Source organism: Equus quagga, chromosome 8 (assembly GCF_021613505.1).
Source record: "Equus quagga isolate Etosha38 chromosome 8, UCLA_HA_Equagga_1.0, whole genome shotgun sequence".
NCBI classification, from domain to species: Eukaryota; Metazoa; Chordata; class Mammalia; order Perissodactyla; family Equidae; genus Equus; species Equus quagga.
This window is the reverse complement of record NC_060274.1, coordinates 70086834-70158922: the sequence shown is the minus strand read 5'-3', so window position 1 is coordinate 70158922 and position 72089 is coordinate 70086834. Positions and strand designations below refer to the sequence as shown.

At 36.3% G+C, this 72089-nt stretch overlaps 1 protein-coding gene across 1 annotated transcript; it reads right to left on the bottom strand.

Moving 5' to 3' along the window:
• Nucleotides 1-33745: 33745 nt before the first annotated feature.
• TMEM106B (transmembrane protein 106B) lies at nucleotides 33746-55574 on the bottom strand. Its single transcript, XM_046669201.1, has 8 exons — nucleotides 55425-55574; nucleotides 52903-53124; nucleotides 49375-49438; nucleotides 45784-45943; nucleotides 41783-41923; nucleotides 41475-41524; nucleotides 40434-40487; nucleotides 33746-39741 (listed from the first exon to the last, which is right to left on the bottom strand). The coding sequence occupies exons 2-8, from the start codon at nucleotides 53120-53122 to the stop codon at nucleotides 39603-39605; spliced, it is 828 nt and encodes a 275-aa protein (XP_046525157.1). The 5' UTR covers nucleotides 53123-53124; nucleotides 55425-55574; the 3' UTR covers nucleotides 33746-39602.
• Between the last annotated feature and the right edge of the window lie 16515 nt (nucleotides 55575-72089).

Here is a 72089-nt window from a genome sequence, read left to right as displayed (position 1 = left end):
CGTGTTTGTTCTTGAACATTTGTAGAGGCACGCATACCACTAAGGGTTTCCAGTTCCATTTTACCCTGCGTAGAATTCAGCCTTCCTCTCTCTCATTACTGCTTCTCTTTCTGTTCCTTTTTTTTTTTCCTTAAAGATTGGCACCTGAGCTAACTGTTGACAATCTTCTTTTTTTTCTTTCTTGCTTTATCTCCCTAAATCCCCCCAGTACATAGTTGTATATCTTAGTTACAGTTCCTTCTGGTTGTGGCATGTGTGGGACACTGCCTCAACATGGCCGATGAGCGGTGCCGTGTCCTCGCCCGGGACCAAACCAGTGAAACCCTGGGCAGCGGCAGCAGAGCTCAGGAACTTAACCACTCGGCCCTGGGTTGGCCCCTCTTTCTGTTCTTTTCTCTGGCCTTTCCCTCTCTTTTTTTTCTCCTTTCAAGGATAGAAAAAGAAAAAAAGGTCCTCTCATTTTTCTCCTCTCTTTCCTGCAGAGTAGCGAGCCTTCTCTTTTATTGCCTTGGCTTCTGCAGAATACTACTTTCTTCCCCAAACAGCTTAACAAGGTCTTTTCCTTAACAGTGGCAGTTCCTTCCTAGTAGGGATTTGATTGATCTGTTGGGATTAAATGTTCTCCCTACTGTGCATGTATTTGTAATTATGTGGCAGAGTTACTCACAAATCTATTGTCTCATTTGAGAAAAAAATGTCGGCAAAATCATGGCATGGGTAGAAGAGAAGCCAGGTGGTGTCCACGAGTGGCCTGCAAAACAGAGTGTCAGGAAAGAGTTTCTCAGAACAGCTACTTAGAGGAGCATCTTTGGGATCAATGTCAGGAATTTACAGGAGCCACTTCAGCCATGTCTCAATATCCAAATAGAGGGGAAAGGAAACATCTTCAGGTAAGCCCTAGAAGACAGGTAATGCCCAGACTCAGGTCATGGCAGGAGGGGCTGTACAGAGTATGTCATCAAGAGCAAGAGAATAATGAAGACTCTCCAATGGCCCAGCCACAGTGCCAAGTACGTCATCCTCCAGATCATGTCCTAGCAGCCAGTGTCCTCTTTCCTCTCCAGGCTTATCTCTCTTTCCTCCATGCCCCCAGGCACCTACTTGCAGCTCAACTACTGAAAAAGCACAGACTAACAGGAACCCTTTTAGTCCCAGCTCGAGTTTTTTTTTTGTTTTGTTTTTTGTTTTTTGAGGCAGATTAGCCCTGAGCTAACATCTGCTGCCAATTCTCCTCTTTTTTTGCCAAGGAAGACTGGCCCTGAGCTAACATCTGTGCCCCTCTTCCTCTACTATGTATGTGGGACGCCTACCACAGCATGGCTTGCCATGTCCGCACCCAGGATCCGAACCAGCAAACCCCAGGTGGCCAAAGCGGAATGTGCTCACTTAACTGCTGTGCCACCGGGCCGGCCCCCCAGCTCAAGTTTTATCACCTTAATAGTAATTTCCTGTCTCCTCCTCGCAGCTTGTGTGTCTGCATTTCCAGAGCTTTGAGAATATTTTAACTGTCTATGTTGTGATGAAAATAATAAGAATAATAATAAGCTTTCACATATTAAGGTATATGGGAAAGCCATTCTGGTTTAAATCTGATTCAGCCTAAAACTTGTTTTTCCCAGAGCAGCCTGACTTATGGCCCACCAAACACGCATTGTACATCTGCTTCAAACATTTTCCCAAAGCAAAGAATGCACTCTTTAAAGATAGGGATGCAATATCTCCCTCTCTCTGACACCAATACCAGTACTTCTTCGAAAATAAGCTTTTCTTCCCAGAGAACTAAGGTCAAATGGACCTGCTGTGTAAGGGCTAAACCGTGGCAAAACATCTTGTGACTTAGGGGAAAAAAATTGTATTCCTGTAATGCTTGATGTATCTTCTTTGTTCTGAAACGGTATATAACCATGCTTTCCCAGAGTGCTTCCTTCCTTGAGGAAGGGAGCGCTCCTGACTAGTCTTCACATTAACTCATTAAATATCTCTCTCACCTATAGATTGATTACTAATTATTTGCATCAACAGTTGTCATACTCTCTTATAAGCTCCTAGCACCAATCATCATGCCTTGGGTATAGGAGGTGATCAGAAAATGTCTGGCGGACTTGTGAAGGAATCAACGGAGCATATTAGTACAACTTAAACCATAGATTGACAAAAGATTTTAAAAATTAAATTAACATGGATAACAGTTACTTGGTAACAATGGTAAATTGACACATCTTAAGAAGATCATGTTCTTTTTTAGAAAATATTTTGAAACTTATAAAAACTAGCTGTAATTTTTAAAAGAAAGACTATAAGTGATTCCAATATTAACTTTTGTTGATTTAAATGCTGTTATAAATTTTAAAAACAGGCAGGATCCTCAGTTACACAGTGCAAATTGTCAGGCCATCAGTTTCTACCATACTGAAATTTAACAAGAGTGTAGGATTTTTGTCATAAAGAAGCTCTGAGGCCAAATTACAAGTCACTTTACAAGAACTGTGTTCTCATTGTGACTTGGAAATATTTCTTAGAGAGGACACACTTTAAACTCCAATAATTTTTACATACAAAGTGTTAACTATCAATCAGGGGTGTGGATGGCCATAACAAAATGGAATAGCATATATCCTCGGGCTTCTAAAATGGAGCTGGGAAGCCACTAAGGAAGTGAGGCTTATGCAATATACCACTGCTCTGCCTAGATGGAATATGAATTTTTGTACTGTCAGTCACTGCTGTTATCTTGATCTTCCTTTAAGAAGAAAAATGCTTACTCCTACAGAAAAAAATGCTTGCTCTCATAGATAAAAACTTTTTGCCTTAGTGATGGCCTTAGCAACCAGTCACAGATAGCCAAGCAATAACAGTTGTTGCTACACACCAATCAGCGTCTAGCAAAACAACCTGTGTGATTTATCTCTTTTCTTCTTTACAAACCTTTACCTTCTTTGTCTCTGGGGCACGTTGTGCATTTCTGCCTAAATCTGTGTCTCCTGAATTTCAATTCTAATTGTCCAAAGAAATATCTGTTTAAATTACTATGATTTTTCCTCAGTTGACAGAAAAAACTGAACTTTGTTTCTAGGTTCTGAGTTACCCAGGAATGGACTATTGCAAAGGGAATCTACAAAGATTTTCATGTGTACAAGGTTGAGTCTACATTTGGAGAGAAAACAATTATTTTACATATTTTTCATAGATGATACAGAGTTAAGAGTGTTATTCCAGCCATATTTATTGACATATGATCTTTTCTTTCAAATTATGCTGGCTTGTGCATATCATCATACAACTTTTGTGTTTTAGTGTGGTTATCCACTAGTATTTTTTAGAGCTTTTCCAGTGCCAAGATGGAAAGAACACAGTGGATTTACAGGAGGTACAGTTCTCTTAGGTAATTTGGGTTTTTCCACTATGCACTGATTTGAGAATTGGATGACCTAAAGTGATTATTTTCTTTTTTTCCGTACCTAAATGGCAATTAAGACCAACCACCCAAGCCCACAATCCTTATAATATCATACCCCATATCTCTCAATGCTAGTGATATTATATAAGCCTGGACATTCACTTCCATCTGTATGTCATCCCGATTTACCATACACGGAGGGTTTATGATACTACAGCATCCCAGGGACTATCACATCTTATTTATCACCTGCAGTGGGACCCTGTTGGCATTTAACTGGTGAGTGAGTCAATTTCATTATTGCATCCCAAGGATTTGCTTTTGGTACTGTCTTAATTTAACTTCTCCCCACTCCAAGGAGACTGTAAAACAAGGATTTGAGTGTAAGTAGTTTGTTGGAAGGTGATCCCAGGTAGCACTTGGAAGGTAGTGGAAAAAGGAGACTGATAATGACAGAAAGTCAGCTAAAAATTTACTGCTGTGGTCAACTGGAGCCGGGCCTCACACAGTGATGGACTCACACCTCAAACTTATTCACTGGACATCTGAGGGGTCAGTGGTATTTATCTACAAATTCCAGCTAGTCGCTGTTTAAGGATGTTATGGGGGACTAGGAGGTGGGCATTAATTACCCAGCATTCTAGTCTGCATGGGCAAAGTGGAGGAACCAGAAAAATTCCTCCAGCAAAGAGTTGCACATGCTGACAATTAGAAGCAGGGCTTATGTATCATGGTAGTTTTGGGAGCAAGACTGAGGCGCAGACAACGAGAGCACTTCTTGACTTACATAAGCCAAAAATATCAAGAGCAGGTGACTAGAAGGCTGATGTCAGCTGCTACAATGGAAAAATCATTGTCTATTACCCATTTTCTAGATCTAAGCTATTTCTCATTCCCAACTGAAAGAGATGTTGGGTGCCCTTAAGGAAGGACCCTGTAACACTCAGCTATTAGAGTAGGTGTTCTCCCAGTTTATCCCCAGAGGGATCCACAATGTGTATCCATGTAACTGCACACAGAAGGAAAAGGAATACTGAAATTCTTCAAGGACTGTTGGATACAGGGTGGAGCTGTAACCAATACTGAGGACCCATTTTATGGCATAAGAAATACAACAGAGAGCATATGACCATGGACCCCACTGGTCCTAGTAAGTATCTTACCACCCAAAAGCTGCCAGGCTAATAAAATTTTAGAATGCCTGGCTGAGGTTCAGCCTGAGGATGATACCCTGACTGGTTGGGGGTTGGGATGCTGTTCTTGAGGATGCAGTATATACTTTAAACCAAATGCCATTATCTGCTGATATTTTCTCAAAAGCTAAAATGCATTGGGCTGGGTTCCAAGGCATGGGACTAGGGGTAGACTCTCATCATCACTCCGACTGACCCACTTGAGGAATGTGTGTTTAACTCTCCCACACCTTTAGGCTCTGCTGAATTAGAGATACAGGTTTGGGGAGAGGTATGGAATGGGATGCTTCCATCAGGGACACAGAAAGAGTTTGCTACTAAACCTATAGCTGTGGTTGCCACCTGGACATTTTGGTTTCCTGATAGCGAAAGACAAGCAGACAAAGAGTTACTGTACAGGACAGGTAATGGGACCTGATTATCACGAAGAGATAAGGTTGCTGCTAGTAACAGAGGCAGGAAAGAGTATGTCTGAAATTTAGATGGTTCCATTGGATGTCTCTTGGTGCTTTGTCATCCCCATTGATAGCTGTGAATGGGTAATAAACCAAACACAATCAGTTACCACACTGGTAACAAAAAAATTCAGCATTGTGATGGTGGATTGATACAAAGAATTTTAAGCTACTGAGAAAAAAGAAGTTTCTAAATTCAACTGAAATTTAAAGAAACAATTGTTATCCTTATTATTTTTCAGTATCCATTATCATGATGGAATATGACGTTTTAAGTTAGAAAATGGGTTATGGATAATGTACAATTAAAAAGAGATAAAGTTGTATATACAAAATTCGCTTTTCTTTAATACCAGAACTTGTTTGAAAGGCTGCAATGTAATAAGACTTCAATAGAAAATTGATAATGTTAAGCTATTTCTTGGAGAACATCTATTTCTAATTTCAAAGGTTATTAAAATCAATTCAGAAGCTCTCTTTTGCCATATCCTTTCATTCCACTTCATAGCACTCATATTGAATCCCACAGGGCTTGGACAATCATGGCAAGCCAGTTATCGTGCAGCAACATTTTAAAGTCTGTTAGCTTATTATGTAGTCATTAAGAAAATTGATTTTTTTTTCCTAAAGTAATTTTCATATTCTGATTAAACCTTTCCATGAATTTATTTAAAAAGTTGTGGGACACATCAGAGATGTATGATCAAGCAAATTAAGTGCAAGTTGAAATCTCATTTAAACCACTACTTTATATTTTACTTTAACACATTTAACTAATTTGCTCCTGTGAGGGGGTGATTTTTTTTGAGATATTCATTTATGTTTTTCTTCCATTGCTATGTTGACTACCTTCTGTGTGTCCCTGAAGATACCTTCTCCATCTTTTCCCACCCTGTTCTGTGCCCCAGGATGCTGAACCTAGGAGGCATCAGTGATCTTTTGCCCACAGGCTTTGGCTTCAGACAATGGGACAAAGCCAGGAGATTGGAGAGAGTGGGGAAAGTAATGTCAAGATATTCATTCTTTCATGTTCCCCCATGTGATATCATCTCCAGTTGTGGTCTGCTGACAGGCCACCCTCTCTATGCAGCTTTCTTCTCCTGGATCTGATCACTGCTACATCCCCTGGGCTCTTTCAACTTAGGGCTAGTCAAGGCAGTCTGTGTGTTGCACAGGAGTGGGGCATCACCCTTCGATGCTTCTTTCAAATCATGCTGTCACCACTGTAAAGAGTCAATTTACTAACTTATCCTTTATGACCATACTTGAGTGCATGTGTATTTCTTACTACTAATCACTGATAGCATTACCATATTTTTCTTCTCTATAACAAAAAGCTAGAAAAGTTATAAAAGCCAATAATTACTCCAGAATTCATAGTTTATAACTGCTACACTTAATTTCCTTAGACTTACACCCCTTCACTTCTAAATCCAAGAAGGATGACTGAAGTTCTTCCTTTACAGATCAAACACCTTTCTTCCTCTAGGAAAAAACCATGGTAAAATCTCAATAGCCTAACACAATCGAAAGTTGATTTATCATGAATGCTGCAAGAAATATCTCATATTTAACATCATTTACTAGAAAGAGTCCAACTTGTCAAACCACTGGTGAAACGTTAGCTGTGTCATAGAGGGAATAAAAGGAAAGACAGATTTGCTTTAACCACACTTCCACTGACAGCATCCTTAGTAAAAGACATTTTTACAGTACAGGCTATATTTTGCCATTTGTTTTTCTTTAAAAAGTCCTTTAACTGACTTAGTAAATTTGTATAAAATCCTGAAAATCCATTGCTTTTTAATGACCTATAAAGCATTTGTCTTCCTAATTTAAACATGTGTTGATTCATAATTAAAAATAAAATAAGCATCTCTCGAGTGGTGAATTTTCATATCATTTTATAACTATAAGAAATAAAATTAAATTTTGTAGTCAAAAGCCTGCTAATTTGTGTGGTTTAGTAATAAAAGTTCAGATGTAATGAAAATAAGTAGTGATTTACCTTGTAAATGATCAAATAAAGTCCATTAAAATAATTTAAGGACATTTTTTTTTAAATAAAATAATTCTTAGTTTGTTACTCTGAATGAACAGCTAGTTAGTTAAGACATTATTTGTTAAACTTTAAAGAGTATTCAAAAAGTCCTTAGCAGTAGCTCAAATTTCAAAATTGCTGTATTTCTACAACATTTTAGTTATATATTGAGGTAGCATTTGAAAGATAAGTAACACACACTGTATGCAGTAGGATCAGCCTCTTGGTAGACAAAATAAAGATCAGCCTATATGATATAGCTTGAGGGTATCTCTTCAAAGACACTCCTACTTGCTATTCTGTCTTAAATTTCAATTAAAGATTCAGTCACACAACAAATATTTATTGATTATGTACTATATATCACACTTTGTTCAAAGACTTGAGACTTCAACAGAGAACAAAAACAAAGACGATGTCAATTTTCCTGAAACTTCAGTCATTCATTATCACCTTGAAAAGATTTGCCATCTATACTATTATTAACTTAATACTTGTCTTTAAAGTGATTCATTTTGCTTAAGTTTATATAAGAAAGAGAAGATATCACTTCAATACATGTTAAACAGGTAGTACTTTCTCTTAATAGAGAGCAACTGTAAAGAAATTAATGCAAGGGAAAGAAAACAACTTAATTAATAGATTCCAGTTGGTCATTGCTCTGACCTTGATGATTCTGAATTCGTGGAACTCTCTCTCCTTATTTAGAGAGGGAAATTAGAAAGTGTTTGAGAGGCCTTAAAGGCTACTAAAAAACTGAAACTTTTCCCTTCATATAACCAAAAGAATCACTGAGTGATTTGTTTTTTTGATGCCATGTCTCTACCTTGAAATTATCACTTTGGAGAAAAATTGCTGGAGTCCAGCTCCAATAGAGTCCAGGTTCCTGAGGGATGAACGGCGTCAGCGAAGAGATTGAGACTGCACACCAGGTTGGTGAAAGCAAGTCTGAAGTCTTTATTGTCAAGCGTGCGTTTATATATATTTTGAGGATTACATAAGCATCTGGGATACATCTATTTTCTCCCCTGAAGTAGCTGGGTTTTTCCCCATGATATCATCTTACTTCCTTAATTTATCTGGGTCATCAGCAGTTTCTAAAGGTTATTTCCCTTATTCAGTCCTGGAAAAGAACTGCTCTTTTCATTTTCTGGGTAAGTACAGTTAATATTTATAGATGTCTACAGTAGTCTTTGCAGGGGGCGAGACTTGGGTTATGCTGGAGGACAGAACAAGCCTTGGGGCAAAGGTGAGCCAAGGTACGTTTAGACCATGCACATACAGGTCCCCACATCCTCTTATATAACTCCCACACTGAGACATCTGACCCTTTAACCCTCTTTCCATCTATTTCTTTCCAGCGCCCCCACGTGTCATCATAGTCCCATCTGTATTTCTTACTTACTTCCAACAGCCATTGTTCTATGTTTAGCGTGGATGTAGGTGGCATGGGTGTGGGAGGTAACCTCTGCATAGCCCTGTTCCCTGGGGTGGGGGGGTGGGTACCACCAGCGTCCTTCTACCTTAATGGCCCGGGGTATTTCTCTGCCTGCAATGACTATAGGGGAAGGCAAGGGGATAGGCCCATATTTGTTTGGGAAGGGTCTTCCCTGATATCCCAGCTGAATGTCCCTCTTTCTTGGGCAGGGCCCTGGGGATGTTGAAGGAGTGTTAGTCAGAAGAGGGTCTTTCTTGTCTATTACAGTGGGATTCACCTTTCCCAGCAGATTCCCCTGGGTAAGCACAAGCGTCATGAAGAGAGCCAATACAGCAACTAGTAACAGCAGTTTGAGCAAGGAGGACCCTCGGCCGTTCCTGCAGGGGTTGCTTTGCAACACCCGTGCTTCATGTGCCCCGACTGTGTCACTGGGCTGCAGCGGTTGCAGGATGGCATCCGGCAAAAAATAATTTCCACTAAAGTGGGTTCCTTGGCTTTAAAGATTTATTCTTCTGTGAAATCTTCTTCTTCTTCTTCTTTTTTTTTTTTTTTGAGGAAGATTAGCTCTGAGCTAACTATTGCCAGTCCTCCTCTTTTTTGCTGAGGAAGCCTGGCCCTGAGCTAACACCCATGCCCATCTTCTGCTACGTTTTATGTGGGATGCCTACCACGGCATGGTGTGCCAAGTGGTGCCATGTCTGCACCCGGGTTCTGAACTGGGGAAGCCCGGGCTGCCAAGAAGCTAGACGTTCAAACTTAACCGCTGCGCCACCGGGCCGACCCCTGTGAAATCTTCTTAAATACAGAATATCCTGTATAGATTACTTATGATGTGAAAGTAACTCTGTATTTTAAGCGACATCGTTGGAGAATAGGAAGTCTTCTCCCGAGGGTATGAAGATTCTGGGTAGACTGTCATGGAGGAGACTCACCGTGCTTTCAGTCTCCAAATTCTAAGAGTCTAATGAAAGGGAAAAGTGGAAAGAGTTCAACAGTCAGAAGAAAAAGGATTTAACTTTCTTCACAACTTTGCCTTTGAATCATCTAGAAAGTCAAGATAGGGTCAATAGCAATTTTAATTTTCAAATTATAGAATTGTTTAGTTAGTGGGTATTTAATATATTCTCAAATAATTAATTAACATATACCCAAATTAAACTTCACTGTATAAAATTACTTAACCGAGATGAAAGAAATATTTTATATATACATATACACACATTATATTTATTGTATGTAGGCATGTGCTGCGTGTTTATGTTGTGAATTCATTACCTCATTTGAGAAAAAAAAAAGTACAAGCTGAAATTATTATTAAGGGAAAAACAAACCCTGTCACTGGTGTGCTAGACAGCTTTTCTTGCCCAACTAGAAACACTCCTTATTTATCTCCACCCTACTCTATATTCTGGAAGACTGGACTTGTAGAGATTACATCAACAAACTCCCTTGTCCTCTGACATCCTATTTAATTGGATAAGCCCCAGTAGGAGATTAGAGGAAGGGAGCAAAGTGAGGCCTGAATGTCTTTTCTTCTCCCTGGCTTCCTTCTTGTGAGATGACATGGGTTGGTGAAGTCTCTTGACTAAAGATCTCAGCACCTGTTAGGATTCCTCTCAAAAGAGCCCTTTTTATCCCTTTGCCCCTTCTGTCCTAGGGGTAGCATTAGTGCCATAATTCACTAGTCCCAAGGTGTAGCACGACTTCTTGTAGTTTCCCTATTCTTTGTCCACACACTTTAAAAAACAGTCATTTTATTAAACACTCCTCAAATTGCCCAATTTGAATGTATCATGCTTTTTTTCCCTGCTAGGCCCTTGACTAGCTCAAACAATCATTTATCTTCTAAAGAACTTCAGTGATTTGGGACCAAGTATTCAGCACATAGAATTAATCTTTCATAAGAAGATCTAGTTTTAAAATGACATTTTAGTAAAATTGTTTTATATCTCAGAGAAAACAGACCCTCTGCACTATCATTAAAAATTTGGTTCCTTGTTGTCTATTCCATTATATCTTATAGTCTTTATTGGGGATGTGGATGTTATGGAATAAAACACAAAGTTTCAAAAATAGCTAAAATATCCTATTGTCTGATTAAAAATATATATTGAAATAAAATAATCTTCTTGTAAGAAAGTAGTTTTCAAAATTTAATGACTGGTTCTGGCTATTATGGAGTAGCTAGGTACAGATTTAAACTCCCACTATGAATACAATAAAAACTAGAAAAAATTCTAAATTTAAAAAACAATTTGCAGGCACTGAGAAGCTACCACACAGGACTATTATCCTTGAGAGAAGGGAAGAAGATGAGGTGAGCCCCACATTCAGTGGCTTTCTCATTGAGGTATTTTCCAAACAACAACACAGGAAAATAGAGCCCAACCATAGAGTACAGCCTCACTGGGTGGAAAAAAACAAAGATTAGAGTTCAGGGTTATGTAGTCAGTTGGCATTTGAGGGTCAGAATACTAAAGAGAAGGAGGCCAATTTAACCAGCCCCAAAAATCTGCATAAAAATGTCCTTCTGGTCTTTGTCCAACTCATAAGCTTTGCATATTTAGTATGAAGCACTGGGAGATCTAGCAGAAAATAACTGTTAGGATACTGAAAGGTTGAGAAAAGATTTTAGAAGCTTCACAGGACTGTGAAAAGGGAGACTGAATTTTGGACCCACCAAAATAGAGAATCCTTCATAATCAGGGCTTTCAGTTAAAAACTCAGAAAGATCAGTCTTACAAGTAAGGACAAAAAGTAGGAGTAAGAGGATAACTAACATAGATCACAGCTATAAATCCTTCAACCAAGCCTTTAGAAGTAGATGCTGGTAATTAACTGCTTGCCAGAGCAAAACGTGACAAAATCTAGAAGAATATAACATAATCAAGAACTCCCATATAAAGGAATTTAGAATGTTTAACATAAAATTAAAAATTATTAAACAAGCAAAATACAACAACAACAAAAAACAATAGGTAGTCACTGATATTCAAGATGTCAAATAGTCAATAGATTCAGACTCAGATGATTAAGGAAATGGAGTTGCAGAAAAAGATTTCAAAATTACTGTGATTAATATATTAAAGACAACAGAGAAAAATGAGGAAATGAATGATTTATACCGAACTTAAGAATCTATAAAAAAGAGCTTAATGGATATTTCAGGACAACAGAACAGCAAACAATTGTATCTGAAATGAATGATGTATTGAATAGTTTTAACAGCATACTGAACAGAGGAGAAGATAAAATTAGTGAATGTGGAGATCAACCTGTAGATAAGAATCCAGGAAAAGTGTGGGGACCTTCTCTAAGACTGTGGCCCCCAGAAGTTTCTCATTCTGATGCTAGTTTAGCTCTGCCCTGTTCAATTCATCAAAGTGAGGTTTAAGTATTCCTACCAGTGTGTAGCTACAGCAGCTTCTGCTCCAGCTAAGCTGATTTCACCTGTGATTCTCTGTAAAGTCATGCACTGCATAATGACATTTTAGTCAACGTCACACCACATAAAGGACAGTGGTCCCATATGATTAGTACCGTAAAGCCTAGGTATGTAATAGGGTATACCATTTGGTTTGTGTAAGTACAGTGGAAGAGGAAGAAATTTTCTTCTACCCTTCTATGTTCTTCCAACTGGCCTAAGAAATAAATTGACATGAGACACATTAACAGAAGAAAAACAAGTTTAATGACATGCACACCTGGGAGAAATCCAGGAAAAACCAGTCACTCGCCAAAATTACTGAAGCCCTCACCTTAAATACCAACCTCAGCCAAAGACGAAAGAAAATGTTGGGGGGATAGGGAGAGTCAGGGACTTCAAAGGGAAGGAAGGCAATTCACAGGTAGGTGAAAAGGAGCAAACATTTGGAAAACAAGTGTTTGGTCATGCAGAAACAGAAGAACACAGAGAGAAGCCCAACCAACAGGCTTTTCTAGATTCCTCCCCATCTATCACCTAGTTCATGTTGTGCCAAGGTGATAGCTTGCTTCCCGAGACAGGTTTTTTAATCTGAATTCTTTTAGGCAATTAATGGGGAGATGAGAAGAAAAAAAATTTCTGAGTCTTTTGTTTCTTAAAAATAGTCAGCCTAAAATAATCCTCATGTTAAAGAGACATATTTTGTGATGGCAGATTTTGTTCCCCTTCAGTACACTCCAAGATGTTCACACAATGATGAAATCACCTAACAACACATTTCTCAGAACGTGCCTCTGTTGTTAAGCGATGCCTGACTGTATTTGCCTTCCTCTCCAGATTTTGCATAGTGGCTTGCCCTGCAATCTCAATTGTCTGATTAACCCAAGATAAGTCACTGTTTTGTTCAGCATTTTTCTTGTTGTAAGGGTCAGAGTGATGACTTCTAAGTTCCCAACATGTCAGAGTTGAAACCGGAAGACTGCATACATTTTTTTGGTTTTTTTGCTGAGGAAGACTTGCCCTGAGCTAACATCTATTGCCAATCTTCCTCCTTTTTTTGTTTGTGAGCTGCCACCACAGCATGGCTGCTGACAGCCGAGTGGTGTAGGTCCATGCCTGAGAACCAAACCCGGGTCACTGAAGCAGAGTGTGCAGAACTAGGCCACTGGGGCTAGCCCATGCATATATTTTTAAACAAACTTTTTATTTTAGGATATTTGCATACATTCTCCAGAATTTATCTATTAAACAAAAACAAAAATGCCCCCTAAAAGACATTTTTCAGAATGTCCCTTTTTTTTTTTTTTGACAGATTCAGTGTCCTCCAAAAGAAATATATCTGTACTTGGTTCTTGCATGTATCTCAACTGCAATTTGGGAGAGAGAGGACAACCATCTGAGTAATGGTGATGGGTTAATTGGATTACACATATTTTTGTTAAAAAAGAACCTGGACCCTTGTTTTATACCACATACAAATTACTGCAAGATTGATCATAGACTTAAATGTGAAAGCTAATACAATCAATTCTCCATGCAGTATATCATATCCATATCCATATATATATATCTCCATGCAGTTACCATAAAAATATTGACATTTATAAAAATTCAGAGCTTCTTTTCATTAAAATAAAGAGAATGGAAAGTAAGCAAAACTAAGAGAAGATATTCCCAATACATATATCTCAACAGGCTTACATCGGAATATATAAAGAACTCCTATATTAAATGAGAAAACATTCAATTATAAATAGGTAAGATTTAAACAATACTTCGTAAGAGAGAATATTAAAATAGCCAATAAAAGTATTAAAAAATCCTCAAAATGTTAGTTATCAGAGAAATGGAAGTTAAAATCACTCCATATCCATCAGAATGGCTAAAATGAAAAAGATCAAAAGGGAATGGGTGAAGATGTGGACCAACCGGAACTTTTACTATGACTAATTTGGAAAAATATTTGCCATTCCTCACAAATGCTATACATACTTACACTCCTTGATCTACTAATTCCTGCACAGTAATGAAAGATCTTATTACTGGTGCAAAAAAACACTTACCAAGCTGACAGACTTAATGCTGAGTGAAATGAGCCAGACACAAAAGACTACATGATGTATGATCCTACTTACAGGAGGTTCAGGAAAAAACAAAACTAATATGGTGATCAAAGTCAGAATAGTGGTGTGTGCATGTGGCGGTGGTGGGGGGACTACTGTTTGGCTAGGGGCACAAGGAAATCTTCAGAGAGGGGTAGAATGTTCTATATCTTGATTAGGGCAGTAGTTACATAAGTGAATCTACATGTAAAAATTTCTCATGCTATATATGTAAGTTTTGAGCACTTTATTTTGTGTAAATTGTATCTCAAAATTTTAAAGACACATTCTCCTTTCCCATGCAAATAAAGTGAATGTAGGGTTGAAATCTTTCCTCCCTAAACAATTTTTCAGTTCTGTTGCACAGACAAAATGGAAACATTATCTTAAAAATATAGTACATATTTTCCTTTAAAATTTAATTGCTAATGTATCTTTCGTAATAATAATGTTAAGCTTCCTTTTTTTTTAATTGCTTTTTCTCCCCAAATCCCCCCAGTACATAGTTGTATATTTTAGTTGTGTGTTCTTCTAGTTGTGGCATGTGGGACGCTGTCTCAAATGGCCTGATGAGTGGTGCCATGGCAGTGCCCAGGATCCAAACCGGCAAAACCCTGGGCCGCTGAAGTGGAGCGCGCAGACTTAACCACTCAGCCACGGGGCCAGCCCCAGCTTCCTTTTAATTGTTTGTTAAAAAAACTGAATCAGATTGTTGCCAAGTATATATGGAACCATCTACTGTAATGCTTTTGTCAAATTTGAGAAGTGGGAGTGTGATACTAATCAAAGATCTAAAGCAAACATATTTTTAGGGTTGAAAGAAAGTTTCTGCTGGATATTGCCCCCAAATGAAAATATCTTATTCAAGGGTCCCTTCATTGTCCAGTGAGGAGTCTTTAAATTAAGAATGAAGGACCATGACTACCCAGTTAATCCTTTATATTCAGTTTTCCTTAGGTTTGCAGAATATTTGCTTAGCAGCAGTCAGTCAATTCCAGTTAAACCATCAAACAATAATGTAACAAACTAGGAATCTAGAGAAGTGGGACAGGAAAATGTTTACACTACTGTAACAGAAACAGTCCATGCATAATGTTAAGTAGCTTCTTGGGCATTTTGTATTAATGATGGATCAGCCATTTGGGAGGGATTACAGCAGAAATCTCCTTAGATTAGGAATCTGGTATCAACACTATTTAATTATGGAGCCTTGGCTAAAGCCCTAGTTCAACTTCCTTATATATATAAAATGAAGGGTTATTTCTAAAGTCCTCCCACTCTATTGCCTAAAAGAAAGTTCCACAATAATTTTTTTAATATACTACATTATGGCTTTCTACATAATAGTCACTTATATATGCAGACTTATTAAGAATTTAATCATTTTTCCATTTTATATACAGATTAGTGCTTTGCTAGCTATGAGAAAGAGAGCCATTTTTAATACGTGTGGTAGGACAACTTTAAGAAAACTTCATAGTATGCATAAGATTCTGCCATTCTTTCTCCCCTTTTTACGTTGTAGCATGAAAATACTACAAAAATACTCCTCTGAATCAGTAATTTTCTCCCAATCCTATACCAAAAATTGTACCCAGGAAAGCCCTGAGTGTCCTATTACATAATCACATCCAGCCTGTCCAAATATAAAAGATACAGTAAACAAGTCAAGAAACTCTTAAATAAAATACATTTTTTTTACCTTTGTAAAAACAAATACAGCTTTACAACAAAATTTTTTAAATGTGGGTAAAGGAACAGCAAGATGGATAGCACAATTTCAAAATTCATTTCATTTTTTGCAAAAAAAGATTATGGGGCAAGGCAGCCTAGAAAGAGAAGGGGAAATTTTCCTTAAGGTTTTAAGGTTCTCTTTACCCAACCCAGTCCATGTCTGGAATTCTCTACCCACTGGGTGACCCCAGGCTCTACCTTTTAGCTCTTCTTTAAAAGTCTTGGAAGAGGCCCGGGGCAAGAAGACCTGGTTATAATGAGACTTTTCAGAATTTTCTTTGTTCTACAATTGAATATGGTGATGGCAGGAGTTAGTCGCCTGCTTCCAGCAATCTCCACTCCACCACTTACCCCTTTTCCCCATCCCTTTCCACTCCAAGATCACTCCACACCTGATGGGCCTCCAGTGCCTTCAGGACACCCTCATATCCAAGATTCACACACATCTCTGCTAATGGCTGTCTCTTGACCACCCCTAGAGTCTGGGGCTGAGAACACCTGCTGCAAGCAGGCCAGTGGGAAGAGATACTCCAGGAAAGAGCCCCACAGGGATGAAAAGTGGGCTCAGGGCTTGTGGAATAGGCAATCCAGAGTCCCAGGTACCCATGGCATGGTCTAGAAAGTGAAACACAATCCTGGGTGGCCATGTGCATTTGGCCTTGTGGGGAGTGATATGGTGAAGGGCAGCTCTAGTACTTGCCAAAGAAGAGGGCCCTGTTGTCCAAGTCTAAGAGTTGTATTGATCACAATGATACTGGAGTGACAAAATTTAGTGCATTCAACACATAAAATACAGTTAACTGTGTTAAAAACTTCAGTGCTGTAAATAAAAAGCAGAATGTTGGCAAGAATAGTCAGTGAATGGAAAATATGATCAGAGGCATATGACTCTGATGCTTACTGGCAATCACATCTGGTCTTAGGCAGAATATAAGACATGTGGGTTTTGTACTGATGTCCTCTCACTGCTCCAGGGGAGGAAGAAATATTCCTCTACCCTCTAAGTTCTCCTGGTTGGTCTAAGAATTAAATTGACAAGAAAGAATAACAGTAGAAAAATTGAACAAATTTAATCACATGTATACATGGGAGAAACCCAGGAAAACTGAGTAACTCACCAAAATGGCCAAAGCCACCACCTTAAGTACCATCTTCAGCTAAAGACAAAGCAGGATGTTGCGGGTAGTGGTTGGGGACTTCAAAGGGGGAAGAAGGCAATTCACATGGAGATGGAAAAGCAAATGATTGGTAAACAAAAGTTTGCCAGACCTGGCAAAGACAATGGGATATGGAGAGGACTTTGATTAAATGGGTCTTCCTAGGTTCTTCTCTGTCTACCACATCTAGTACATACTACACTATAGTTATCTATGATGATAGCTCCTTCCTGAAACAGGCCTTCTATCTTAAATTCTTTTAGGCAGTTATGGGAAAGGTCATAGTTTCTTTCTGAGTCTTTTGTTCTTAAAAATAATCAAGCCAAAGAGATACATCTTTGGGGTGACAAATTCTGTTCTTCTACAATATCCTCCCACCTCTCTATGTCCCCTCTGCCCTCTTTCAGAATGAGGAACCTGCTCAAAACTTGGTACAAAGTTGCACACCCAGAATTACTCTCCTTATAAAGAGGTGATCTTGTTATTTTTCCTTTCCTTCTCACTCTTAGAAACTCCCTTTGTCTTGAGGAAAATGATGTCAGGTAGGTGAAAGAGCAAAAGCAAGGATGAGAGGAGCAGTCTCCTCAACAGAATCCTATCAGGGGATGATTTTTCATTTTAAATGATGATACTTATTGGGAGAAATGAATCTTTCACTGATGGAGATCAGGTATTACAGGTAAGCTTGTTGAAGAGACTGTTGGCCAAGGTATTCTAACTTCAGCTACCTCAGTTGAAATTAGGGACAACATCACAATCACAGTGTTGCATTTTGGAAAATATGATAAAGATATATAGAGTTCTAAAGAATTTTTTTTTTAACCTAGGAATATTAAAAGTACTATCATACTGCATAAGTAATGTTAGTGATGGAGGGGAGGATGGAAAGGCAGAGTGGAAGATGTATAAAAATAATGTATACAATTTCTATTAAGTAATAAGTTAAACAGAAAACATCATTATAATTTCTTCAGTGTGAAAAAAGTGACTAAAATCTTAGCTGCCACCTCCACAAGAAAAAAAATTTAGCAAGTGTTTTTTCAAACTCTTTATAGACATTTATATCTTAAGTGTCTATTCCAGATTTTCATTTTCCTATTTTACAACCTAGGAATGACTTTTTAGAGGTGCAATTAATAACTCCATTCTCTTTTACTAATATGAGAGTATAATTATTTCATTGGAAATCACTACTATATTTTTTTTATATTTCATTTCTTCCATAACTTTGTCTGTATATTAGTCTCATACAGAGTCTACCTTACAAGGTATTATAAGATAAGAAATTATCAGGAGAGATTTAATGCAGAAATAACAATGGTATATGGTGTCCCTACTTATTCATTTATGCTTGCATAACTTCGGAGGTGCTCACAGGGTTCCACAAATATTGAGTCATTAAACCTTAGTACCCCTGTGAGGTGCACTTGGCTATTATCATTATAGCTCATTATTATTCAGACAGATCAAGTTTCCCCTGGAGTGCTGAATGGCTTTGCAGGAAGTGTTGGCTTTTTAATACTCTGCATCTGAGAATCACATTTCAGGTTTATAAAATTAGCTCATTTTTCCTAGAATTGTCTCTTGTGAGACAATCAAACACTTGAGGCAGCATAGCAGAAATAGCGCTCACTCAGCTTTTAGAAAGCCTTCTAGTTGCAAGGCCATTTTGTTTCCTCCCAGAAATATGGAGAAAAGGCAAAATACTTGAGGGATGAAAAGCAATCAGTAGGTGGTTTTCTTTCCAACACAACCAAGCAATTCTCAGCAGACACCAACTTTGTATCCTACGAATTTAACACAATTCTGACACTATCTACCTGGAGACAGCATCAGATCCCACAGGTTAAGGGCCCAGTCCCACCAGACTGCCTCCACTTCAGACACCAATTGCATGTCCAGGTTGTCATTTGTACTTCTTACCCACTGGCTAAAAACTGGGATTCTCATGACCCTTTTCTTGGACTTAATGATTTCCTAGAATGATCCACAGAGCTCAGGGAAATATTTACTTACATTTACCATTTTATTATAGAGAATGTTATAAGGGAGACAGATGAACAGTCTGATAAATTGGTACATTGGGTGAGGTCCAAGAGTCCTAAGTGCAACAGCTTCTGTCCCCATGGAATTGAGGTTCACCACCTTCCCAACAAGTGGGTGCATTTACCAACTTTGAAGCTCTCCAAACTCTGTCTTTTTGGGGTTTTACACAGACATGATTGTTTAAATCATTGGCCATTGGAGATTGAACTCAATTTCTAGCCCCTCTCCCCTTCTCAAAGGTCTCTGGGGTGGGATTGACAGTTCCAACCCACTAACCACAAAGTTGGTTCCCCTGGCAACCAGCCCCCAACTTTAGGGGCTTTCCAAAAATCACCTCATTAACATAAACTCAGGTGTGGTTGAAAGCAGCTTGTTGTGAATAACAAAAACCACTTTTATCACTCTTAGTACTTAGGAAATTCCAGGGATTTTAGGACCTCTATGCCAGAAATGTAATGAAGATCAAATATATATTTCTTATTATAAATCATATTATCATAGTGGGTGACATGAAAATTATGCTATATTTGCTAACATTTATTGAAAAATATACCACACACCTGGATTGTGCAAAATCCATTCCAGAGATAAGAAAACTGAGGCTTTGAAAGTTTATATACTTTGCAAAAGCACAGCTCCCTGAGTGGAAGAGCCAGTCATAGAACACTGGTCTTTTGACTTCTAGCCCAATACTCTCATACCCATCCTTGAATTTCTCAGAGTGTGATATGCTTACTACAAGTGGCACAGGACTTGATTTTTTTGCTATATATAAATATATTTTAATTTAATGATTATGTATTTTTAAAACAATATGATTTTCTCATTAAACTGTGATATTATAGAAATTATTGCTTAGGAGAAGGTTAAAGTAGGTAGACTCTGTGATTGGGGTTGAAGGGAGAAAGAACTATACTTCTACCCTCTAGGTTCTTCTGGCTGGTCTAAGAATTAAATTGCCATAAGATAGAATAACAGGAGAAAATGGAACAAAGATTACTAACAAGTACACATGGGAGAAACCCAGGAAAACTGAGTGACTCATCAAAATGGCCAAAGCCGCCACCTTAAATACCATCTTCAGCTAAAGACAAAGGAGGATGTTGGAGGTTGTGGTTTGGGACTTCAAAGACAAGGAAAGAAATTCACATGGAGATGGAAAAGCAAATGTTTGGTAAACAAATGTTTGCTACAGCTTGCAAAAACAATGGGACACAGGCAGGACTTTGATTAAATGGACCTTGTTAGGTTCCTCTCTCTCTCCACCACACCTAGTTTATATTACACTATAGTTATTTTATGGCATCAGCTCCTTCCTGAAACAGACCTTCTATCTTAAATTCTTTTAGGCAGTTATGGGAAAGGTTAAAGTTTCTTTCTGAGTCTTTTGTTCTTAAAAATAGTCAAGCCAAAGAGACACATTTTGGGGTGGCAAATTCTGATTCCCCACAGGGGTAAGAGGAAATAACAACAATCACAGAGATGGTTCATTAATGCCTAAAATTTGGGAAATCTCCTATATACCATTTCATAGGCTTTGTTTAAAGTGTGAGTTGTAGTGTAAAGTGTGGGTGTAGTTAGAATGAAAGGATGAGGGAAAAACAAGGGTGGTAACTCTAGCTCTGGTTTCTGTTTATTTATTTCCTGTTTTAAAAATATTTATTTGTGTAACTTACCATTTTCCTTGGTGAAATAATATTAATGCCAAAAGTAGAATGGAAAATGATGAAAAAGTGGCATTTCTTTGAAGATGAACTGTACTCTGACAGATTCCTTAACTCTGAGTCCCAGTATGCCCTAGCTCAGGTTTTCTGGTTCCCTTCTTTTTTGGGAAACTGTTGTAGAAGGTCTGCATCCTGATGGGCCTGGGTTTAGGGATTGACAGCTGAGCTCCAAAGAAACATTCACAACCCAGTGTTGAATGACCTTTGTTTCACTTATTCTATCTCTAATATTCTTCCTTTTTCGTGTAGATCTGAGTTTCTGACCTATATCTTCTCTCTGAAGAAATTCTTATAACATTTCTTTTTTTTTTAATTGAGTTAATGATAGGTTACAATCTTGTGAAATTTCAGTTGTACATTAATGTTTGCCAGTCATGTTGTAGGTGCACCACTTCACCCTTTGTGCCCAACCCCCATCCCACCTTTCCCCTGGTATCCACTAAACTGTTCTTAGTCCATAAATTTAAATTCCTCATATGAGTGGAGTCATACACAGATTATCCTTCTCTCGCTGGCTTATTTCACTTAACATAATTCCCTCAAGGTCCATCCATGTTATTGCAAATGGAATGATTTTGTTCTGTTTTACAGCTGAGTAGTATTCCATTGTATATATGTACCACATCTTCTTTATCCATTCGTCTGTTGCTGGGCACTTAGGTTGCTTCCATGTCTTGGCTATTGTAAATAATGCTGCAATGAACATTGGGGTGCATAGGACTTTTGGGATTGCTGACTTCAAGCTCTTTGGATAAATACCCGGCAGTGGGATGGCTGGATCGTACGGTAGTTCTATTTTTAGTTTTTTGAGGAATCTCCATACTGTTTTCCATAGTGGCTGCACCAGTTGCATTCCCACCAGCAGTGCATGAGGGTTCCTTTTTCTCCACAACATCTCCAAAAATTGTTACTATTAGTTTTAGATATTTTTGTCATTCTAATGGGTGTAAGGTGATATCTTAGTGTAGTTTTGATTTGCATTTCCCTGATGATCAGCGATGATGAGCATCTTTTCATGTGTCTATTGGCCATCAGTATATCTTCTTTGGAGAAATGTCTGTTCATGTGTCCAGCCCATTTTTTGATTGGGTTGTTTGATGTTTTGTTGTTGAGTTGTGAGAGTTCTTTATATATTATGGATATTAGGCCTTTGTCAGATATATGACTTGCAAATATTTTTTCCCAGTTAGTGGGTTGTTTTTTTGTTTCAATCCTGTTTTCATTTGCCTTGAAGAAGCTCTTTAGTCTGATGAAGTCCCATTTGTTTATTCTTTCTATTGTTTCCCTTCTCTTAGAAGGCATGGTGTCCGAAAAGATCCTTTTAATACTGATGTCAAAGAGTGTACTGCCTACATTTTCTTCCAGAAGCCTTAGGGTTTCAGGTCTCACCTTTAGGTCTTTGATCCATTTTGAGTTTATTTTGCTGAATGGTGAAAAAGAATGGTCAATTTTCATTCTTTTACATGTGGCTTTCCAGTTTTCCCAGCACCATTTGTTGAAAAGACTTTCTTTTCTCCATTGTATGCCCTCAGTTCCTTTGTCAAAGATAAGCTGTCCATAGATGTGTGGTTTTATTTCTGGGCTTTCAATTCTGTTCCATTGATCTGTGCACCTGTTTTTGTACCAGTACCATGCTGTTTTGATTACTGTAGCTTTGTAGTATGTTTTGAAGTCAGGGATTGTGATGCCTCCTGTTTTGTTCTTTTTTCTCAGGATTGCTTTAGAAATTCGGGGTCTTTTGTTGCCCCATACGAATTTTAGGATTCTTTGTTCTAATTCTGTAAAGAATGTCATTGGGATTCTGATTGGGATAGTGTTGAGTCTGTAGATTGCTTTAGGTAGAATGGACATTTTAACTATGTTTATTCTTCCAATCCGTGTACATGCAATGTCTTTCCATCTCCTTATGTCATCATCCAATTCTCTCAGAAAGGCCTTGTAATTTTCATTATATAGGTCCTTCACTTCCTTAGTTAAATTTACCCCAAGGTATTTTATTCTTTTTGTTGCGATTGTGAATGGTATTGTGTTCTTTTTCTGTTGGTTCATTACCGGAGTATAGAAATACTACTGATTTATGCAAATTGATTTTATACCCTGCAACTTTGCTGTAGTTGTTGATTACTTCTAACAGTTTTCCAATGGATTCTTTAGGGTTTTCTATATATAAGATCATGTCTTCTGCAAACAGCGAGAGTTTCACTTCTTCCCTCCCTATTTGGATTCCTTTTATTCCTTTTTCTTGCCTGATTGCTCTGGCCAGGACCTCCAGTACTATGTTAAATAAGAGTGGTGATAGAGGGCATCCTTGTCTCATTCCTCTTTTCAGGGGGATGGCACTCAGTTTTTGCCCATTGAGTATGATGTTGGCTATGGGTTTGTCATATATGGCCTTTATTATGTTGAGGTAGTTTCCTTCTATGCCCATTTTGTTCAGAGTTTTTATCATAAATGGCTGTTGGATCTTGTCAAATGCCTTCTCTGCATCTATTGAGATGATCATGTGGTTTTTATTCCTCAGTTTGTTGATGTGGTGTATCACGTTGATTGATTTGCGGATGTTGAACCATCCCTGTGTCCCTGGTATGAATCCCACCTGATCCTGATGTATGATCCTTTTGATGAATTCTGGTTGCCAAAATTTTGTTTAGAATTTTTGCATCTATGTTCATCAGTGATATTGGCCTGTAGTTCTCTTTTTTCGTGGTGTCCTTGTCAGGTTTTGGGATCAGCGTGATGTTGGCCTCATAGAATGTGTTAGGAAGTGTTCCATCTTCCCTAATTTTTTGGAATAGCTTGAAAAGGATAGATATTAAATCCTCTCTGAAAGTTTGGTAGAATTCCCAAGGAAAGCCATCTGGTCCTGCGGTTTTATTCTTTGGGATGTTTTTGATTGCTGTTTCAATCTCTTTCCTTGTGATTGGTCTGTTCAAATTGTCTGCCTCTTCTTAAGTGAGCTTGGGGAGATTGTAGGAGTCCAAGAATTTATCCATTTCCTCTAGGTTATCCATTCTGTTGGCATATAGTTTTTTGTAGTATTCTCTTATAATCCGTTGTATTTCTGCAGAGTCTGTTGTTGTTTCTCCTTGCTCATTTCTGATTTTGTTTATTTGAGCTTTCTCCCTTTTTTTCTTTGTAAGTCTGGCTAGTGGTTTGTCATTTTTATTTATCTTCTCAAAAAACCAGCTCTTTGTTTCATTGATCCTTTCTACTGTCTTTTTTGTTTCAATAGTATTTATTTCTGCTCTGATTTTTATTACTTCTCTCCTGCTGACTTTGGGCTTCATTTGTTCTTTTTTCTCTAGTTCAGTTAGGTGTACTTTAAAGTTGCTTATTTGGGATTTTTCTTGTTTGTTAAGATGTGCCTGTATTGCGATGAATTTTCCTCTTAATACAGCTTTTGCTGTATCCCATATGAGTTGGTATGGCATGCTATCATTTTCATTTGTTTCCAGGTATTTTTTTATTTCTTCTTCAATTTCTTCAATGATCCATTGCTTGTTCAGTAGTGTGTTGTTTAGTCTCCACATCTTTGTGCCTTTCTCAGCTTTTTTCTTGTAATTAATTTCTAGCCTTGTAGCACCATGATCGGAGAAGATGCTTGTTATTATTTCAATTTTTTTAAATTTGTAGAGTCTTGCCTTGTTTCCCAACATATGGTCTGTCCTTGAGAATGTTCCATGTGCACTTGAGAAGAATGTGTCTTCAGCTCTTTCAGGGTGAAGTGATCTATATATGTCTATTAAGTCCAATTGTTTTAGTTTTTCATTTAGCTCCACTATTTCCTTGTTGATTTTCGGTGTGGATGATCTGTCCATTGATGTGAGTGGGGTGTTGAGGTCCCCTACTATTATTGTGTTGTTTTTAACATCTTCCTTTAGGTCTGTTAATAGTTGCTTTAGGAATCTTGGTGCTCCTGTGTTGGGTGCATAGATATTTATAAGCATTATTTCTTCTTGATGAAGTGTCCCTTTGATCATTCTATATTGTCCCTTTGTGTTTCTCTACCTGTCTTATTTTGAAATCCACTTGGTCTGATATAAGAATTGCAACACCTGCCTTTTTTTCCTTGCTATTAGTTTGAAGTATTGTCCTCCACCCCTTCACCCTGAGTCTGTGTTTGTCCTTGGGGCTGAGGTGTGTTTCCTTGAGGCAACAAATTATTGGATCTTGTTGTTTAATCCATTTTGCCACTCTGTGTCTTTTTATTGGAGAGTTCAATCCGTTCACATTGAGAGTGATTATTGATGCATGTGGACTTAATGCTGTCAATCTGTCGCTCATTACCTTGTTTTCCTGTGTTTCTTTTCCTGTGTGCTTTAGACTACCCATTTAATACTGCAATTTCTTATGCTGGGTTTCTTAGATTTTCCCTTATTTATGATTTGTGACTCTGTTCTGTACTTTATTTTAGTGGCTACCTTGAAGTTTGTATTTAGAATCTCATGTATAATATAGTCTATTCTCTGGTGGTCTCTTACTTACTTGACCAATACTGATTTGGACCCTTTTCTCTTCCCCTCCTAAATAATTATTTTCATTTTTTATTCCAACTCGTCTTATTCATTTGTAGTTAGAGTGCTAAGATCGTCCTTGCTTTGGTAGTTTCCTTATTTTTACCCTAATGCTATAGTTGAATATTTGCTATCCTGTTCTGGTTCTATCCATCGGTCTCCCCAGTCTGTGGATTGTGTCCCCTTTCTCCCTTTTTTCTTTTTTCAGGTATGAGAGCCTTCTTGAGGATTTCTTGTAATGGAGGGCTTTTAGTTACAAATTCCCTTAACTTTTGTTTGTCTGGAAAAGATTTAATTTCTCCCTCATATCTGAAGGAAATTCTTGCTGGATAGAGTATTCTTGGCTGAAGATTTTATCTTTTAAAGCTTTGAAAACGTCACTCCATTCTCTCCTAGTTTGTAAGGTTTCTGTAGAGAAATCCGCTGACAGTCTGATAGGGGCTCCTTTATAGGTTATTCTCTTTTTTTTTCTTACTTCCATGCGTATTCTTTCCTTATCTTTCCTTTTTGCCAATTTTACTACTATGTGCCTTGCAGTATGTCTTTTTACATTGACATATCTAGGAGATCTGAAACCTTCCTCTACACACATTTCTCTGTCAATCCCTAGATTTGGGAAGTTCTCTTCAATAATTTCGTTAAGCACACTTTCTGCTCCATTTTCCTTTTCCACATTCTTGGGAATTCCTATGATCCTTATGTTCTTATTCCTCATTGAATCCACTATCTCTCGGAGATTTTCCTCATTTTTTTAAATTCTTAGTTCTCTTTTTTCCTCTGTCTGGAGCCATTCAGCCTGTCTATCTTCAATTATGTTAATTTGCTCTTCTATGGTGTCTACACGGGCATTCAGGGAATCCGTATTCTGTTTTATCTGGTCCATTGTGTTTTTCATCTCTAGTAATTCTGTTTGATTCTTCTTTATGATTTCAATCTCTTTTGTGAAGTAACTCCAGAACTCGGCTTGTTTCTCTATCTTTCTACCTTATTGAGTTTTTTGATTATAGCTGCTCTGAACTCATTATCACTTAGTTTACCTAATTCCAAGTCCTCAGGACTTAATTCTGTGTTTTTATTGTTTTCCTTCTGGTCTGGGGCTTTTATAAATTGCTGGATGGTAGAGGAGCGGTTTTTCCCCATGGTCGTAGAATTCGGTTGCAGTTACAGCCTGTCACCACTAGATGGGGGTCGAGAGCCGCGTGTTACGAGCTCTCCACCTTGGGGCAAGGTGGCTGCGCCCACTGGCTTTGCCAGGAGGGAGGGGCTGTTATTCTCACGCACCAGTCTGGATTCAGATCAATTCTGTTCGCTGGTCTCCCGAGGCCCTTGGTTTATGGGGTCCCCGCCAATGGAAGCTTTCCCCCCATCAGCGGGTTTCCACTGAACCAGCGGCAGGAGTCCTGGATGATCCCCGGTTGCATGGCCCCTCCCACGCTCCTTCCTGACCCACTCAGCAGCAATCGCAGACTCTAGGGGAGGGAGCGATGTTCTCTCCTACCGTTCCAGCACCTCCGAGGCTGTAAGTAGGGTTTATGATCTCTGCCTTCTTGGTATTGTAGGTCTCTAACGTGCTGGCATTATGTTTATTCTCTGAAATTCAGTTTTTCCAATTCTTTGTTGTATTTTGGAGGGGAGAGAATCCTGGGTCAGCTCACCCCACCATTTTGCTCCCCCCCTCTTATAACATTTCTTGCAAGGCAGGTCTTCTGGCAACACATTCCCTCAATGTTTGTCTGGGAAAGTTTTTATTTCTTGTTCATCACCTTCAGAGTTGGTTTCCAATTTCATGGTTACTTCATAGTCTGAAAGAGCTGCTGGAGCTCTTGTCATTAACTCTGGGTGTCAGGCAAGAGTAAAGAGCGATACAGGCCTAAAGCAAGGTTGATATGAAGGAAGCCATATTATAACTTAGAATAACCTCTAACTAACCCATCCAGTTGCATATGTTTTAACTTGCACATAGCCTACCCTCTGGGAAATATGCATGCTGTGTGGATTTTATAATCCTGGCTGATGCATGTACCTCTCTGTAGTGATAGATGGTAACTTTGATCTTTTGAGTTTCTTAGGAATATGATGACCCATCAGAGAAGAACATCTATGCTAGTATCCATCACTGATGATAACTGAAAGACCTGCTGTGGCACCTCCAGTCACCGATGCCAGATGGTCAACATTCCTGAGCCCTTCCTTCATAGCCCACTAGCCCTATATAGCTGCTTGAGCTTTGTGCTTGTTTAAGATGGTCTTTGGGACATGAGTCCACCATCTTCCAATTTTGCTGGATAATCAAATAAATCCCTTTATTAACCATTGACTGGCATTGCAATTGATTGGCTTCAGGGTTTTGGCAGAACGAGCCCCTGCTCAGTTACAAGAGGACGGGAGAGAAAAGCATGCCCTTTTCCTTCAAAGACTACCCATGAGTCCCACATACACAATGCCTCAACTCACATATTATTGGCCTAGATTTAGTAATATGCTACATCTAGCCACAAGACAGGTTGGTGTCGGGATCAGAATTTGCCACCCCAAAATGTGCCTCTTTGGCCTGATTATTTTTAAGAACAAAAGACACAGAAAGAAACTTTGAACTTCCTCCTAACTGCCTAAAAGAATTTAAGATAGAAGGCCTGTTCAAGCAAGGAGCTATCACCATAAACAGCTATAGTATAATACAAACTAGGTGTGATAGACAGCAAGGAACCTAGCAGGGCCCGTTTGATCAAAGTCCTCCTCAAGTCCCATTGTCTTTGGAAGACATGGCAAACATTTGGTATTCCAATTCCATGTGAATTGCTTTCCTCACCTTTGAATTCCAAAATCACCACCTCCAATATCTTCCTTTGTTTTTAGCTGAAGATGGTATTTAAGGTGTGACTTTGGCCATTTTGGTGAGTTACTCGGTTCTCCTGGGTTTCTCCCATGTACACTTCTTATTAAACTTTGTTCTGTTTCCTCCTTTTATTCTGTCTCAGGTTAATTTAATTCTTGGACCAGCCAGAAGAACCTAGAGGATAGAGGAATATTTCTTCCTCCCCTACACTGGTAAAGGTAGTCTTTTACTTGTTGGCCATGGGCCCACCTAAAACTCAGGTTTATAAGAAAGAAGAGAACGGATATTGTGAGACAACCACAAGTCTCCAACAGAGGAAAGAGTAATATTATCTTTGTCAGGAACTGAAGAACTGTGCCATTAGAATCATAAGAGTCCCAATAGATAGATGACTAATGCATAAAGAAGCCATTCACACAAAGGACAGCTGATTTATTAGTCCTTTAGCTGCTTTGTTCTTTGAGTTCACATAAATCCAAGTACTATAATCACCTCTACAGTGTCAGCACAATTCACCTACATTACATTGTTTGTATATAATTCACAGACGACAATATTTGTTTCAACAACATACTTCATGTAAAGATTGACTGAGCAATATTAACTTGATTTCCATAATCTTCTGTTGTTTAGAAAGATTCTTGCTCCATTAAAATCACTGACTAATATGGAGAACAGAATATTAAACTGTCTTCACTTAGAAAATAGATTTTATAAATAGGAATGTTTTATGAACTAAAAGAAAATGAATTGTAGACTTAACTTTAAGTGACATATTAAATGTTTCTATGCAAAATAACCCTAGATTGTCTACACAGTACATTTGGATTTGTTATCAAAGTAATCACAAGCAACTATGAAGTTTTAGTAGCTATGTTGCTCACGTTGATACTAAAAGATAAGTATGGTTGAAAAGACATCTTTTTATTTATCAGCAACCTCAGATATCTTTCTCTGGAAGAATTCTGACCTATACTGTGTGAGCATGTTTCTTGTTTTAATTATACAATTGATGTCAGTTAATTATAGAAAAAATAGAAACTATAAAGTGATAAAAAAAAAAGAAAATTGTAACCATACATAATCCCATTACTTGAGATTTCCATTATTAGTAAATGAGTATATATCCTTCCTGAATTTTGGTGTGACTACTCAGCCCACAGTGACCCAGCTTTCTCTGAAAACTTCCCCCAGTTCATATGACTATGGTCACAGCTGCAATATAACCCAGAGGAGAGGCTGCACACTGGGACAAGGGGACTCCAGAAGAAAGGCTCAGGTACTTTGATTAGAATTGATACCTGAAACAAATGGATTTGAATTACAAAGGGTGGGCTTGCATTAACCTCATCTTTTTTTATTTAATTCTAGGAACATAAATTTGCGAGTAGGCTGAAAGTCAAGCCCAAATAATCAGATCATTACATTACCCATGAGATAAAATGGAAAATAATGCCCATAGTAAGAATAAACAGACATGGTTACTAGGCTGCTGTAATGTTCCATCTTTTCAGCCACAAAGTAACTAAGCCTTGAAAAATAATACAGATGAAGACATCTGTTATTGCACTAGTTAGAGTTCCAACTGGCCTGGCTAAATATCTGCAGCTCAACTGGAATCCTATAAAAGAGAACTGTCCAGAACTTTAAATAGGTAGTTCATAAAACAATTCAAACTGGCAGCTTGCTGTCAGGATTTGGTCTACAGCTCTAGATAAACATGCTCACCGCTGAGAGCAAGTGTCCTTGAATACTGTATTTCTACAATTGGAAAGTAGAAAAAGAGGATTAGAACAAAGCTACCAGCACTTAAAATCATGTTGCTTCAAAAAGAATGTCTTAAGTGACTCAATCTATATAGAGTCATTTTGACCTCTTCATAAATCAGTATGTGTATACACCCAGAATTGGTATATAAGACAATTGTCCTCAGAAGTCAGTTTTTATCTTACTACTGCTTAGAATTAGGACTATATCTATATACACATATATATAATATATATTTCTTTGCCTTTAATAAATCATAAAATGATAAAAGCAGACCTAAATTTAAAGCCAGAGTTGATTTAAGGGAAAATATTAGCAATACTATATTCAAATGAAAGTTTGGGGAAAATGCCATATACTTTCTGTCAGAGTTAATAGAAACAGAAATTATTATGTTCATCATCTCCTTAAAGTACTAGGCTTCCCAACATTTTCCCTCCATGGCATTCATAAAAAACATTTGCTCAAACCATTAGCACAAACCAACGAGGATGCTCACAGCGTGAGATGACTGGCAGCCCCAGGACTCAGCTGGCTGGCAGAGGGCTGGCGCATCTGTAACACATCTGCAGTACACTGACTGGAAAACTCTTAGACTCCTCAGGATCTTCCTTATCCTGTATCCCATTCTCCCCACCCCCCAAAATGCTACAGCTGTACTCCAACTCTGTTCTCCACCATAGTACTGAAATGGACACTGAAAAGTAGAGGAAGGTAAAATGTCCAAGAGATAAAGGTGGGGGGGAGCATCTTGACCACCTTATTCATAGCCACTAAACTGTCTTTTTGAAGTTAGGATTATATTACTTTCATCTCTGTATCCCCTATAGTACCACATACAGTATCTTGTGTATAGTTGTTGCTCAAAGTTTACTGGATTGAAACTTTAGGTACCCACCACTACCTCATTTTTAGTCTTGCAATTCTAAGGATCATAATTAGGGCTTTAGATATACTTTAAAATATATGATAAAAATATTTTTCATAAGAGGGAGACTGTGATACTATTTACACATTTGCCTTTAATAAATCTTAAAATGATAAAAGCAGATCTAAGTTAAAACCCAGAGTAACAGACGTCAAAAGCAATTCACTATTTTCCCGACATTAATAAGTTATTTTTTGGTTGAAAGTTCAAGTCAAAATTAAAACCCCAAGTTGATCTAAGCTTCAGTTTTCTTAATTGTAAAATGGAAAATAGCAATAATAGTATGTACCTGATAAGGCTGTGCTGTAAAGATTACATAAAATAATGCATAAAGAATGCTTATTATAGTGCCTGACATAGAAGCAGCTCTAACATTTCAGCTATTACTTTCATCATCGACTTTACTCCATTAAACACACAGGCTCCTGACATAACTTTTCCTGCCTTGATAAGAATACTTTCTTATCAAGTATTCAATGAATACAAAGATTACAGAGTACCATTAATTTAAAAAAAATTGTAAATGTATGGTTCTGTGTGTGAGCTGAACAATTTTCCCCTAATGTAAATAAACAGCACAACGTACTTTTTCCATTCTTTTTCTTTCCACAAGAACCATAAACTTTCTCTTTAAAATTTAAATAGTATCAAAATAGAGACTATTTAAATGAATCAATATGGCCTTTCAAACAATCTTCTTCATACATTAAAATGTCAGTTTGACTTACAGTAGAAATGTACATAAAGAATGAGCTGACATTTTAATACAATAGCAACATTTTGGCCTCCTCTCTTTGAGTCATGTCACAGATGCCACTCTTGAATCACTAATGGTAAGGTAAAAGATGAAACACATACTATATATCTAGACAATATTTTCATTTGACTATTACAAATGAAAGACCTTGAAAACATTAAAACATTTTTTTAATTCTATAAAAATCTATGGTATTTGAAGATTTCCTTTCTTTTTTATTGCTGAAGATGATTTGCCCTGAGCTAATGTCTGTTGCCAATCTTCTTTTTGCTGAGTAAGATTTGTCCTGAGCTAATATCCGTTGCCAATCTTCCCATTTTGGTACGTGAGCCGCCTCACAGCATGATCACTGATGAGCAGTGTAGGTCCACGCCTGGGAACCAAACCTGGGCCACTGAAGTGGAGAATGCCAAACTTAACCACTAGGCCACCAGGGCTGGCCTCTGAACAAATAACTTTTAAGATAAAAGACTTTTTATTCAAACTAGACAATTTCAGATACATGAAAGTTTACATTTGAGTAAACATTCCCTACAAAAAAATCTGACTTTAATGTTATTCTTAACTTTACAGAGGCTGTTACAGATACCACTGATGTCTCCATTTGTATTTATTCTCAACAGTAGAAATAATTGTTCACAAATTATCAACAAGGCAGAAAAGTCAGTTTTGTTTGGGACATGTATTCTCTAAGATTTAAGATTTAATTATCTGAAGCAGATTTGGAATTAGAATTCTTTGTAGTTCCAGTCTCTTCCGGGTAATTTTTTTAAAAAATGCTATTATCTATATATTCTATTCATGAACCTGGAATTATGAAATGAAAATACTGGAATCTTCTTTAAAAAATTGCTTTAAGATGATACATATTGCCCAAAGTCTCAAATCTTTTTTAAGTTCCCTTTGAAGACTAATCATTTGAAATATACGTAAAAATGGAAAACCACTGATTAGAAAACTAGGAATTACATTTTTTCCCCTTGTCATTTTCAAAGCTATTATATAACTATAAACTTAAAATATAAAGTTGAGCTTGTATTTGCCCAGTTATGGAATGTTTCAGTGATAAACCAAAGCAGTTTTGTTAAATTGCACTGTTGTCATTAAAGAAGTGGCTGCACATGACACTCAAGGCCAATGGCCTCAGGGAGCGTTGGAGAAGATGAGTGGTCAAGGACTAAAGGTCTTCTGTTCCAAATTAAAACAAAGCAGCGGTATTTTGTTACATACTGGGATTCTATGTAAGGTATTGTCTAAAAAATAGATTTCACAACTAAAAACAAAAAAATTCTGAAAACTACCAATCAAAGAAAGGAACAGACATCTATCAGAAAAAACCCTCACGGACTTGCTAATGGTTCTTCTTTCTTCCTCAAGAAATTGTCTAGGTAGAGCAAATCCAAGTAATAAATATTTTTCCCCCTATTATTCTACCAAGATATTTTTTGTCACATTTCATCTAACTTCACATCATGTTCCTTGATACAAGATTCTTTAAACTGTAGTTAAAACACTGACTCTAAGCTGGCAAAATGTGTTTGGATAAATATTAAAACAAAAGTTTAAAACAAGTTTTAAGTTCAGTTTATAACAAAAATTTTGAGTTCAAACACAAAAACAAAATTTTCTTTGTCATTGGTTAATTCTTTTAAAAGTACACATTCCAGAAAAAAGTTATCAAATGTTTGAGCGAGTCTGAGGGGAGAGAGGGAGGGAGGGGTGAGATACTTGAGCTGGGCAGTGAAAAATTGCCAAGACTGGGGGATTAAAGAAATGGTCAAATAATTTTCCAGGAAAAAAGGACCAGAATGAGTAAAGTATAGATAAAGGAAAGAACTGTTTTCAAGGAACGGAAAACATCTCAATTTGGCTGGGACATAGGTGAGGGACAATGATAGGAATAAGATTGTTAATTTAGGTTATGATCAGATAATGAAAAGTTGTCAACATCATATTAAGAACTTGGGCTTTTTTCAGTAAAAAAATTAGGGAGTAACAGCAACGGTGATTTCAAATATGAAACGCACCCCCAGAGATATTAGAGAGGTAGAACAAAGAGAATTCAGCAATGGATTGGAAGTTAAGTGGATGAAAGAAAAAGACATCAAAGATGATGCTAAAGTGGAGTCTGGATATGAACTGTTAAGGATTTAGGAGTTTTAAGCTAAAGGACTTTCAATACCTACACACTGATGTGTTTATGTCAAGGGACGTTCAAAAGAATAACCAAGATACTTGACGGATACAAATTTTATTTTTCATGCTAAAATTTTTACAAATTTTATTGTCATACACAATTACAAGAGTAACAGTTACAAGTGAATTAAAAAAAATAGCATTTGGGGGCACTTCTATTCATTTTACTATCATAAGCATGTTTTATTACATGAATAGCAACAATAGTTACAGAACTGTTCAACTTGGAAATTCAATAAGTGTGTTATGATAGAGGGTAATACATAATATAAACGAAGAGTAAGTGCCTGAACATAGTTTTACGGTCTATACTACTCTTTATTCCACAGTTAGAATCATGGGTTAGAATCTACCCAGTAATGAGTAATGCCATCATTCAGATATCTGACCAGGCAGGTCAAGTCAGCAATCAATTCAAATCATTTTCAAAAATCTTACTTAATTTAGTTCTACAAGGAAATATAAGTAAAACACACAAGACATGACTTGCTGGTATTTTTCACCTGAAACAAACCATTACATAATCAAAGTATGCATCTTGTGCAACTTGGCATTTGTTCCATCTCACACAATTAAAAGATGAATAGTACTTATAGCACTTAGAATCACCCAACTACAGCTGATACAGTATCACCCAGACTTCTAGCTTCTAAAACTCTGGGGGAAGTGGGACAATTTGAACTGTAACAGTCTACATGGTAGTAATATTACCTCTTGGCCATTGGCCCAATACTAATCCTTTTTGTTTTTTAGTATACAAAATATGCTGAAAACATTTCTCTTAAACACATTTCAATTAATGTAATTAAACAGAAGGCACAGCTTCCTTCTACAAGAGTTAGATTTAGCTATGAAAAACTTGCCATGTATTTATTAATTTATGGAATATTTTTAAGGTCAACACAGACTACACTGTATTTTTTAATTTAGAGCCTGTGCTAAACACATGTAAAAAGAACTACAAACGTGATCTCATTAGTAGTTAAAAAAAACCCAAAAACAGAAATTACCACTTTCATCCCTATAATAACTTTTAAATATATCCCTTGCTTTTATCCAAATTAAGGATAAATTTAAATCCACTGTGAAATTTACATTCTAAGCACAAAAATACACAAATATTAGTTCTAATCAGAAATTTCAGCTGACAAGTGAAAATTTTTACTTTGAAATAAGTAGACCTCAGATATAGAAGTGAAATTTTTGATGGAAGCACACTCCAAATATATTTTGTTTTCATGTAAAAATAAATTTTTTTAAGGAAATAATGTTTAACAGTCTTTTTACTCTACCTTCTCAAACACATATAGTTTCCTTAAAATAAAGGTTCAAGATAAACATCTTATTTCAAATCTGATTTTACAAAAAAGAGAGAAATAAAATTAATTATTCTTAGATGTATTTGAGCCAAGTAGTTGCTACTTCCAGACGTTATGAGCTTAAATATCATGACATTATGGTAAGTAACCTTTGGCTTACAATCTAATAACTTTACAAAATAACTTGAAATTCGATTCGTACTGCTTATCAAAGAAGACTGATAAGTACTTGTAAATTTAAAATTCTATCTTTTAAAAAGAAAAACAGCCTATCTAACAGATAAGTATGAATATTTTAAAAATCAACAATAAACCAGTTTTATTATATCAAAGACCTACAAAATAATAAAATATCCCAATAGTATTTTTGAAAATACTATCAAAAACCTCAGTCTCATATAGTAAATGCAACAACCAATATACTTTTACAAATTAAGCATTTTCAAAGACTGGAAAGAAAATATGCTAATTGTAAGAGCAATGATGCTTGAGTCAAACAAATCTGTTCTGAACCTGAAATCTGCTACTTGCAAGCTTAGGTGTATTTTTTAACTTCTCTAAAACTCAATTTTCTCAGATATAAAGGTACTGACAGTATCTACCTTAGATGGTTTGAAGAATAATAAGATAATGCACATAAAATTAGTACAGTATCTGACACAGGAAGTAACCAATAAATATTAGCTATTACTGAGCAGTGACTTACTTAGGGCTCAAGTACCTAAGAAAACATTTTCTTAAATAAGATATAATTATTATATAAAGAATTATTTTAAGAACTTAAAAAAAAAAAATGCCATGGGAGAGAGTTGGGGACACGCCCTCCAATGAAATATCCAGAATTATATTTCAATAATGATAAGGCTAAGAATCACAAAGGATTCATCAGGCTATGTTTGAAGTTTCCTAAGTCACTTCTATTGTGTTTTGGCAGTCACTTCCTATCTATTTTAACATTGCACTGTGTTATTTCCAAACTACAATTCAGAAGATCTGATGTGAATTTTGTTTCCTTCTCATGAATTTTTAGAGAAAATAATCACGTCATTAGCCTAAACAAATAAAAAAGGCATAGAAAAATGCACACAAATAAAATCAGTCATTTACATGTTATGTACTACAGTAAAGATGGTTATTTAACAATTTCAAGCAATATATCTGGTATCTAATACTTTAAAACTGTTCTTATTTCAAATCTCAAATACATTACTCTCTATTATTGATAAATAATCTACTGATAATGCATCAGTTGTATTTTTATTGGAATGATCACAGAAGACTAAATTTTAACAGAAAAATTAAGTAAAAATTATGCTCCAAAATATTTTACAAGTGCTCATTTCCCATTTAAAATATTTCAGGTACCAACTTAAAGGTAACCATATCTTATTCCATCACTATCATTTTGATTGTCACTATTAACTACGTGAACATTTTCTTTAATTTTTAATCATACTAACCTGAGTCAACAGGGCTTCCCAACGGATATTTTAAATGATAGAGCACAGATATGGGATATGGGAGACAGAAAAACTAGGTCTGGCTCCAATTAAACTATTTACTAAATATGTGATCTTCAGCAAGTCCCTCAACTTCTCCATGCCTCTCCTTCTTCAAGATGAGGATTCTACCACCCTCCTTGTCTGACTCACAGGATTATGGGAAATCATGTAAGAAAAAAGATATGAAAGAGCTCTGAAAAGAACATAGTGCTATATACATGTAATATCAACACACAGAGGCTTGTTAGAATCTTGGATTTGGTTAGAACGAGGAGTCTAAAAGATGCAATTTAAGAGAAAGCTACTCTTGAAAGTATTAGAAAAAAATATGTAACATCTTTACCATTTCCTTTGGATAAGGTCTGAGAGCAGTGTTAAAAATATAACAATACGTAACCTATTACCATGTCAGAAACCACAGTGGATAAGGACTTGAGAAAAGTTAAAGCCTCATTCATTCTTTCCAGATATTTTTTAATGGCTATAATTCTGCTTCGCCAGAATGTGTTTTTATCGTTTTATTAATTTATAGCTTGCTTTGTTTTCGGCTTATTCCAGCAGTTACTTAACCCTCTCTGAAAGTAGTCACGGGTGATCTTTATTTCTCTACTACTTGTTTTTTATTTATTTTAAATTCTACTTTTTGCAGACAAACTCCATGGAAAGTAGGTGTAATAAAGTTTTAAAGAATGAAGAAAAAATATTCAATAACAAGTCACTAAAAGTACATGTTGCCTCACTTTCTCACCTCTTCAGCAAATACTATGCATGTACTCTAAAAGGATATTAGAACCACAAATCAACAGAAAAATCCATTTAATTTACACTACATAATTTTCCAAGATTTAAACATACCAAGTAGGAAAATAAATCAGGATTGACTTTTGAGGGAGGCATACCTGAAGGATGATTTTGGAGAAAAGAATGGTGATTTTGAAGTAAACGGAATATAAGGAAATATTTTAACATTTTTTGATTTCACACAGAGTCACTGAAATACTATTATCTCTAGGCCACTAGCTATATGAGAAATTATATGGGTGACTGGTCAGGTATGTAGAAACAGATTTGGAAGCCCTACTACAGGTGATCATTGAAGTCACAGGAGTAGAAGTTTTGAGGCAAAAGGTCTAGATAATACTCATTAAAAGATGTCACAAGATAGAAAATGAGGGAAAATGAAATAAGAATTATTGAAAAATACAAATAGAATCAATATATTAGAGAAATGTGCAGTTTCAAGGAGAATGGAGTATCAAAAAAACAGCAGAAGAAAACCATTAAGACTGGGTTTGACTAGAAAGAAAGTCCATAACAAATGTAAAGGGGTGATTTTAGTTTAATAGTGAGGACGGATGAACTAGCAGTAGATTAAAGGAAGACTAAGTAATTCAAAAATGAAGTTAGTGCATCCCACCTATTTAAAATGTTCACTCAGGAAAACGTGGAGAAAATGATATGAAAGAAATGATATCAAAGCTAAGAGGAGACCAGAGTGTGTGTTTCAAGGTAGAAAGGAGAGCTTCATTAGCTCTAAATAATTAAATAAAGCTTAGGTTTTATAGTTGAGAGAGTCCGACTGATAAAACAGGTATGTTTTTAAACCTAGGTTAGGCACTTTGTATGGGAAGAGGAGGAACCTGATTTCTGTCACTAGGGAACAGAAAGAAATTAATCTCAAGCCACTTATTTGTTCTGGTATCACAGTCAGCCCCTATGCTGAGTGGTATGTATTTAAAAGGTACTTAGAACTTGGTAAGTGAAAAGGCAAAAAGCCCAAATGGAAAATGGTAATGACAATATAAACCAGCAAAGTAAGTCAAAAATTTACACTTGAAAACAATTTTAAATAAAATCCAAACCCAAAGTAGAAAGCTTTAAAAATGTAACTGCTAGAGGCATGATATGCACGTGATGTGTAAAGTAGTTAAAATTTTAAAAGCATAATATAGGTTTTATTTTGATATAACCACTATCATTTAATGACAGGATTTCTTGAATAATTTCTACCAAAGAAATAATTTCATCCTCTAAAACATTCATAAAATTAATGACTTGGGTACCTAATAGTTGTGAAAAATAAGTGTCTTCACAATTTCACAATTGTTCAGTATGAAAAGCAACATTAAAAAAAAGTGGAGTTTCAAAATATTTTATTTCCAATCTACTTTATGCCTGATCCAATATGTAATTGGAACCATATTCACATTCTACAGGTTTCTGAATTTCATTTTCCTGTTTTATTTAGTTTATGAGCAACTTACTTTATTTTGAATCTGTACCACTTTGACATTTATTAAAGCTATATAACAGCCATGCAAAATTTATTTACAATATTGTACAATGAATGACCATGTTTGAAGATTACAAAAAATTTCACAAAACTGTAACTAATATGGCAGGACCTGTGAAACACACTATTTAGGGGCTTTTAAAAATTTTAGGTACAGAATTTTGCAAAGATTATTTTGACTTATAAGTGTTACACAAGCACTGGCTTGAAATAAGACTGACCAAAATATGCAAATGAGAATTTCAATAAATGAAAAATTAAAATGTTTAGCTAAAAGCTAAAATATCATATAGTTGAAATACTACCACGTAGCAATGAGAATTTATAAAACAGGGAAAAAAAGGTCATTTTTTAAAAGTCTTCCATGAATAATAGGCTCTTAGTAATATTTTATAAAAACATTCAGAAACAAACTTTCTCAAATTATATTCATCACCAAAATTATGTTTTCAGTAGTGATTGGAGCTGCGAATTTTAAATGATCATTTATTGTTCTTATAAGGGAAGTCTCGGTTTTTTCCTTTGGGGACAGGGGGTTGGGAGGAAAATCAATCAATAAATTTAGATTCATGTAAAAGACCCTGGTACAAATATCATGAACACAGAGTGGAGAGTTGCAATAACTTGCAAGCCCACATACTTTTAGCTGTACTCTTAAAAGAGTGTAAACTTTAGGTTTGTTCAATTTAAGATTTATCAGGAAGTAAGTACCTCATCCTTTAGAGTTTGGGAAAAAGCAACAGACATTTCTTTGTCTCCAGCTGCATCTCTTCCAGTTTTTATTGTTGTGGCTGAAGTACATTTAGATATTCAGACTGCCCCAACTGATAAGTTGTGTTCCTTCCACAATCAACATACTGGTACCTCTCCTGGGATATCTGTTCAGAGTGTCCAAAGTATGTCGTTGTCACAGTAACTCTAAAAATAAAATAAATGACAAGAATCACTGAATAGTTATATATTAAAAAGTTTTCTAAAGTGAGAATACTTTTATACATCAAAATTCTCGAGATTATTTGATTAAGGATAACTTAATATTGCAGACACAGTCCTCTTAGGGAATATTTCCCCACCAGACAAAAGAAATGCTGGCTGAGCAAGCCCTATCCAAATAATTATATACAACAAATGTAATTTTTTCAAAACATCTATCTTTAGTTAAAAATATATGTTCACTACACTCTTAAAAATAATCATACAGTTCTACCATAGGAAAAGGGTTAATCAAATGTCAGCTAATGGCTCAAATACCAAACGTACAACCTACAATGTTGCAATGGCTTCGGACCAACACCTAATTTACATTACTTCTGCTCATTACTGTTCACATTAACTGGTTACCAGAGGCAGCAAGGAATCGGATGTTGAGCCCAGTCCTCTCTATTGCAACCCCTGCCATTTTCCTGAGTTCTTTCAAGGTCTATATTCACTATCTAGCAGCCATGTGAACCTTCACCATTCTGAGCTCCCATTACTTAACCTCATAGCACTCTTGTAAGGCTTAAAACCCACTTGAGATGGTATTTGTAAATATGTGTATGCTCTAAGCCAATGTTATAAATCTAAAGTTTAAACAAAGAAGTATCTCTTTAAAAAAATTTCATACTTACTGCATCATGAGTACTATGTTATGCACTTTGATGGATATCAGTGTACAGAAATCGCTGTTAAAGGAAAAACAATGTGAATAAATGCAAATCACAATACAATAAATTTAAAAAAATTAAGATTCCTCCTCCTATGTTAAAGCTAACAGAGATATTATTAAGAAGATAAAATAACTAAGCATTTACTGGTTGAGTATTTTCTATATCAAATAATGATTAATATTTTCATGACTTCTTATTCTTTTTTCTTTTTAAAGACTGGCACCTGAGCTAACATCTGTTGCCAATCTTCTTTTCCCTTTTTTCCCCCTTCTTTTCTCCAAAGACTCCCATACACAGTTGTATATTCTACTTGTTAGTGCCTCTGTTTATGCTATGAGGACGCCCCCTCAGCGTGGCCTGATGAGCGGTGCCATTGCCCGCACCCAGGATCCGAAGCGGCGAAACCCTGGGCCGCGTGCATGAATTTAACCACTTGGCCATGGGGACGGCCCCAGAAAAGGTAATGCTTTCCTACTACTACATTTGTAGAATTGTTTTAACATGAGCTACAGATTACTATTTTTGTTCGCCTTTTGAAATTTCAGTAACCAGTTTATTCTATATCAGGCTAATATCAAAGATAATGAAAATTTATCATCATTTTTTACTTAAGAGTTAGTAATCATTTCAACTCAATTTAAAAGCTTCAGAATCAAACTCTTAATAGAGTATTATACATTATTTTTAGTCCTTCTATATCAAAACATCAACAAATACTACAATATATGAGAATATGAGTCTCATAACATAGTAAATAAAAAGTGACATGGTGTATATGATCCTAATTTTGAAAAATATAAAACAAATTTTATGTGTATAGGTGTATGTACATAAACATTATGTATGTTGGAAAGGGATGATTAGAGGCCAGAAGGAATATTTCAAAATGTCTTGACTATTAAGATTATGGAAAATTAAAAAAAAAAATACATACACAGACACACACACACTTTATTCTTCATACCTTATAATGAGAGAAAATTATTAAAAATCAGAACTTACAACATATAACTCATTTCCTCTGCTATGACAGTAGGTACTGTGTAATCAATCTGAAAGGCAAATATTGAAAATAAAGCAATAGAGAATAGAATCAAAACTTTAAGTATTTCAGATACATTTCATAACTTCAAAAAATTTAGAAATCTCTCCCTTTAGGAGAGTTTGATTCTAAGAGCTTCTCTTATACATACATGGGGTATACCTCAAAGTCAAGTTTGTGACGAAATCCCCCCCTTCTTCAAGTTAATATGATATACAAAGTTGAGACTCATTTAACTCCTCCAAAGTATTTCATGACCAAAGCTTACCTGTTTCATATCCAGCGGACCAATAATGGTTATGTTGTTTAAGCGTGCCTTTCCAATAACTGTTTTTGAAAACTGAACTTGTGCAGTAATGTTTTCAACTTCAACAGAATAATAGTTATTGTTTGTTATATTTAGTGTGTTCTGTGAAAGAAAGAAGGCAGAAAATGTGCAAGTTATCCAAAAATAAGCATAACAAATATGTACTCAACATTAGCAAAGAAAATGACTTCACTTGTAGCCATGCTTCATTTATTAGGAGGAAGAAATGTATCACCAAATGTCAAAGAACACTAAGTGAACCAATTAGTATCACGCATGAGCACTATGTATATAACATGCCTAAAATAAACACACAATTAAGAAAAAATAGGCCCAGAAAATGTATAGTACAGGAATACAGAAAAACAAATTTAGAAGATATATCTGTGGCCTTAGCAAAATCTCAACAAAAATAATTTTAAAATTTCATTTAAATTTTTACTAAATGTTAATATATACATGTCTCCACTGACTATATTAGTAAGTTATTTCCTATTAAATACAGAGATGACCATTTAAAATGTTAAATAGTACTCTACATAAACTTTTTTATTTAAGAGAATTGATATTTTAACTAATCCTCGAATAGAGGTTTCACCAGGTCACTTTGGAGAAGAAATGGGATAGACTTATGCTTGTTTGGTTGGAAAAAAATGCAGCTGCATCACTTCTATAGTTATTTAGGTAACAGCTGGAGCAAATTTCTGTAACTCTAATACACAATTGTATCAAATTACTTTAGGAAATAGTCAATAAAAATAAGAAAGAAAAAATACTAAATCAAGAAATAACAGATATAAATAAAACATCTAAAAGCCATAGCAAAAGAAACCAAAATCAATAGACACTAAGTGATAAATCTTGAAGAAGTATTCGTAAGGCAGATAGTAATGGTTACCATCTACACCAAGAGCCCTTACAAGTTGAAAAGGAAAAGAGAAAGCCTCAACAGGAAAAAAGCAAAACAAGAACAAAGGATATGAGTGAGCCAATCAAAAGAGTACAAATATAAATGGCCAAGGAACCTTAAAAATTCTCAAATTCATTTATAGTCAGGGAAAAGTTGATTTAGGAAAAAATGAATATTGCTTTATATCCATTAAACTTAAAAATGATGGATATCATTTGACCTACAATCCTACTTCTGAGCATTTGTTACACAGAAATAAAAACACTAGGATGTTAATGACAGTGTTATTTGTAGTCGCAAAAAAAACCCCAAACAAAACAACCCTGAAAATAAAGTGAATGCCCATCCATAAAAAGAATGATTGAATAAATAATATTAAGTCACTGCATGGAATATTATGTAGCCATTAAAAAGAACAGATTAACCCTATGCCAGAAAATCAGGAGAGATTTCTACAAGGTATCAACATGTGAGAAAACCAAAATGCATAAAAGCATGTAGAAAATATTATATTTTGAAAATAAATACCAATTTAAGAAAAATAACATGAGTTTGTCTATAAGTTAATGTGACTATGGAGAAAGATATGGAAAGATGCAATATGGGAAAGGAGAGAAAGGACTCTTAGTTTACATGATCACATTTATGCATTCATTTAAATTATTATAGTAACAAATGCAAAGAAATTTTTTAACTTCCAGATAATTTTAGTAGAAATAACCTTTATCTAAACATATAAACATTTTCATCTACTTGGCTCTTAATCCCCACGCAGGATTCATTTCTAGACACTATAAGAAAGGGACTGCTAAGTTGAGGTCAACAGACCTTCTTATGCAGACCAAGGAATGGGATTCAGGAGAATCTTGGAATTGTATATACATGCAAAATAAGGTTGGTTTGTGTCTTTTCTTCTGAAGTGTGCATAACTTTCATTAGGATATTAAAGGAATCAATGGTGCAAAACAGGGTGAGGACAAAAATACTTATGAGAATTAGGAAAAGATATATTGGGAGTTAGAAAGAAAATATAAACATCAAGAAAGAGAAGAAAAAATAAGATAGGACAAAAAAGTTTAGTACTAAAGATGAGATATTTTATTGCTGAGAGCAGTGAGAATCCATTTAATTTGTAAGTCAAGGGACCACAATCATATGCTTTTAAACAATCATGATTTATTATCAAAGGCCTTAAACTATCTATGATCTTTAACTGGCAAATTTACTTTCTGGAATTTATCCTGAAGATATAACCTGAAATGGAAACAAGGTTTAAGCACACAGATGATTTCTGAATAAATATTTGTAACAACAAAACTAAACATCTATATAAAAATTGTTGACTAAATTGTAATACAGCCATATAAAAAGACTGCATGTGACCACTTAATATGGGAAACTGTAGTGAGAGCTCAATTAACATAAAATGTGCGTGTGTGTGTATGTACACGTGTATCCTTTATACACGTTTGAAAAAGTTTGATTACATCTGTCAATGTGTATATATATGCATGCAAATGTATGTATGCACTGTTAGCAAATACAGGTACATGTTAATAGTTAGGTCTAGGCTAGGCAGCAGAAGTAAAAATTTTTATACATTACAGTATTTTTCAAATATCTTTTAATTAAATGTTTTTATTATTAGAAAGAATAAATTTTACTAAAAAAGAGTAAGTAGTACTAATATATTTTACTCATTTTAAAAAACAAAATTATATAATTCCTTTTTTCAAAATACTCATACAGAACCTACAGAAATCTCAGCCTCTTTTCTCACTGTCATCTAGTCAAACCTAATGCTCATCTATATAATAATCCTATTTCTTATTTAATGTTCAGTCTTTCTCAATTTAGTTAAGTGCTAGTATCCCAAAATGTGGGAATTCCTGAAGAATTATTTAAAAGTATGGTATTTACATTTAAATACATTTTTTGGTATTTAAAAGGGAACTGCACGTGGCTTTTATTTTTTATCATATGTTTACAATATTTAATACTAAAACAGGCTCTGGAGGTTGGCCAAAAAGATCTGGCCATTGTTTTAAATACTGTACCTAAAAAGGAAAATATGTTCCTTGTTCCAAATGGCTGTTAAGGTAGGGAAACACCCAACAATTCCCCAGTCATATGAAATGATTTACAATTAGCATTGTGTTATATGTTTCATGCACATACATATTTTTTTCATAGATAAGGTTTTTTTCTAAAAGCCCTCAGGTTGACAACTTTTGACAGTAAACAATGAGGTTGAAGGTTCCACAGGAGTTTTTTTTTCTTGTAATTAAGTAGTAACCATACCATTTAACTTTAACCATACCATTTCCTTTCAGTTCCTGTTCCTCCAAACCTCCCTCCTCCCAACCACTACCAGAGACATCTCTATTTCAACTTCAACCATACCAGCCACTTCTGAAAGGAAAACCAAGGAAAGTCTAATATCACTCTTCCAAACAAATCACTGCCACACAGATACACTGTGAGACCTGAAGCCATAAATGATTGCTAATGGCATGATCAATATATATCATTTTCCTTTTTAATAATACAGTGTTTTGCAAACCTTGTTTTTTTCTAACAAATGTTAACATGTAAAACATGTAGAAAACCCCCTCTGAAGCTCCGTTTGCTTGTTTGTTTTTTGTTTTCAGGAGTGGGGAGGCTGTAGAGTCCTGAAAACCACTGTCCTGGGAAATACAGAGGATATTTCACACCTACTAACTTACAAGAGACATCAAAAAGTCACTGGTACTTTATCTTTAAGCACAACAAAGGAATAGTCTGTTAAAGATGGCAAAAATTACACTTTACAAAACATAAAGAAATGAAAATGTTACATTAATAATATCTATCAAATCAACAATGTTAACACCTTGCTAGGAATTATTCAGAGTAAACTGAAAAGTAAACAGACTATAAATACTTTATTTGCCAGCAATTAATTGTTTAGCTTATTCTACCCTCCTAAAGGCAGGTGTTTAACCTCCTAAAGGTGATGCTTAACATCATAAAGGAACAAAGTAAAACATTTTTCATGGAAATTTTTACTTACTGTGATATTTAAATATATTGTACGCTTCTGAACATCATAACTGACATATGCTGATTTTACACCAATGTATTTCACGTCGATAGAGCGAGGGAAAAGGAAAAACACAGCCAGTCCCGAAAGGAGCAGACAGACAAACACAGAAGCCATCACATACAGTTTTCTGAAAAGGAAAATGGACTATTTAAACATATGTGCATCAAAAATTACATAACAAAACACTTAGCATATCTTCAACTTGAATTTTTCTCCTATCTATTAATACCAGCAGGAAAAGATATATTGTATTGTACCAGCTTTTTACATTATAAAGTATTGAGTAGGGCTGGGTCTGAGTTTATTAAGCATTAAAATCTTCTTAAAAGATGTATTTACCTTTTTGGAGACTAGGATTTCAGGCTTATTATAGATAGAACATTACTGCACTGATTCCCAAACCAGGCTGCACATTAGAATGAAGCTGGGGAGCTTTTTAAAATATAGATTTCAAGACTCCCTTTTGAATTCACTGAAGCAGAATTTTCACATGTGAGTTTTGCCAATCTTATGACTCCTTAAAGTAACTGCTCATCAGAAACACCTGTGAAGCTCTTAAAAAAAATAATGATACAACCACATGCCTCATCAATCTCACTGACTGACACAGTCCTTGAGTCTCCTCATCCCAAGGTATTTATGTACTCAGTTTTAAAAATATTGTTTACATTAATCAACTCTGTTTTGAAGATGTTGTTAAACTCTGTCTTTAAAACCAGGAAAGGGGGATAATATTATGCAGGTACAAGGCAAGAATAAAATAAACTTTCCATGTCTTTGCTATTAATTCTTAATTCTCAAGAATGTTTTCACTGTTATCAAATTATCCCAATGGCTAAACCATTAGTCATCTGCTCATTAAGTGAAATATGTAAAATGTCCTCTACAATGTCTGGTACATAAAGGGGTTCATTAAATATTCTCACCTCTTTTAATTTTTATCTTTCAAAATAAGGATATTAAGAATTCAATCAACTCCTTTATACATGTATAACACTAAAGAATTTGGCATTAGAATCCAGGACCAAAAGCTGCCCTAGGTAGCTGGCTTATTCTTTGGGCGGAGAGTTAGATGGCAATTACAAATTGGGCAAGCACTAAAACATTTTACAAGAGCATTTGACAAAAACATCACTCCCTCTTTTGTCCCAGTTCAGGGCACTGCCCATATAATCCCAGAGTGTGTGTGTGCGTGTTTCTGTTTCAGACTATGAGTTTGACCTATTCTTTGTTTTTTCTTATACTCATGGTCACTTAACAACAGTGATACACATTGAGAAATGTGTCATTAGGTGATTTCATCATTGTGTGAACATCATAGAGTGTATTTACTCAAACCTAGATATTATAGCCTAGGCTGTATGGTACTAATCTTATGGGACCACTGTCAAATATGCAGTCCACCACTGACCAAAATGTCATCATTCAGCAGATGACTGTATAATTTTGCTAGATAATGCCACATTCCCCTTCACTAGCAAGGCATGATTGTGCTTGTTTTCACACAGTATTACCAACAAAATATATTGACAAACTTCTGGATATTTGCTAATCTGATAAGAAACAGTATCTCAATGTCATTTAATTTGCAATTCTCTCACGAGCAAGTTGGGACGTCTTTTCATATGCTTAAAGGACATTTGCATTTCTTTTCTTCTGAAACAGCCATTCACAGCTCTTACTCGCTTTTCATTTGGTGGTCAGCTTTTTTCTTCTCAAATTGTAAAACTCTTTAAAGAGTAAGGATATTGGCCCTGTTTGTAATAATCATTTACAGATATCACTTCCCAGTTTGGCATTTGAATTCTGACTTCAATTACGGTTTTGTTTTCATCTTGTAAACATTAACCTAATACTTTGTTAAATTTATTCATCTTTTCTTTCATCACTGGATTCTGAATCATAGTTGGAAATATTTTTCCACTCTCAGGTTATAAAGGAATTAGTTCCGATTTCTTGCATATTCATAACTGTTTTCATATTTTATAATAAAGGGTCAGACTGACTATTTTTAAAATCCCTTTCCACAAGGCTTAGATATGTGGCTCTACTGCTTTCTTGTTTGAAGCACTGTCACCAAGAAGTAGCATGCCAATCTGATTTTCTATCGCTTATAAATTAATTGATCCTTTGGCATGGGCACTCAAAGGAGTTTTTCTGGGTTTACTGTGGGTTTTTTTTCACCTTCCAAGTCGAGTGATTTCACTAGGATGGGTTGATTGTTTTCAGAACTATGGTATCCCTTTTCAATATGTAGGTTCACTACATTTTTTACTTCAGGGAAGTGTTCTTGAATTAAATGTTTAGTATTTATTCAGCTTGACTCCTTTGATTTTCTTCAGACTCCACTTACACGTATACTCAACCTTCTTTGCCTGTGTTCTATACCATTTTCTCTCAAATTCTTTTCATTAATTTATGCTGTTCTGTCATAACTTCTATACTTTTTATGCTGTTCTGTCACAGCTTCTATATTTTTAATTTCTTTTAGAAAATTTTATGCTAAGTTTTCATCTGCTTTTCTTATATGATTTTGTCATCTGTCAGCATTTTCTTCAGTTCACTTTCTTCTTCTTATTTTTTACCATCTTTTCAGGATGCCTAATTGCAACCCCTTTTTGTTGCTCATGTTTAAATGAGATGAGTTTCTGCACTGTTAAGAGAAGGTTCCATTTTAGGGGATGAGGATGGGCCAGGGTTGCTTTCCTAGCTTCACTGCTCAAGGACTCCATCCTCTGTTGTTAGACAAATTATTTAAAAAAAATGGCCTCTATGTATATCCACTTCTATAGTTTTGAGACTCTCTCTCTAGTTTCTGAACATTTTTTTCCCTTATCCCTGTTCTTGCCCTACACAAATCAAATTTTATCTCCAATACGTTTTTCCTTAGGATGTGTCTGTCCTTTTGTAAGAGTTTTTGTTGACTTTCCCTAAGATGTTTGAGGGCTTAGGATGGTCCAGTTCCTTGTGATCTTCTCAAGGTCCCTTAGTAGATCTGTGGCCTGTTTTATACTCTCTCCAAGCTGCAGCATGCAGAATCCTCGCACTTTTACAGGTTATTCTCAGAGGTATTTGCTAGAAGTCCTCTGAGTGGGGTCCTCTTCTTTTGAGTAAAGTATTTGCTTTGGGTATCAGGGGTCTTGGGACTCTTACGAACTCTTTTGGCTTCCCTTCACAACTTCCACATAGCTGCAATGCATGTCTGGGTCCTTTCTGTTATTGTGGTTTGAACACTCATTTTTATTCTGGGGCTAGCAGGAACACCTTAACATCCATTTTTTAATGAAAATGTCCCTGTGTGTGTCTCCTACTGCTATTCTAGGTTTGTCTGTTTTAATAAATAGATTTGAGAAGATTCAGATACTAGGTTGCTTTCAAGACCTTACCCCACCCAGGATCTTTTTTTTTTTGATGACACAAAGGATATGAGAGTATAACTTAATAACCTGATAGCATTTTTCCTTTTACTAGTGTTAACTAGTATAATCATCATACATAATTTGAAAAGTAAAAACGACATAAAACAAACAAAAATGCCTTTTTCTTATAATCACTTACGTTCTTCTTGGCCTTAATCTCTGATCACTATACGGAATCAATGCCACCAATTGGTTTTCTTGTCCTAAAAGTCAAAGAAGTAGGTTTAAAAATTTATTAACATGAAATTAAAAATATAGTGGCTCCTCATCAAGGTCTGGTTTGAAAAGACCAGAATGCTGTCTGGCTGTCATCTCATTCCTTTTGTAAACTGCTCCCAAAATCTTTAATAATTATCCAGTAGAAGCTGAGTTCCAAAGTAGGTAGTATGTTTTTATGTACCTAGATGTCTAGCTAATCGAAATAGTGTAAAGAATGAGGAAGAATAATTCTTTTACTGAAAAAAATCTAAAAAGTCTCAGCTTTCAGAAGATCTGAATTTACCAGGGCTTCCTTTAACCCCATGATTAAGACTCTGATTTGGTTATGTGGAAAAGAGTGGCAGAAAAATACTGCTTCCTCTGTGTCCTGTGTCCCTATAACTACAGAGCTTCCTACACTATCCCTCTTGAAAACCAAACGACACATACCAAGTCTCATGCTTCAAGAGCCCCAATGTAATGAGCCTTCCAGGACTTTTTCAGGCCACTCCCCTCTCTACATTAAGTCACTTCAAAATTCATCATTTATTTCTTTGGTTGAGCTATATCATATACTTTAATAGATATACGGATCTTTAAATGCCAATTTTCTAATCTTATTAGAACTTGGCTCTTTATGTTAACTGTTAGAGCACCAACATCAAATTCTCTTTTGAAGCTTTCCATAACGCTTCCATTACTCCTCTCTGCCCTCTCCACAATTCTTCCCTCACTTACATTACCCCCACCACACCCACATATAAATAGATACATACATATATCTATATCTATATATATATATAAAATGTATATATGTTTCTGTGTGTTTATACATATCCCATCTTGTTTGGTGGTATTCATTTGGCTAAACTACAATCCTGGTTAAAACCAAGCCTTTAGCTACTATGCCTATATCCACACAGCTAAATGTGGATAGAGAAAAACATACAACTATGCTCACTGATCTCATTTTAGATCACTAATCTCAAGTGGCCCTTAATGATACCAATAATCATACTGTATTTCCCTAGTTCACACTCTCAATCTGACTCTCCAAGACCACAATTTCATAACTTCAACCTTCTTTTGAATCCTCCAAATCTTCTTCTCTCTCCTCACTCTTAGCTCCTGATGTGGCAAACAGAAGGGAACTTTCACAGGCTCCCACCACTTCCTCCACCCACCTACCTACTTCTGTGTCCACACACTCTACCTTCTCTGCTGTTACTAAGCGTAAACTGCAGGTCCTCTGTATGAGTAGCCCTCTGCAACTGTACACTAAATCTAATCATTCTCCCATCTCCTGCATTATCAGTGTTTTCTCTATGGATTATTCTCATCAGCATACAAACATATTATTCACTCCATCTTAAAAAAAATTCCTCTCCTTTTCTATACAGCAAAACTCCTCAAAAGAACTCTGTTCTTACTATATAACTTCTCTCCTATGTTCTCTTGATCTCACTCTATACAGTACATGATATACATGCTTATGCAGGCTACCAAAGCTGCTCTTTTAAATGTCTCCAGTGGGCCTCTACACCACCAAATCCAATGTCAGTTCTGTGAATAAACTGGGACCCCTCTCTCTGGTCTAAGAGGCGAATCTAGCAAGTGAGCTGCATAGGCTTAAAGTCAGTACAATAAAAACCCATGCTGTACTGTGAAGCAGCAGTGCAGGCCTCATAAACCCGTGTCTAAATGACCTTGCAACCCCTCATCTCGTGACTGAAGATGCCAGCAGGATGAATCAGCAACAGGAGGAGATAATGTGTACCTCGCTCTCACATTTCCCAAACACGTTTCTTAGATATTGAGGGAAAAAGTGACAACCCTGGTCCTTGCCTCCCTCCACACGTAGATAACACCAACATTCTAAGTCTTCTTTGACATATCACCAAAAGTTCTCGTTATTCTTGAAGTATACGATTATTAGTTAGACATCTAAGCCCTTTCCTACATATATACTGCTTTGTTAAAAGGTATGCAAACTACACTCAGACCTGTAGACCTTGGAGCAGTTCCTCAGAATACTGTGTTGGACTATTTCCTGGGATTTGAATTCCTCATCTTGATTAACAAACTCCTTACCCAGACTCTATTTCGGTCAACAGTTCTCAGTCCTTACATTACTTGATCTACCAGTAGCATCCAACATAGTTGATCACTCTTTCCTCCTTGGTACACTTTCTACATTTATCTTCCAGGACACCACAGACACAGGGATTTCCTCCTTCTACTCTAGGTGCTCTTTTTCAAACTTAGTACTCTCATCCAACTCAGCTTTAAGTATCATCTATATACTCATGACTCCAGCCTAGGCCTTGCACTTGAATTCTGGGCCCTTATTATAACTAACTGCCTAACGAACATATCCACACAGATGTCAAATATGTATCTCCAAATGTACAAATCTAAAATTGAGCTCCTGATCTTTACCCTGACATACACACTCAAATCTTTTCTTCATCCTAATAAATGGCTACTCCATTCTTCCAGTTACTCAGACAAAAATACCTTTGGAGTCATCCTTGATTTCCTACAAGCCACAATCCACTTCTACCTGCCAAAAAAGCCTATTGGCCACACCTCAAAAATATATCCAGGTTGCTAAAATGGTACTCCCCGCCCCCACCCTGAGCCTAGTGCATTAATCTCTTCAACTACAATAATCCTTTTAGTCTCAAACAGCTACTACCCCTGCAAAGATAAAACCATCACAAAGGCCAGCTCAAATATAAATATAAACTTCCTCAACCCATGGCATCTCTCAGAGACTCTGGCATACCTTATACAGTCACTTTGTCCCTCCCTCAGGTTCTCTCCAGGGTCATATATCAACTTCAGTCAAGCAGAAAATAAGAGTAGCACAAGGTATTTTTATTATTTCTATTGTTGTCACTACTACTAAAGCAGCCTACAAACAGCACATGGGGATTATTCCCTTCTAGCTTCCCCTATGATATGCCACAAACTGATTTTTTTTTTCCTATTTGGCTCATCATCATATACTATCTCTCTTCATGTAGTTCCTCTTAAAAATAACTAATTTGGGCATGATCAGCTTATTATTGTTCTTTAGATAATGAATTAAAAATATTAAGTCATCAAATTGCTCCTAATACTCAATATACCAAAGCAATTGTGATATGACTTCTATTGATGCCAAAAGGGACTAGAAGTTTTCAGTCAAGAGATAGTGCATATCTGCTATAACGGCAGGTGGGAAAGAAAAAATACTGGAGGTAGAGGGATGGTTTTCACTACTGCTTTAGGAATCTTAATTAACATTTTTATGTTTGTTTCTTTGTGTCCTTTTGCCTGAAGATAAGTGATACAAAGGTTTAACTTTTATTCTCAGTCTTTTAAAACACCGAGGGGTGGTTGTGCTCAGACTCACGGGTTTTATAACAGTTGTACAAATGCCTAGAATCATTCTTGAAAGGAAAAGCAATGCAATAACACATACCCCTAGGAATTCTTCCTGTTCCTTGACAAGTGGGGCAAGTGACACTATCTCTTCCTGTAAATTCCACATATGGAAACTGAGAGACATCTCCATTTCTTCCATCTTCATTATGGACTTCACTATTAACCAATCCATTCCTCATATTTTCAGTTGATGTGACTCCATCATAAGCCTCTTCTTTATTTGAATGTAAAGTCAAATGAGAAAAAGACTTTCCCATATCTAAAGAAAGAGAAAAATCTTACAGTAAACTTCAGGAAAAAAGTATACTAGAGAACATCATGGGATATTTACATGAATCTAATTAATTAACAACAAACTTTAAGGGAATGTTCAAACTACTTTTTGGATTAGAATTATACTCAATCAAAGTAATGCCTAAAACAAGGGAGCCATTTACCAGAATCCAAAAGTGTTTCTCTAACAAAATATTACGAAAATATATCATGTTAGACTTTTGATGAGAATGGGCTTTCAAACAACATTAAAATTTGACAGAAGTTTACACTTTCTATAGTTCTCTGAAAAGAAACAAGTGGGCTTCACTTTTCTTAGAATAAAACAAAAACACATTCTACCTTTAAACCAGTTAGCACAGAAGGCAAAAGTTACTTTGGGCAAATTACACCTAGGTATTATACGTATTACCAGGTAAACTCAAAGTAGTATTTTTCAGCCTTTCAAAATGCAAGCCCCTGTGTGGTAAATAAAATCCACAATCCTTCTCATCCTCACATTTCTTGCTTTAAATATTTAACTACTTGCAACAAAAACAACCTAAAAACCAGATCCTGCAGATCCTTCTTTCATTCAACAGCCAGTAGAGTTAAAATTATGACATTAATATCCAAAATACTGAATAAAAATCACCAATACAAAGCAGCAAAATCTGGAACATTAATTTCAAAACTTTAGGATGACAGTATCAAAAACTAACATAGGAAAATTAAATATAAATTTAAAGCCAAGTAAGAATAAGTAACTAGTACTTATACCTATATAAAAATAACCTCCACAAGTCAGTAATGCAATAACACTGCAGTTAAGGTCATACAATTTTAAGGATGAAAAGAACTTAAAATCGATATAATCCAATCTGCTGGTATTCTGAGGGAAAACTAATAGAGGGAAAGCAGAAATTAAAACTAACCTATTTCTTCTCCTTCTGAATTTGACCATATACCTTTTACCAGTTCCTAAAAATAGATTATAGACATTCATACAAAGAGGTAAATGTTTCTTTTAAAAATTCTCGCTGATGTGAATAAGGAAAGCTGACATTTAAAATAATTCAATTTATCCTGTAGGATGAAGAAAAGTTCTTTTAAAATTGGCACGCCATCCATATGTGGGAGTGACTCAAACATAGTGTGAACAGCAGGATTAAAAACACTATGCAACTGGTAGGCAAACTTAAAATTGCGGAATGATGAATAAAGATGCTTATTTCCACTATTTAAAAAATCTATGTACACATTGTCCGTGTAAGTTCAAAAACATAAATGATTTATGATTTCTACAAATGTATTATCTTCCCTTGATTTGTCTCAGTGACATTAAATCTAAGCCAAACCAATACTTGCCAGTCACAGGTGGTTCAGGAGTGAATTAACATCACTGTCTCCTGGCTGTGACCTTGGGCCCTACGTGGAGTACTAGATGAGCTGGGATCTGTGGGCCTCAGAGGCACCCTTTCTGGGATCTCTGCTAACACAACAGGAGTGTAAGGTGCATCCCACAGGAATGCCTTAGCGGGGGTAGACAGAAAGCAAAAGCAAGTGGTTCTCAGTCTGGGCCTGTTTTCTATCATTATCTAACAGTTGCCTTGATGGAGTCTGTCTCTGACAGGTGTTTGTTTCATCAACACTGTGGACAAGCGCCAGACTTTGTCACCGACTGGGCATCCCTGCCTTCTCTAATGGATTTTCCTCACAGCACTGATAAAGTTAACCACTTTTATTCCTGGAGACTCGCTGGTTTATAAAACGGTGCCAGGGCCCCTTTCGTTCCCCGTGCTCAACGTTTTCATCGCAATCTCTTAATTTACTGGAAACAAATACGGATCTCAGACTCAGTATGGAAAGGAAAGGAAAGTACAGCACTCCATCCAATTTAAACGGGTGATCTTCTGTGATAAAGAAGGAAGGTAGCGCCTTCAATCAACTACGTAAACAAAACCCGACACACAGCCTCCTCTGGAAAGGTTAAAGATAAGATCCAGGCAACCACGCAAGAAAACTCAAGAATAGCAAAAACAAGGGGCCACCTGGCCGCACAAGATGTGGGGGCCTGGAATCAATACCGTGCCGCTGGAGCCGCTTGGCAGGAGGCTGGGTCCCCGTAGGAGGAGGTGACACAACTCCATCACCCAGCTCTGAGCACCTCCCCAGTCGCCCAGTGGGCCCAGCTCCCCGGCGCCCTCCCCTCCTCCACCCTCTCGTCCGGCTCGGCTCTTCCCAGGGCGCGCCGCTCGGGCCCGTTCCGGAACGGGACTTAGGGGTTGAGCGTCCGGGGTCGCTCACCGGCACGTGGGGCGCTGCGCAGTCCCGAGCTGCTGCGACGCGGGCAGGCCCGAGACAGGGTCACGGAGTCCGCAGTCCCGGAGGCTGAAGCCGGAGCGACGGGCCTGCAGCGCCCGGCCGCCGCGGAGTCTGGACGGGGGAGGGGCCGGACGACGACGACATCAGCTGAGGCCCGGCGCTGCTGCAACCTGCGCCCGCACCTGCGCAGAAAGCTCCCAAAGGAGGCGTATAGCCCGGGAGAGTGCAAGACGCATGCGTCTTTCCTCCGGCTTCTTAAAGCCCGAAAGCGCAGCTGCTGTGACTGCGCGCTATCGCGGGTTCGTTGCCTTGGTCTCCCCAGACTTAAAGGTAAAAATTGGTCGCCCTGACCCTGGAAAATTTTAAAATAATAGTACCTCCTCCATTTTTTTTCCCCCTGTCAGGCCATTTCCTTTTGCAAAAGGGAAAAATGTTCGCTCTCTGCCTCACCCCTCAGCTGAGCAGCTTTCTAGTCCACGCTGTGCGAGTCGTCCCTGACACTAGCGAGGCCAGGAGTGGGATAAACTGGGAGGTAGACACACATCTGGCAGCCGAAGAGTCACATCTATTTTAATTTAGAACCTCTTGCCCAGTAGAAGGGAACTGGAAGCGGGCAGGAACTCTGTTTTTGTTTGGGTTGTGGTTTGCGTGGTTTTACTTTTGTTTTTGCACATGCTGTCTTCCCCCCCGCCCCCGTGACTCAGTGGTTAGTTACAGGAGTGTGAGATCCCAGCTCAAATCCCAGTGCTTCGACTCATCGCTGTGACGCGGAGCTACACTTCCCGACGTCTCCAAGGCGAAGTTATCTCAGTTAGAAAATGAGAATAACAATACAGTGTTGTTTTGAGGGTTAAATGAGATACAGCGAATAACTGTCCAGTACAGACTAGACTCATTGTCTGCAGAGTTTAACATTTAATGAATGGTAGCTATTGTTATAATCATTGTCACAAGATAGAAAGTAACCAAGGAAGGAAGTGATAGTAATTTATTTCTCTGTTCTGACAGGATCGGTGTGTTTGGCTAATGGAATACGAAGATATGTAAAAGTAAGAAGTGCAAGCCAAAATAATATGCAATTTAATATTTAAAATTATTATATCCACGTGTGAGATAATGAGCCTTTTCACACAATTTGGCTAAGATATAAACTCATAAATTTTCTGGCAGTTAGGCAATATGTATCAAGAGTATTAAAAATTTAAATTTTCACATCCTTTAGCCCAGCAATCCCACTCTTTGGAATTTATCCTAAACCTAATGAGAACGCTAAAAAGATTTATGTACAAAGTGTGTTCATTTAACTTAAATGTCCAAAAAAAAAGGGACATTGATTAAATCATCTTCTAAGTCCCTTTTTAAAGCCCATGTCTTCCAATGGGACATTGATTCAATTGTTTCAACCCCTCTTATTTAGCTCATGTCTTCCAAAGATGGGGGGAAAGGTGGTCATTCTCCACCACCATTGTCTGAAATTTCAAAATAAGTAGCTTGGCTAAAGCAAATCAGAATCCTGGGAACCTCCGTCTCAAGTGGAAAAAAAGGAGACATAAAACAATATTTTGTATACATTTTCAAAGGGTTCACAGATTTCCTTGAAGTCTGTCCACGAACACCAGATTAAAAGCCCTGGCTGTAAAGTAGCTAAGGATTAATGTGGCAGGAAAATGGATTATAAGACCCAATTAGATAAAAATGGCTGTATTTAGGCCTCAGTCATTACAACAATGGTGTTATATTTGCTAGCCATTATTTCTCCTCTTTTTCAAAAATGGCTTTGGGAAAGAATAATTATGAATTAGAGATACACAGGCAGGGTTCAATTGTGGTATATGAATATTAGGTGACTCCACATTTCTTTTCAGAAAACCCTGAACAGATTCATTCCCTTCTTATAGTTTTTCTATTTCCTCTGTTAAAGAAGTATTATCATTGTTTAAATTGCAGTTTAACATTTAAAGGAGTGAGTTTTAATTTTTATTTATGAAATGGGGCATAGCTTGGACACCTTTGATTCTGGCTTTAGGGGTTCTTCAAAGTTGCCTCAGTGGCCACCACGGTGAGGAGGGGTGGGAAAGTGTCTAACTAGAGTCAGTCTTTTATGGAATGTCATTTAAAAAATTCTAGTGCCCTAATCATATAAGTGATCTTCTAAATATAATACAAGAAATTTAAACTCTGAGCAAATTAATAAACATCAAACTAATTGAAATTTTACAGTTTAAGTCTTAAGGGAGCACCTATATAGAGAGAGCTCATCGCTTCCACACCTAGTGTCCCCCAAGCTCAAAGTAATGTTTTTAAAAATCTAGTTAGAGCCTGTAATTAAATAAATCTGTTCTTTCTCATTACATATTCAATCTGAGATAGGAATTGGAAGTAGATGAGAAACTGAAGATAACTGAGTGGAAAAAACAAGTGTAATGAAAATTAAAGTTTTGAGTTAGCACAAAAATCTCAGTAGGCATTAAGATGAGAAGTAAATGGTACTCTTTTTTCCCTTAAGCTAAAACTTTTTAACTATATGCAATCAAAAAATCCTAGGAACTCTATTGGTGTTTTGTGTTATTGTAGGGCAGTGTTGTCTAAAAGAACATATCCTAGTCACACGTGGCTGTTGAGCACTTGAAATGTGGCCACTCTGAATTAGATTGTGCAAATTTTTGACTTCATATAAAAACAAAACTATCTCTAATTTTTTATCTTGATTATATGTTGAAATAATAACACTTTGGACATATTGAGTTATTAAAATTAATTTCACCCATTTCTTTTTAGTTTTTCTAACATAGCTACTAGAAAATCAATCTTAGGGGGCTGACCCTGTCGCCGAGTGGTTAAGTTCTCCAGCTCCCACTTCGGTGGCCCAGGGTTTCGACAGTTTGGATCCTGGGCGTGGACATGGCACTGCTCATCAGACCATGTTGAGGTGGCGTCCCACAGGCCACACCTAGAAGGACCCACAACTAAAATCTACAAATATGTACTGGGGGGATTTGGGGAGAAAAAGTGAAAAAAAAAAAGCAAAAAAAAAAAAAGAAAGTCAATCTTAAAAATATTTATTTCTTCATATTGCTTAAAATGTGAGGTAGATAGATAAATCAACAAAAACAATGAAATATGATAAGGTATACAAATGATAGAAGTATGCATAGAAGAATGCTTTCTAACTGGGGCTAAAAGATTGGTGCATATTCCCTTGAGAGGGTGAGGAATGTATAGGAGGTTTTTTTTTTTTATTTCTTTGACGTTTTATTGGAATATAATTGGCATACCATTAACTTTACATGTTTAAAGTGTACAATTTGAGAAGTTTGAACATAATATACTTGGAAAACCATAACCATAATCAAAATAATGAACTCAGAAAAATTGCCTCGTGTCCCTTTGTAACCCCACTCTTGCTACTCCTCCACTATTATACTTTCTGTCATTGTATATTAGCTTGCATCTTCTAGAATTTTACCTTAGTGGACTGAAACATTATGTACTCTTCTTTGTCTGGATTTTGTCATTCAATCTACTTATTTTGAGATTCATCCAACTTGTTGCAAGTACTGATACTCCATCCCTTATTATTGCTGAGGACTATTCCCTTATAAAGATATGCCACAATTTCTTTGTCAGTTCAACTGTTGATGAATATTTGGGTTAAAATTTCAACTTTCTGGCTGTTACAGGCAAAATTGCTGTGAACATTCATGTACAAGTCTTTCCAAGAAATGTTGTTTGCATCTTTGGAGTATATTCCTAGGAATAGAATGGCTATGCTAAGTATATGTTTAAAGTTTTAAGAAACTGCTAAACTATTTTCCAAAGTGGCTGTATCATTTTACATTCCCACTAGCAGTGTTTGGAGTTTCTGTTGATCCTCACTTTTGGTAATACTTGGTATGGTTATTCTTTTTAATTTTACCCATCGTAATAGGTGAGTAGTAGTTTCTTATGGTTTTAATTTGCATTTCCCTAATGGTTGTTGATGTTTAATATCTTTTTAAGCACTTATTTTACAAAATACCTGACTGGTGCTCCTCAAAACTGTGAAAGTCTTCGAAAACTGTGGAAATCTGAAACTCACAGCTAAGGGGGCCCTAAGGAGACAAGACAACTAAATGTAATGTTGCATCCTAGATCAGATGCTGAAGCAGAAAAAGTACCTCAGGTAAACACTAAGGGAATCAGAATAAAGTATGGACAATGTATCAATACCGGTTCATTAATTGTAACAAATGCACCATGCTTATGTAGTCTGTTAATAACTGGGGAAACTGGGTATAGGGTACATGGGAATACTCTGAACTGTCTTCTTACTAACTTAGGGTAGGAAAAGATTCATTAAACAGGACTCAAAAAATACTAACTACAAAAGGAAAATATTAATGTATCGGTTGGTCTTTATCAAAATTAAGAATTTCTGCTTATCAAACACACCATAAATAGGCAAGTTACAGACTGGGAAAATATAATGCAGCTATCTGATAAAAGACATGTTCAGAATATGTAGAAACTTTTACAGATCAACAGTGAAAAGAGAAACAATCCAATTAAAAAATATACGGAAGACATGGCAGACACCTGCAAAAGAATATATAGGAATAGACGATTAGAAAATGAAAAGGAATGAACATCATTAGTTATTAGAAAATATAAATTAAAAATACAACGATACACCATTCCCATCCACTGGAAGGGCTAAAATGAAAACCAAAAGCAAAATAAAAAACTTCACAATACCAAATGTGTCAATATTGGTTTGTTCCTTGGAACAAAGTTACCATACTAATGTAAGCTGTTAATATTGTGGAAACTGGGATATGTAGGAACTCTGTTGATGAGCATGTGGAGCAACTAAAGTGCTCTTAAGTTGGTAGAGGGAATGTGAAAATAAATTCTTTGGTGAACTACATGGCAGTTTCTTATAAAGTTAAACCCACATCTGTCCTATGACCTGGCTACCTACGTGGACATCAAACATATGCCTACAAAAAGAATTGTACAGGAATATTCATGGCGCTTTATTTTTACTAGACCAAAACTTGAAGAAAAAACTCGACAAATATCCATCAACAGGGTAAACCAAATGATGTAAATTTGTACATTCATATAACAGAATACTACTCAGCAATAAAAAGGAGCAAACTGCTGATACAAGCAACATGGATGAATCTCAAGGATATTTTGTAGTACAAAAGAATCTAGATACAAAAATAATGCATACAGTGTGATTCCATTTACATGAATTCCAAGGAAAGGCAAAACTAATGTATGGGTACAGAAATTAGAAAGTGGTTGCCTCAAGTAGAGGTAGAAATGGACAGGAAAAGAGGCATGAAGGAACTTTCTGGGGTTATATAAATGTTCTTTATCTTATTTTTGATGATAGTTAAAGGGTTGCATGCAACTGCCCAAACTCATTGAACTGAACAGTTAAGATCTTCATTTTATTATACGTAAATTATACTTCAATAAAAAATAAAAAATTCATACTTAATAAAAAGTATTGGGTGAACTTTTCTTTTCACATGACATCGTCTTTCAGACTGAAGGTTCCTATTTGTCTTGGCTTTTCATTACTGAGGCTCACTACTTCATACTTTTTTCTCTAAAACAATAAGGTCATAAATCCAATTCATTAGTTTGGGGCCCTATTTGTTGTTGGTATTCTATAATTCCCTTTAATATTCAGAGTTGGGCTCTAACTTCCTATTGCATAAAAGGTTTGCCTTTGTCTGGCCTGTGTTGACCAGGCTTTGCTTTGTTTTCTTATCTCTGTTGCCCAAACTGTTTTCATGGATTTTGAACTTATTGCCTCTTCTGACCTTTAGTATCTACTTGAACTTTAAAGTCCATTCTTGTGTCTGTGTATCTTTCTCATTCATTGCAATATCTCCACAATGCTGCTCCTGTCAACGAAAATAATCCATAACCAATCTATAAATGAAAATTTGGGTGAGTTTATTCTGAGCTGAAATCTGAGGACCATGGCCCGGGGCCTTTCTTCCCGAAGGAAGAAAGGGCACCAAAGAAGTGAGGTATACAGAGTGGTTATATACCCCCAAACAGAACGTTTTACATATGATTGAAATGTCCCTCCCACAATAGTCACAAGATTGCCCTGTCAGCACAGCGCTTGATGGACACAGCAGGTAGTGGGTCTGCTATCTTGGTGGGCATAGCAGGAGGCAAGTCTATTGTCTCGAGCTGGGCAGTCATAGGTGAGCGCAGCAATCAGTTTCTAGCCTAAGGAAAGATGCTTAGTCCTTAAGGAGATGCCAACGTTGGGAGGGGGAGGGAAGTTTCACCTTTATCTCAAGGGCCTTTGTTCTTGCCATAGGGAATATCTAAAGCAGATATACAATGCATGCTCAACAGCCTTGGTCAGCCCCTTTTGGAAACACAAGGTCAGGCCGAATTAGGTTTACACAAAATGGCTTCCTCATATACTCCAATATATCCTATCACTTGCCATTTTTATTTGTCATTCCATAAAATAGAAGAATGATATGTTGGCTTTGAAATAAATGTTAGTATTGCACACTATAAAGTTGAAATAAATTACATTCATGAAAAGTAAATTAAAGTAATGAGGGTGAGTAATAAGCAGGAATTGATGCCTTGACTCTGTATTTGAATAGATGCATTTTTCTCCTATACATCTGGTCTGATCCAATCATAAATAATTTGGATGAAGCTTTTAAATTCAATACATATAGTAAGTGTCATGAAAATCATTGTATATTTTATATCTTAAATTCTTTCACATTTACTATTAGTTGTTTTCTGATTTATTTTTAAGATCTTGTTAGAGACTGAGAAAATAGGCGTATGTGGATACCCAGAATTTTGAAACAGATGATAGATACAGATTGAATCCTACAAACCAAGAAGCACAATTGACAGTAGCTTTAAAGAGCTGCTATCAGATGATAATAGCAACATGCCATTTGCACTTTAATCTGGAGAAGGAGTTAGAGAATGTTGTCAGATAGTAGAAAAAAGAAAGGAGGGTTGTGTCCTGCAGAGCTGGCTGATTAATTCCACACAAGTGTGCCCTTTTTTTGGGTCACATTTGTTGCAGCTTTTAACCCCTCAGCGTCTGACCCAGGGCATGTGGGTTTGAGTGTTTGCTAGAATGGCTGTTTAACAGGATAACTGATACCTTCTGCAAGGGAATCCAAGTGCAAACACTGCCAGGACTCTGCAGAGTCCTTGCTCTTCTGCCTTTCCTGTCTTGTTCTTCCTGCTGCTGTGGTTTCATTTCTGCTCTGCTTTCTGCTTGGGATGTACTCACCACCTTCCAATCACAGTTTCATATGTTTTTACTGCTTAATCATTGTTTCCCAGCTAATGTTAAATTTTAGTAGATCATCAGTGCCTTACTTTTATTATCCTTATTTTTAAGAATTAATGATCTACCTGGAAGTGCTTCCCCCCACTCTTGCTTTTGTAGATTTACTTGAACTTTTTCCTCAATGTAATCAGTCCTATGACATTTGCTAGCCTCTTTTCATTGAAGTATTTTGGAGAGCTCATAGAATACTTGGCAGCAATACTTTGAGTCACAAATACAACAGTAAGCAACACACAGGGAACATTTGAACAGGCTTTGGCACTGCTTACGTAAACCAATTGAAAGACACAATCTGCTGCTTGAATCTAGTACCTGATGACTGCTGGAAAATTACAGAGCCTCACTTCTAATCTTGACATTCCTGTAAGGCTTTAGTTTCACAAGAGATCAGACATGCATATATAATAAGCAGAACACCCAAACAAAAATAAGCCTGTTAAAACAATTATTTGTGAGAAGGTACTACGTATTCTGTTTTTCCTACTCTTAGCACCAGAACTTGGCTAGAGTAATTACATAGAGGTCATTGTTGCAAATATGTCTGGGAGAATTCTTTTATTGGGATTCTAAGAAGACTTTATGTTTAGAATCACTGAACTCACCATGGAATGAGAACTATATAAACTTTACTGTGCAATCAACTGGGAATATAATTACATGCAACAGACAGTAGGTTTCCATATTCCTTTTTCACTAAGAAATTGCCATAAAAGTTGCCCTGTGTATGTAAGGACATCACCTTCTTTTTAATCAAGTCTAGGTTCATTTCTTATGATTTCCAAATATGGTAGATATTCTGTTGTGTCTCAATGCTTATATCCTCTGTTGATTTTGTAAATTTTTCTAATTCTTATTCCAAGTCTTCAAAGTTTGTTTTGTGTTGTCTTAGTTATATTACTTAAAAGGTTGACATCTTTCTTATATTTTTTATAAAATTCATAGTGTCAGTTTTATATTTCCAGATACAGCTTATTTTTCTTTTTAGAGAAAATGTGTTATACTTATCTCTTTTTCTTTTATAGTGTCTGTGTTCTCTGGGTGGCTGCCTAAGTGGTTTACTCTTAAGAAGGTACAGAATTCTACTGATTTTGAAGAAAAGAATCCAGTTTTTAAAAAGTAGAAATATACTGACCATGCCTTTTGTGTAAATAGGCCCTGAAGTATTACTTGTAAACTGTTTTATGCTGATATTATGCAGATTATCTACAAATAATTTTGAACATTGTTATACATATTATTGAACCTCAGTGTTTTTGTCTATAGTATATGAAAACAGGTAGCTTAAATATAGTCTTAATAACAACAACAACAAAAATACTGAAGGATTTCTTTTTAAATATTAAAGACTCAGGTACCAAGAGATGATACGGTTTATAATAATTGACTGCATACTTAATTATATAATTTTTACAGTGAAGATGACTTTTTCCTCTTGTCACAAATCATTCTAAAGTTCCACTGACCTGTTTTCTATACTGGAACCTCACATAGTACCTAGATGAGAAATTACAATACTTTCAACTATTCTCCCAATTGATATTTTTTTCACGTAATAATAAAAATTAATTTCATTTTGACAGATTACCTCAGGAAGGAATCTTTGATCATATTGGTGGTTGTAGACCTATGAAATTGTTAACAAGATATACAAGTAGCCTAGACATCTCTCAGGTGTGGCAAACAGGCACACCATGTATTTTTCCAAAGTGAAAATATAGCCTGTGAGAATACTTCTCTGCCTGTTTTCTAAATTAAAATGTTTGAATTCAAAATTTATTCATGTATTTCTAAGTTATGTGGATGTTCTCATTTTGTTACAGTGTTTCATTCACCTTTTAAAATTTTTTTACAGGTTTAAGTCAGAAGGTAACTATCTTGTATAAGTGCAAAAGGCAAGGGACCTAAAATTCATGTTCATCTTTCCTGTTCATATTTCATCAGGAAATATGAAAGTAATTTTATCCCAGACCACATTGCCAGAAATTTCATAGGTGAACAATAAGTAGTTGTTGAATGAGTAAATGAATATCAAAGAAGGGAAAATACTTTACTATCATTTGAACCATATAATACTTTATCCAGTTAAATGGTGCTAAAGCCTGAGATACAGGAAACTGACCAACCAGCTCCACTCATCATTATTTAGTCTTTCATTATTATTAATTATCCCCATTTGTGTTGGCTCATTTGTTGTCTACTCCCTCTCCACCATTATCAATTTTGCCTCCCCCCAAAATAAATTTTTTACTACATTGAGTTCTTGTAAGCATTTGAACTTCTTTATAAGACTCATGAAGTATACCTAAAAAACAAAGGAAGTAATGAACCAATTATAACCTATGGAATGATAATAAGGACCTTGAGGGTGTTATGCTAAGTGAAATAAGTCAGATGGAGAAAGACAAATACTGTATGACTTCACTCGTATGTGGAAGATAAAAAAACAAACACACACATAGATACAAAGAACAGATTGGTGGTCATGGGCGGGTAAGGAGGTAGGAAGGAGGACAAAAGGGGTAAAGGGGCATATATGTATGATGACAAATGGAAACTAGACTTTGGGTGGCAGACATGATGCAGTCTATACAGAAGTCGGAATATAATGATGTACACCTGAAATTTACATAATGTTCTAAATCATTGTAACCTCAATAAACAAAAGACCTATTATATAATAGCATGCTAATTAGTGGCCACTCAGGAGGACACTCATTAAAGTGGACCACATGGTCTGACTATTGTGCTATACTCATAGATGGTGCCTGTACTACAGAGGCAAAGAAAAGGAGTACTATCTTTTCCTCCTTATTTGGAACACCCCAAATCTGGTAAACATTTTTCCTCCTCCGTTTTCCTCTGCCTCCCAGTAGAAAAGCAGTTGTTTATTACAGGAACATTGATTTTAAGATTAAAAATTCATGTAATTGTAATTTAAATTTCTTAGTTTTCTACTTCTCTCCTTAATCATGTACTTCCACCCTGCAAGCCTCTTCTCTCTAAAGCCTCATCTTGTTCTATAGCTCACCGACTATAAATCAACATGTTTATATGGGCTGAACTGAAGTGTTCTCTTAAAACATTTAAATTTACATTCACATGTTAATTTACATCAAAAAATTAAAAATTTACATTAACAAAACTCAACATTTTGGTGCAGTAGAAATCCTTTGAAAGTATCCTCCTTGCACTGACTTGCCTTGGATATTTGCAAACACTGTAATCAGCAGTAATGATAGTATAGCAAAATAATATTTCCTTCTTAATATTAACATCAGTATGAAATAAAATTTGTATTGCTGTTAAATAAAACCTATACAGAGTCAGTGATAAATAATTTTATTAGGAAAGTGCAAAGTAGTATACACGTGAAATACTTATGGTGGCATCTTGATATATGTGTTTTACCTTTGAGGAGAGAAATGGAACACCTGGTAACGGCAAAGCATCAGAGTCCTAATATGACACTGCATACTTGAAACAGATATACTCACCGTTTGTCACATAATATGGGTGTTCTAATGTGAACAAGTGTAGGAGTCATTGATGGTAGTTCTAGAGAGAAATTTCCTTTAACAGGATCATAATTCTGCAGAGGAGCACTATTCATGTTGTTTTACAGTTCTATCTGAGCTTTCCCCATGGATTTGATTGACCTGTCAAATTTAGTTTTCTAATGTTCTCTAAAAGGGAAGAGTGTATGTTGTTTCACCACAGCTGCTGTACCCGCTTAGATGTATGATACTTTTGTTATATAAAGTAATAAGATATATTGCAGTTTAGTGAGTGTTGTTTTTTGAGTTAGGAGAGCACAGGCTAATTACATAGAATTGAACCACACTCAGTTGAATAGGTTGGTTTAATTCCTGGAACCAGTACTGGTAAATCTGCTGGGAAGACCCACCAAAATTATTTCATCAATTATAGAATTGCATATGATATAATGAAGACCATAATAGACTCCAGATTTAGAGGATGTTGTAACTTAATTAACAAGCAGTGTGGTTAAAGTCATTTTCAAATAAATAATACTATTGATTCAATGTCAGTAGCACATGTACTCATAGTGGTTCTTCCTGATATAGGGACCATTTACATTAATTCAGTGTCTCTCTTTTTCTTTCCCTCTCTGCCTCTCTCTTTCTTACACACACATATTACAATACACACACAAACACAGACAGACAAACAAATACACAGTCTTAAGATTTAAGAGTTGTGAAAAAGACTGAAATTAACTGATGTACCAAATGAACCAAAGTCTTATTAGCATACTGCTCTTATCAACCAATTAATTCATCATCTATATTCTAAAAACTTTCCTGCCTTATTCTAAAAGCTAAATATTTCAATTTCAATGTCAGAATTTTTCATGTTCTAAGTAGTATCCACTTTTTGGCATGGATATTAAATGGTCTATTTATTTAAAAATCTGTTAAATGATCAATACATTTTCATCATAACACTCAGATTAAAAGTATTGTGTTGCATTTAAAATGTCATGCAGAAAAAGAGTTGCTTTCATCAGCCTATAAGTGTTGTCACTTTAAGTTTACTTCAGAATATTGCGATTTTCTTACAATGACATGTTTATACGTGGGTATAGACTATGACTTGGTTATTTTGTTAATAAGGGGATTTATTATTAATTAATAATATTAAGAATTAATTATTGCTTCTTAGATTCAGTATAGTTTGAAAATAAGAAAAAACAAAAAGAGTGGCTATATTCATGCTTACAGCTTCTTTTATAGGGAGAAAACAGAGTGACTGGGAAGCACAAGGCTAAAGATTTAAATAAGAAGTGTCCAAATCTAGATTTGTGGGTATATGCATATTTTTATGTGATCATGCATGTATTAATATATGAATGCATGTAGCCCAGCTTCCTCTTTAATAAAGTTGATGTTACACTTTAATGAGTGCATGCCTTTTAGGAGGATGGTATGGTAAGTATTTAGTCTCTAACATAACCATCATAATATTTTACTTTTCCTGTGTGGGTAATGTAGAAATATATTATGACATATGACTTTAGATTTAAATAAAATAACGTACTAAGATATCTTGTATTGTCTATGAAAGACATAATTGCCCAATCAATGAAAGGATGAATGGCCTTTGAGCCCCTCCCCATTAGTCTGCAGTGAATCTATGAGGCTGATTTATTTTAATATCTTTGAGAATGGCCTCATTTTAGCATATTTTAGTTAATAATGGATATTTTACTTAATATGAATATGCATAATGAATTAATTAGTATTTGTTATCAATACTTTAATGCCTTTTCTCTTTTCTTCATTTATAATTCCTGTTTTAGACCTAATTTTTATCATGTTAATGAAAATTTGTTTTCCCAAATAATAGCTCTTTATGGTTTACTAATGACTGTAAGGATTGGATCAGCATATTGACCAGAGTCATAGAAATAGGGTCAATAATATGCTAGCATTCCTAGAGGAATGGGCACTTTGTGAATAGTTTTCTTCTGAAAACAAATTAGAACCTAGAGATATAGTTTATAAATTTGTTCTTGGTACAATGGCCAACAGAGGAATTTCTTACCATGCTTGAGTAATCTTTTTCCAGACTTTGCTACCCCCACAGACCCCAATTAATTTATCTGATGCAGAGCCTCTAGATGATGCTTTCCCATAGAGCTTTCTGCAGTGATGGAAATGTCCTTTATCTGCACTATAAATCTAATCTGACAGCTATTAGCTACATGTGGTATAGGACACTTAAAATGTGGCTAGTGAGACAGTGGAACTAAATTTTAAATTTTCTTTAGTTCTAAAACTAAATTTTAACTTATTTAAATAGTCACATGTGGCTAGTGACTCCGGTATTGGACAGCACAGCAGCACTTATTCTTTTTTGTGGTGTTCATTAGAGGAACTGTTTATAATAATTACGTTTTGATTCTCACTCTGATAAGTTGTGTTATTGAGGTTCATTGGGTTGCAAGCAACACAAGTCAACTTTGACTAACTTAAATTAAGAAGATTTTTTTGAAGGGTATTGACGTTTACTCATGGATTAAAATATGAGTTGCTCAATGAAGCTTCAGAAAGGCAGCTCCAAGGACCTCAGTATCGGGAGGCTGAGACTTTTTAAGTGGCTGCCATTAAAGTGACTAAGCTTTAATAATCGTCCAAAAAGAATCTTATTATCTTCATGGATCAAATGTCTCTAATTGGATCATTATCCTGTGACGAGGTGAAGGTGGATAGGAAATGATTTTAGTACTAAAGCCCCTGAAAGGATCAGTGTGAGTTGGGTAGTCACTCCAGCTTGTGTCCAGCACAGATACTAATTTAGATTAATATTTAGGAGGTTAGCGTGACCTATAAAAGGAAAATATTTACAAAAGATAGTTAAAATATAGTGTCAGGAATTTCCTAAAATTTTCCGTTGCTACTCAGTGTGTTCTGTGGTCTATAAGCGTCAGCATTACTAGAACTTGTTAGAAATGCAACTTTTTGAATCTCAGACTGCAATCTAGACCTACTGAGTCAGAAGGTACATTTTAACACATTGTTTTAAATTATTTGCATGTACATTTAAGCTTGAGAAGACCACATAAAATTTCTCTGTCAGCATAATGATAGTTTTCACATGATAATTTTTTTTAAAGGTTTTATTTTCCCTTTTTCTCCCCAAAGCCCCCCATTACATAGTTGTATATTTTTAGTTGCGGGTCCTTCTAGTTGTCCTATGTGGGACACCGCCTCAGCATGGCCTGATGAGTGGTGCCATGTCTGCGCCCAGGATCCAAACCAGCGAAACCCTGGGCCGCCGAAGCAGAGCACACAATCTTAACCACTTGGCCACAGGGCCAGCCCCCACATGATAATTTTTAATCACATTGTTACATAACTTGCATTTTTCCTTGTAATTATTTGACTGTGCAATAGAATTTAGTTTCTCAACCTAAAAATGTTAAATAATAACATACCCTTCAGTTTAGAATTTTAGTTAACCCATGGCATACCTAATTAACATCAAGTGGAGATGCAGGGTGGTCTAGAGCCCAGGAGAGAGATCAGAGCTAGCTATATTCCTTGGGTTGTTGTGGCAGACATACACTAGAGTAGCCTGCAGTGAGTCACGCACTCCCCTGGAGTGTAGGCAGAACCTGTGGCTTGCTTATGACAAATAGAATATGACAAAGGTGATGGAATGCAACTCCCATGATTATGTTATGTTATATAAGGCTGTCTTAGCTGACTGAAGAGATTCTCTTGCTGTCCTTGAATAAGCAAGGTCATGCTGTGAACTGCCTATGGCTAACAGCCACATGGCAGGCAACTGAAGGTGGCCTATAAGACCTGAGAACAGCCTCCATCCACAGCCAGTATGGAGCTGGGCCTTAAGTCATACAGGTGCAAGGAAATGAATTCTGTCAAAGACCTGGAGGAATTTTAGAAGCAAATACTTTCCTTTTTTTTTTTTCCGAGGAAGATTAGCCCTGAGCTGACTACTGCCAGTCTTCCTCTTTTTCCTGAGGAAGCCTGGCCCTGAGCTAACATCGTGCCCATCTTCCTCTACTTTATATGTGGGACGCCTAACACAGCATGGCGTGCCAAGCGGTGCCATGTCCACACCCGGGATCCAAACCGGCGAACCCCGGCCGCCAAGAAGCGGAACGTGCAAACTTAACCGCTGCGCCACCGGGCCAGCCCCAGCAAATACTTTCCTAGTTGAGTTACAGCTCGAGAAAGCTGAGAACACAGCAAGCCTGGCAGACACGTTGATTGCAGCTTTGTGAGACTCTAAGCAGAAGACCCTGCTAAGCTACACTTGAACAGCTGACACACAGAAACTGCTAAGCTGCTAAGTTTGTGGCAATTTGTTATACAGCAATAGATAACTGACACAGTTGTCATCAACCGTGGATTGTATTTAGTACACAGAACTGGATGAAACCACTTAGGATATAATATCCAACAACTACCAATCCAACACTGGTTATAGATCACTTTTTAGGCTTTTTTTTTTTTTAATCTAACTGCTGCCTGTAAGCCTAAATCCAAATTTTCAGGAAAGAAAATCTTATTTGACAAGCTTAGGTGAAATGTCTACCCATGAACTGAATAAATATAGCCAGGAAGAATTCAGGGTGCCTGGAATAAACTGTTGGCAAGGCCTTCCTCTGTGGGGTGGGGAAGAGGAGTGCAGTGATCAGAGAAGAAGCCGTGGGCTAGGGAAACACCCTCACATTTGTCTGCTATATCTGTCCACCCAGAAGTATGTAGAAAGATACTTTTTCATTTTTTTATTTCTTGGCTAATTCACTTAGGGTCTATACCAATTAGAATCGTAGATAGCAGTTTTTCTGCTACATGACATAATTTTTGAGGAAGTTAAATTCATAAAAACAAACCACATTTGTCATAGTACTACATATCTGGAGAGACTTTGCACTCATGTTTTTAAAATCTGTACGAGAGACCTGACATTTTCTGAGGTGGTATATTTTATTTTGCTTAAGTGTAAGAATAAAGTGTACATAGCCAGTGGGAGCTGGCCATGTTTCTTTCTTCTTGACCCATAAAATTATCAAGCTCCCTTAATAAAATACACGATCCTCCAAAATGGTGAACATTAATATGATGTAGTAACACTCTGAACTTCTAAAGAGGTCAAAGAACGGATAATCTATTTAGCAGGTCACAGCCCCATCTCTTTGAAGATTACCATGACTCTGTGTAAGGTTTACTAGCAAATGTCATTGGCTCTCTGCCCAAATCTCCTTCTATGAGCTTTTTTTCTTTTGCCCATAATCCAGGAAGGGGCAGATGTACATGTCCTTGCATCCTGGCCTCAGTGATACAGTCCAGAAGTATATTTGTGACTGTAGCTAGATCATTCCAGTTTTCTCTTGGGCCAGTGAGTGGTGGAAGGTTTGGGACTTGGAATAAGCGGTAACAGCTGATTTAGTTAGTTGTGGGTGCCAAGGTGGGATGCCGTAAGGACTTGGTGCTGAGGCGTTCCTTTCAGGATAACCTCACAGAATTGGATGCTGAAGAAAAGGATGCTTATGGAGAAGGCTGATGTACTGGTGACATGGAGGTGGTGGTGAAGCAGAGATCAAAATAGCTTTGTCTCAGAGAAAGGGAGCAGCTCTTGACCCAAGAAGAGAGTGGCAGAGGATGTATGGGTTGGTGGTCTAATAATCATTCTTCATTGTATGAAACACGAAGATCTTAAATAAGGGAGATTTCTTTTACTATAAACTGTCATATACCTTGCCTAATAGTTCAAAAATTCTTTTAGTTTCTTTTGGAATAAAG

Bases quoted from the DNA above. Each gene is read 5' to 3' on its own strand.
- TMEM106B (XM_046669201.1), bottom strand. From the start codon at position 53,122: ATGGGAAAGTCTTTTTCTCATTTGACTTTACATTCAAATAAAGAAGAG. The intron at 41,924-45,783 runs GTAAGTAAAAAT...TTTCTTTCACAG, and splicing joins CAATATATTTAAATATCACA to AACACACTAAATATAACAAA. The intron at 39,742-40,433 runs GTAAGTATGAAA...TTTTATTTTTAG, and splicing joins AACATAGTACTCATGATGCA to AGTTACTGTGACAACGACAT.